General features: G+C 34.4%; 2 protein-coding genes and 1 pseudogene across 2 annotated transcripts; all 3 read right to left on the reverse strand.

Moving 5' to 3' along the window:
- Nucleotides 1–5,313: 5,313 nt before the first annotated feature.
- On the reverse strand, nt 5,314–7,409 carry LOC131594542 (NAC domain-containing protein 87-like). Its single transcript, XM_058866712.1, has 3 exons — nt 7,028–7,409; nt 6,647–6,930; nt 5,314–6,072 (listed from the first exon to the last, which is right to left on the reverse strand). The coding sequence occupies exons 1-3, from the start codon at nt 7,188–7,190 to the stop codon at nt 5,539–5,541; spliced, it is 981 nt and encodes a 326-aa protein (XP_058722695.1). The 5' UTR covers nt 7,191–7,409; the 3' UTR covers nt 5,314–5,538.
- Nucleotides 7,410–35,055: 27,646 nt separating this feature from the next.
- Nucleotides 35,056–39,837, reverse strand: LOC131594543 (apyrase 2-like; annotated as a pseudogene).
- Nucleotides 39,838–45,135: 5,298 nt separating this feature from the next.
- On the reverse strand, nt 45,136–47,582 carry LOC131598848 (aquaporin SIP1-1-like). Its single transcript, XM_058871419.1, has 3 exons — nt 47,139–47,582; nt 45,742–46,014; nt 45,136–45,363 (listed from the first exon to the last, which is right to left on the reverse strand). Exons 1-3 carry the CDS (start codon nt 47,451–47,453, stop codon nt 45,208–45,210), a joined length of 744 nt encoding a protein of 247 aa, XP_058727402.1. The 5' UTR covers nt 47,454–47,582; the 3' UTR covers nt 45,136–45,207.
- Nucleotides 47,583–60,948: the final 13,366 nt, after the last annotated feature.

A 60,948-nucleotide genomic window follows, 5' to 3' on the forward strand; every position in this document is an offset into this window, starting at 1 on the left:
ACTTTGGTCAATAGTTCAAGTTGGATTATGGTTTTTCTCAAGTAACCATATAACTCATTATGCATTATGTTACCTCCTTGTCTTTGTCTACTCTATGGAATGACACTATAATGTCTTCCTTCAAGCCCTCCCATGGTAATAGAACACTTTTAATCTCTCTTCTACTATTAATAATGTTAATGAAAGTGGTAATGGTACACAAACACACATCACCTTTTGTTGAATCATCCATAATTCTTAAGAGACTAGACAATGTGGCTTCTCTCAAATATTTGTGGCAAAACTTTCATAATTTTCAAATACATAATTGATTATATCTTTGCCATAATCGATTATGGACCAATTTTAAACCTTTTCAAAAATTCCTTTTTTTTTTCTATTACTATCTTCGTTCCTTTTTATAAGAGATAAGTAACTTTTTAGGTTCATTGAATGACTAATGTATTTAGTCTATTTATAAACTAGATATATTGATTATTCAATGAATCTAAAAAGTGAATTGTCTGTTATAAAAAAGAATGGAGGTAATATAAAAGAAGGTCATATGTCCATTTTAAAACACGTAAGAAATTTGTAAAAATACTTCTCTTCTAGTCTCACATTGCTTTTATAGTTTTCATATATACTTCATATATTTTTAACTTTGAGAGAATAACAGTTAAGTAGTAAACTTTGTATTACACTATCTTTTTTCTTGTATTTTTCACATTTATCACAACCAACTATTAATTTATTAATTCTCCTTCTCTTTCTTGTTTCGATATCTGAATAAGTAATGATGATAATCACTTTATTTCTGATTTCAACTTCCTTAACTTACATCTTTTTGTGTATCAAACTTCTATGTAGTTGAGAACACATAACTGATTTCTACACATGTATCATTTTTATCGCATATCATTCAAGGGATCTACATATCTATGAAATATAAAACAAATTGTTTAAAAGATACATTCAAGCTTACTTGTAGGTGAGTAATCTAATAAACAAAATTGACATCAATCGAATTATTTATAACTAAGTTATCTGTTGATAATCATTAATACTATATAACTACGTTGCAAGTTATCTGATATACAAAGATACATATCTGAATATTTGATAGAAAATTATTCAATATACACTAATACATATCGGAAAATTTGATTGAAAGTAATTGAATAAAATAGAAATACCTACCAGAAGTCCAGAACACTGAAAGTAAAGTTATGTAGGGGTGCAGATTCACTAATTTCAAAAAAAATAATAATAAAAAGGTAAAAATTAAATGGTAAATAATTTAGTATGTAAAAAGAATAAAATGAGATTTTTCTTTAAATTGTGAATATAGAGAGGGATAAGTTAGGGCCAATTTATGTTAGTGACCGATCCGTTAGCCCAACATATATTTTTTTAAAAGCCCAACAAAAATTTTATCCATCTAATTTTATAAGAAAAAAATTTAAATATGACATGTATGATGATGAGGTATATATCAATTAACATCATTTTCAAAGTGAGACTTATGAATATTTGATGGAAGCTCCTCATTGGTTGGTGAGCTACCAACATCACCCTTTCCCCATATTTTCATGCAACAAATCAGCCTTTTCTCATTCATAAACAAGCATACTTACATATACCCCTCTATATGTGGATAAGTAAAAAATATATATTTCTTTTCACAAATCGTTTTCACTTCCTTTAAATTTTTTCACTCATTTAAAAAAAAAAAAGACACTTTGATCTATTAGTGTAACATTTAAAACAACAAGAAAAGAAATGCAAATATTGTTAGATTGGATTTAGATTGGGTAATTGAATTGATGATAAATAATTTCCAAATTTGTTAATAAATAATAGAAAATTGGCATTGATTTTTAATAAAAATTTGAATATATAGACTAACTTTTATAAGTTAAGTTTTAGCAATTGAATTAAATTGATATTTTTTTTTTAAATCAACTCATAAAAGTCTTAAATCACAATGGGTTAAGAGAAAGAAAAGCCAAAGAAATAATCACTTAAGGGTTGGTTAAGTTCCCTACAAGCATAAAAGCACAATGAAAACTTTGCTTAGAATAGAAAGAAATGTTCATTTATCACATTTTCAATTACATCAAAATCCAAAAATCATGCCCCTTTTCTTTTCTTCCAATATTTCCATTATCTTATCCCATTTTTCTCATACCCCTTTTTACACTATTGCTTTCAAATTTTTCCTCTTTTTGTTCCTTTATTTCTTAACTAATCACTTACATGTATTTCTAGTTTTGATATCTTCTCATATTCTTATCTCTTCATTTTCTCAAATAATGGATTAAACGACACAAAGATGATATAAAACAAAAGGAAAAAGCTAAACTCATAAGTTTATTTGTATCTATAGTCATTAAAAGGAAGTTTGGATTTTGATGTATATCTTGTGCAAGTACATTTGTACTTTCAACACAAGTAATTTTGTAAGTATTTTGTGTTTGTATGGATTTTTGACCCAAATGCTACACCTATAAAAATTAACTCCTTAAATGCTACTCCCTCCGTTTTTTATTATAAGTTATTTTGGAAAAAAAAATTGTATTTAAATATAAGTCGTTTTACAATTCCAATGAATAATTAATGCTATTTTTTCTAATATATCCTTAAATATTTATTATTCTCTCTCCTTTCAATTATATAAATTTATCTTCCACATGTCATTAATGAAGGATAATTTTGTAAAAGCCTTCATAATTTCTCATTTTCATACAACAATTATTATTTTTCTTAAACTATGTGAAAAGTCTAAAACGACTTATAATAAAAAACGGAGGGAGTATCCTCTAAAAAAATTTATTCAAAAATGTCACTTCTTTTGATTTTTTCTGGACTGCCTCCATTCCAAAAGGCGGGCGTGGCAGACCTCCTTCATAAGATCGTCGTCCTGGATGGAGACACCCTTTTTTTCGTTTTTAATAATTAAATGATTTTTTATTAATTTTAAATTATTTTAATTAATATAATTAGGTAATAATTATAATTTAATTATATAAGTTAAAAATTATTTTTTTTTAAAATATTATAAATAATAATAAACAACAATAAAATAAATAAATAAATAAGTATAATAATATAATTAATAATATTATTTAACATAAAATAAAATGTACTTGTTATTATTTATAAAAAAAATAAAAAATGTTGTATAATATTTTCCGCCAAAAATAAATGTTGTACAATATTTTTTCTCCAAAATTTTTGGTAGAAGGAGTCTGATCTCCTATAAATAAATGTGTGTGTGAAGGTTGGATTATCAATTCTCCTTTTGTTCTTATTTTCAGCATTTACTAATCATGTCTGTTTGGGCTGTTGTGTTTTTTGAGATAGATAATTACATGAGAGTATGTTTGAACCCTCGTTGGAATTTCAAAAGAATTGTTACAGTCAAAGTTGTGTCTTTTGAAGTGTGGATTTTGATGTATATCTTGTGCAAGGTACATTTGTACTTTCAACACATGTATTAAATATAAATTTAAACAATAGAGCGGTGGGAAGATGAGTTTTAGAGAGAGAAGTTCTGCCCTCTCTCTAAAACTAGGGTTTTACATTATGGTACCACAGCGCCGCTGTCGTTTCCTCTCTGATTTCGGAGCTTCTTTCCTCCATCATGGAGGCTCCCTCCTCCTTAGTGGAGGTTTCTCTCCCTTTGTGGATTTTCCATCTCTCACTTCCTTTCCTTTGAACTATCCTTCTCTAATGGTTTCTTGCCATATCCTTCCTTCAACATCCATCATGGTTTCTTCCCTCTCCGTCAACAACCATCAGGTGTTTGCAGCCGCAAATCCAAGTCCAGCTTCACCAACCATGAGGCCAAAGATTTGGAACAGCAACCACGACAAACGACCTCCACCAGAACCGCCGTCACAAGAAGTTTCGATATCGACGATAAATGGTGTTTGGGTATTGATTATTGTTTCTCTGTTTATTGTTATTCTGGTTTTCTGTGTGTTTCAGTGTTGCATGTTATGTTGTTTAGTCTATTTTAAGTGTGTAATCAAGATGTTTGTTGAAATGCCCGAAAGAGGTTTGGATGGAGACAATGTGTTTTTTAGTAAAACTCTAAGTGTGGTCATTACAAGCCAGACTCTTTCTTCCACTCAACAAATGCTTCTTTCAAAGATGGTGAATTTTTTCAAGTTAGAGAACCCGTATAATCGAACTGTGCGTGATAAAGTCAAAGAAATGATCCGTAACTGGATAGATTTAAAGATTGTGGTTCCCAAACTCCTTTATCTTTTGTGGAAAATATTTGATGGGTTGCTTGTATCAAGAAATTGAATTTGTAATGCTCCACTGTTTTTTAACTTCTCAAAAAAATTTGTTGTCCAAATTCTGATTGGCTTAGTTATTAGTGTTAGTTTTAAAATGTGGATGGAAAATGCTCTTATACGTAGTCTTTCAGTATGCTTGTACTCACTATTTTTCATCTAATGAATGTTTATGTTTACTATAAAAAAATTTAAACAATTGAAAAAAATAGATAATAATAAATACTTAAGATGTAATAGAAAAAATAATATTAAAGATTCATTTATATTATAAAACGACTTGTATAAATTTTTTTATAATAATTATAAAAAAAAAAAAGGGGTACACACTAGTGAGATTTGTATTAATATTATTATATAGATACGGAGTTTTCAGCACCATTTAATGTTGATTAATCTTGATTAGCGATAATTTATCTCATCCAAAAAATCTATTAGAAACAGAAAATTTGTTTTCATATTCAAAAGTCAATAATCAAATTACCGACAATTTGTTTAAAAGCCAAAATCCTTTATCATTTGAATCACACTTATTAATACAAAACAGCTTGAATTCTGATGCATGTGACTCCTCACATTTTATAATTCTAAAATTCTCTGTCAGAGGCACCTTTTCTGCACATATTGAGGAAATTCTTCATGTGGTTCGTTCATTTCCTTAATATACCTCAAGTTAATAATTCTGAAAAACTATATGATTTTTATGTATATAATAATATAATTTATATAATAATAATAGAAGCAACAATAGTCATGCTTTGGTGGGAGGCACTACACACCATCTTTAAATTCCAAAGTTGAAAAAACTAATGCTTAAATTTCCTTGGGAATTAATGCTTCCAACTCTTGGTGAGATGTCACACATTAATATAATCCACAACATAAAATATATAATTCATTACAAAGGTTAATTTGATGTATATTATTATTAATTAATATAAATACATTTAACTATAATATTCATTATTCACAAACAAATTTTTAAAAGTTATACAAAACAAATAAAAATAAAACTACATAAAAGAAAATGAATTAATAAAACAAACTCACAATAGCTAATATTAAGATCAAACCCTAAAATGTACAAAGATAAGATCAAACCCTTCTCCTATAATTATAAATAAAAAAACTATATACCTTTTAAAATACCTTAATAATCATAAATCTATACAATATATCCACAACCAATAACTTCTAAAAATCTAAAGAATTATATGCTATGTGCATGGTTCATATCTTGAATATCATTTCTTCAATATCCATTCATCAAATAATCTAAATCTTCATACAAAGTTGAATTCCTTCCCATAATTTCTTGCTTTGAGACCACAGAAGATATGTCATTGTTTATCTCATTACTCAAACATGTGTCTTGTGAAACACTTAACAAAGAATTGTTGGTAGAGAATTGTTCCATCTTGCACTCTTTGTTCCATTGATGATTCATATAAGAGTCATTTGATAACATGTTATGTCTCAAGGGTGTTTTTGGAATATTCAAATTCTCTTGGTTTGTGAGATTGATTTCATTGTTGATTAAGTAGCTTGGGAAATAGTAACCATTTGATGAAGAATAGGTTTCTTTGAAATCTTCATGATGATGATGATGTTGATGATCAATGGTGTTGTTGATTTCAAAAGGAGTGTCATCCATAAGAGATGGAAGTGAAGAAAAATCCAATAAATCATCACTTATTGAGTTTATCCTTAAAAGATTGGAAATTGATGATGTTTTTTTGATTTCATTGTTGTTCTTGTTGAAGATTCTTGACACAACCCATTCATCCTTCAATCATATAAAATAAAAGGTGTAAGATAGAATCTTTGAAAAATTGAACTATATAGAAAGCAAAAGAAAGGTCCACATTAGATAGAAACTCATTAAACATCACAAAAGTCACTTTTTAAAAAGCAAAAACAAAAAATAAAAAAATAAAAAATTTAGATGAAAAAAAACCATAATTAAAATAAATATTTTAAAATGTAATTTTAGTTAAAATTGCAATTTGTCATAAATTTAACGAAAATTTGCAGATAAACAAAACTAATTAGGTTTAAACTACTATTAAAATTTGCAGATAAACGAAATTGTTTAGGTTAAACCTATTAATGAAATTCAAAATTATAAAAAAAAGTTTAAACTAATTTTTACACTATAGTGATTTTTGAAATACAAAAATTTATAGATAAGCAAGATAAATTAAGTTAGAATTTCCGTCCGATCGCAATTTAACTACAACTAATTATAAAAAAAGTTTGAACTTCGTTTCACTAATTAGATAACTATAATAAAACATTGAATTAAACTTTTATTTTTCAATGAGAAAATTAGTAATTAAAGATAGAAATAAGAAGGGTACCTTTGCATCCTTAGGAAGATTACAAGTTGCTAATTTTCCATCCAATCTAAACTCATGCATAACCCAATTAGTTTTCTCTCCCTTTGGAGCTCTACCTTTATAGAACACAAGAGTTTTCTTCATTCCAACAAGTTGTTTACTTTTCCCTTTATAGATTTCTTTATCTTTTCCAGTTGCTTTCCAATAACCTAATTCAGTTGCTCTATTTGTTCTTGTTCCTGTTGGATACTTCCTATCTCTTTCACTAAAGAAATACCAATCTTTCTCTCCCATCTTTGCTTTCTCTACAAAAAAAATCATATTCATATCATTAGGTCAAAAAACAAGAACTCTCATTTATCCGATAATCGAAGAAATAATCGGATAAAAGAAAAAACTTACTAGGTAAATCCCATGGCTCACACTTGTTCAAATCAGCTTCACCAATTGCAATTGCACTAAAGTTTGTATTCAAAACTTTGTTGATCAAATAAGAAGTAATGATTTCATCATCATTAGGGTGGAATCTAAAACCAGGAGGTAAATCAATAGGTAATTCTTCCATAATGGATAATAATTAAAATAAATATGTAATATGGTTAATTATGTAGTAGCTACTAGGTGTGTATATTTATATGTGAGAGAAAATTGGTGTGAATTAAGAAGATGAGAATCTTAGATGAAAGAGGGAAGGAAAGTTCAAAGAAATGGAAGGGAAGATGAAAAATTATGGAAAGAAAGTATTGAAGAATATTGGAAGGGAAGGGAAGGTTTTAAGAAAGAAGAAAGAAAAAGAGATGATATTATATTTATATAGAAATAAACAGCTCATATATAGATACTTCATATGCAAGATACTTGTTGGATAAGCCTAGATATATAGTTAGAAAATTTTGCTTTTTATGAAATAAAAAAATATGATAAACTTTTGTGTAAGATTACTTAATAGAGGAAATTTTTTCTAAATTCATTACATAATTGATTTATTTGATCTATATTTATATTAATTAATTAATATATATCTGAAAAATAATATATTTGTTTATAATAGTAATAAAAGAAAATATAAATTTAAGCATATTTATACTATAAAAATGAGAATATCTTGTTAATATAAAAAAATATTTTATGATTAATTATTTAAATATTTATAAAAATATTTATGTGTGTAATTTAATTTTGTGTTTTAAATATTTTTTAAATACGTGTATTTGATTTGTATATCATGTGCATTATTTTTTATTTCTTTTGATGTATCCACTTGTTTGAAAATGCATATATAAGGCAAGTGTATTTTTGTCAAATAAAATTAAAGGATGATTTAAATAAGACAATAGAAAATGTGTAGAGTCTCGAGCACCCTGGATTATTGAAGTTATTATAGATTTAAAAAATAGATTAATTTCTAGAGTCTTTGTTTGTTTGTTATGACTTGGTAAACATAATATGTAGTAACCATGTGTATTTCTGGGAGACTCCTTCTATGTTGGCTTCTGCTTTTGTTATCCACCAATACATAAACAAATCAGTACTAATCAAATCATTATGAAAGATCCTAAAACTCAAGGAATGGTCTTCCCGGTCCACTAATCAAATCTCGAGTAAATTTGAAGTTCGAAAGATCAAACCTATATTTAAAAAAATCCTCAATAATAAATAAAGGCAACATGTCTCATCACAAGAAAAAAAATATTGAATGACTATGATTTGTCAACTTATCGACGGAATTGTTTCTCTCTCTATAAATGTGTGAATGGGCGAAGTTTAACATAAACATTTTACAATTATACCATTTGTTTCAAAGATCCTAGGGGATAAATTCCTCTTTCTTAATGCATTGGAGCGATATTTAGGAATCACGCTCTAACCATACATTGTGCCACACACTCTCGTTAGCTTTCTCTAAGATAATCATAATTGAAGTGATTTTCGTTCTTAAGACATCTAACTTCCTCAGATTAATTGAAAATCCACCTACAAAACCCCCCATAGTGATCTCTAAAGATAGATCCTCATGCTTATCTGGTATCCCTATGCGATTCATCTGTGCTAACTTTCATCAAATGTACCCTAGATTTCTTCCAAGACACTGAAATGAACTTTGGGACCTTCCTATTGAAGGTGTGAAAAACACTAGAAAAGGGGAATTTGAATAGGATTTTTAAAGCATAATGCTTTTCAATAAAACAGTTCCCCTTTCTTGAAACCACAGACTCTCTATTATTGATAATAACAAAAAGATGCAAGAAGGAAAGAACACGGTATTTTTATACTGGTTCACTTGACAAATATCAAGTTAGTCCAGTCCACCCTTCTGAGGTGATTTCGCCTCTCTCAATCGAGGACTTAATCCACTATAACCAAACCGATTACAATCGCATGGGCAACCGCCGGTGACTAATCTTGCACAGGCACCCCTGTGACTAACTACAATGCACGAGCAACAGCCGATGACTAACAACCTTGCACAGGCATCCCTGTGACTAACAACCTCTAAGACTCTCTAGCCCTAGACTTCTCGAGACAACCTTCACTCAGTTTCTCAAAGAACAATCAAACAACCTTTGACCAGGGTTTGTTTACAATTAAGTGCTTCTACACAAGCTGGATGTAAACTTTCTTTTTCAAATCTAATACTAAAAGAATCTGAAGCTTATTTACAGTCTATACAGAATGAATGTGATCGTGAATTCACAGCTTCTTCTTTGAGCCTTCAAGCCTTTATATAGCCAATACAATAATATATCCGTTGGAGGGCAGTTCTGGAACTTTTAGAAGTTTGGCGGCTTGAACGTAATGGGAGACAAGATAGTACGCAACGTCTGTCCTTTCTTGGTAGTGGAACGAAACATTCGTATGTACCTTGTATTACATAGTAACGTTATCTTATTTCCTTCTTGAACTTCAGAGGCTCACAGCATGAGTTGGAAGAAAAGAGAATAAGCTTTGAATTCTTCAGAACTTCAAGTCTTCAGAGTCACATCTCCAGAGTCTTCAGCACTTGGTCTTCAGAATCCTTTGTCTTCAGAAACTTGAGTCTTCAGAGCTTCAAGTCTTCAGAATCATGTCTTCAGAGTCTTTCAGCACTTGGTCTTCAGAACTGGTTTCTTCAGACTTCGTAACAGAGTGATAACTTCAGATGCTTCTGCTTCTGAAGTGGTTGCTACTGTTCATCAGAACGTGTGCAGCGCGAAAATATACCCTGGTGGCTTCTGATGTTTTGGCCACACCTTTTCATCAGAATCATAACCTGTTTGTTAAGTACTCAACAAAACAAACGTTAGTATAACAAAATTGTTCATACCCACATACACATTATTATCATCAAAACTCAGAGACGTATTGCAGAACCAATCTTGTCCTAACAATCTTCCCATTTTTTATGATGACAAAACTATGTATTTTGATGACACAATTTTGTACATAATAATAAAAATTTCAGATAGAAAAAGATGAGGAATACTTATCCTTTAGGAGAAACCCCCCCTTGAGTCAAAGACTTGGTAAAGATCAGATATCATGATTATGAACCATCCTGGGTAGGTCCCCCTGGTTCCAATATATCAGATACTATCTTTAGAGTTTGAATACCATAGATCATCTATTTTCAGAACATAATAGATATATTTATTTCAGAGACGGATTTCCATTATGGAAAAATAAAGTACCTAAATGAAATCTTTCTGAGCTTGATCTCGTTAGATCAGAGTGAGGACTTTCAGAGCCTCGTTGTCAACTTCAAGGTCTGGTTGCTTAAAATGAGATCTTTGTAAAAACTCAGAGCCTGATTATGTATGACACCTTCTTAGAGTCTGATTCCAGAATCACATTCGCGGAGTCAGATTGTCAAATGTACTCTCAGAGTCTGATTGCTAATATCTTATTTATAAATTGATATTCATAGCCAAACTTTCAGTGTTGTATAATATCATCCTGAAACTTAATTTTTTCTCAAATTTTTTTAATTTATGATCAATATCTCTAGTAGCCCAACCCCAAACTTAATTTTTGCTCACTTCCAAGAGCAACCTCATACTTATTCTTTTGCATATGACAAAGAAACTAATTTTTTTACCTAACTCCAAAGAGAGGGTGGAAACATAATGTTTCAAGTTAAATGGCTAATATATTTAGCTATGTCACCGAAAGAAAAGGCTTAGGCTCAAAGTGGTTAGCAAAGGATATAAACATCACATACGGATTAGTTTTAGAATTAGAGTTTTCGATGCAAGTTCCTTTGAATAAGCTTCAAACTTTTCTAAGTTAGCACAAACTTCACAATGCATGTCTGTCTTTACCTTGCATACAAAATAAAAAGAAGAATACCTTAGTAGCATTGGACTAGATAAAAAAATTTAAACAAGAATAAAAATAAAAGAAACAAAAACAAAAAGAAATCTAATCTAATCCTAAAAAAAACTAAAAATAACAAATTTCGTACAAAAATTGTCTTGCTTAAATTTACAATCTCTGACAACGGCGTCAAAAACTTGATTACTTCTCGAAGTAATAAAAATAAGATCGTATCCACAAGGGCTACTATTTAACAAATCCAAATTAGTGCAAGTTCAAAAAGTAAAAATGGTGTTTTTTTCAAGTCTACTATCTACTATCTATTCTTTACAAGAAAATTGACCAAACTTTCGTTATTGCCCTTTCCTAAAAAAAATTGCACTACAAATTGGACAAAATGGTTACTAACAAAATCACCATACCACTTTTCTATTTTTCAATCAGTATTGGACACTTGGCACAACCAAAGCTTCTACCATCCATTCTCACTTTTCTCTATTCTCTCTCTTACTTCATTATATCCCCACCATTTCCCTATTTTCTCTCTTACTTTATTTTAAAATGTAATAATTCAATATTTTTTATCATATTTTTTATTTATTATCATTAAAAATATATTTTATCAAATTGAATAATACTACATAGTCATTCAAACAACTAACTTTTTATCTTACGGATCACTATCAAATTATTACCTTTATTTGAAAATAAAATTCTTATTTTCAAATGTCAATTTTTTTCTTTCTCCCTGTCACAAGTTTTGTATTATTACTTATTACAATTGAGTTTATATAGTAATTATTTATTTTAAAATTATGTAATTTTATTTAAGTTAACATGTGTATTTAAATACATCATTTGTCAAGTTTATCATTATATTTTGTATAATTATATTACTTGTTATGATATTTTGATTTCATAATTTTTCATTGTACTTTTGCAATAAAATGAGTTTTTCATATGTATATCTAAAATAATTATTACGTCAAAATTAAAATAAATTCACCCGTGCGGACGCACGGGTATCATCTCTGTTGAAGACAGTCTAAGAAAGGAGTGCACAATTGAATAAAATCTTTTCACCACTGGTAGATGATTTCTTTTCTGAATGAACAAAGTAGTTTTTCATGTCTTTTTGAAATGTTCACATGTGAAATTATTTTAACTTTGAATCTAATTTTCATACTACTAATATCTTATTAGTAAAAAAAAATTGTGGATCATTATTTTAACTTAGAACCAAATTTTTTTTGTGGATCATTATTTTAACTTAGAACCTAATTTTCATACTACTAATATCATATTAGTAAAAAAAAATTTAATGATTAATTTCCATTTTATAAATGTAATTTGGTCAAACTTCTTTACTTCGCATTTTTCATATTGCTCATAAAATACTACACCACAAATAATGCATTCGGGCGACAGCATATGTCTCTGACTAGTTTAGTTTTGAAAATTGTAAGTTGCTCTGAAAATAATGCGAAAACAGTCTAGTTTTTCTTAGAATCCCTTATATATTCCTTGTTGATGTTTAATGCACTATATGAATGATAAAGTCCTTATATTTCCACGACGAATTAACAAATCCACTATACCCAATCCCTTTATGTATAGCTCTCTAATTTCTACCAGAGGACTCTTATCTCTATTCAACCAGCGTAAGTGAAATTAGGCGATGCAAAAGGACATTAATTCCAATTCCACTACTATAGGTCTTATATTCAACCAGCGCAGGTACAATAATTGTCCTACTTCCAACGTATAGAGTAATCGTCAATAATCTATATGCTCCCGTAATCAAATTAACAGAGTATATCAAATAGAAAGAATTAAGCATAAGCAACAATTAAATAGAAATATAAATTCAACTATTCAAGCACGGGCAAATTAAACATATATATCAACATTTTCAAAATAAGTTCATCACGCAAAACCTAACCTAAAAGTATTTAGTTATTCATATGGATACAAACAAATATCAATTGATACAAGAAAGATTGCAATATAAAATCCTTGAAGAACTGGCCTCCAATGGCTTCTAATACTTTCATACTCACACTCCTTATACTCTTTATCGTCACTTTAAGTAGGGGTGGCAAAACGGACCGCCCACCCCGTCCCGCGCCCGCCCCGCCTAATGTCAGCCAAAAAGCGAGCGGGGCGGGCAAGCCTGCCAAGTAAAATGGGCATAAAAATCATGCCCGCCCCGCCAAGGTGCGGGTTGGCGGGCGGCGGGGTTGCCCGTCTATTTTTTTTTATTTATTTTTTAATAAATTAATGGTCTTTTTTACCTTTCAATTAAATTTTTCACACAATTTTTTATTAAGCATCTTTTAAATAAATTTTACCTAAACACTATTGTATATATTTACAAATAAATGTATAAAATAAAACCATCAAAAACTTAAATGACTAGAATTAACTAAAAAATGGTGGATTTAAGGCGAGACGCGCTTAAAAAATAAGTGAGGCGGACTTTAGCGGGCGGCGGGCTTTGGCGGGGCGAGCTTAGGCGGGTGGCGGGTTTTGGCGGGGCGGGCTTTGGTGGGCGGCGGGTCCAAAATCCCAACTCTAACCGCCATTTTTTAGCAGGTGCGCGGACCGGCCCGGTGGGCCATCGCCCGTTTTTCCAGTCCTAACTTTAAGTCAAATTTTGTAGAACCCTTGAAAAGATAGCATCGCACGCGGGATGCATCTTTTAAAGTTTTATCACGCACGCGACAACACGTGATGGCCAACGTGATTATTCCAGTAACTTTGCTCCTTTTTGTTCCTTTTTCAGTCAATTTTCTCTAAATCCCTATTTCTTCATACTTGTTTATTTTTGCATCATTCTTTGGCATTTATTATTCAAATTTGCTCCTCTTCGACTGTTTTTTCTCTGATTGTTTGACGAAATCTATGTAATGACAAAACGCCATTAGAGGGCTTGTCCATGGCAACGAGAAGCCCTGAACGGTGGTGTTTTGAGATAATTAAGGAGTCCTACTCACGTGAGATGAGAAGTTCTGCTAGTGACGGTGATGCTTAGTAGCAAGCGTATAATCGTTAGCGGTAGTGTATTAATATTATACTAAACATTATGATATTTAGGGTGTTGATATATTGGCGTAGATTTTCTTCCTCCCAATATTAATGTTGTCAAATCTAGTAGTCAACATTGTTTCTTCTTAAACGTTGTTGAATCTCACAGTACTCTTTCAATATGGAGTACATTTCTCTTGCTCGAAAATGATCAGGTATCTATGTGAAAAAGAATGAGCTAGTCTTGATTCTTCGCCCACTCTTCTAACTAGTGCTTCCCTTCGTTGCATTCCATGTTAGTTTTCTTTCTATTTTGAATGATCTTCTAGTTATCTTTGTCCATCCCTGCTCTCCGACTTCTTGCTCTCTGTGAAGATCTACCTCATAAAAAAAATGATTATGAATGAAAATTTTATTGTAGAAATAGATAATAAAATTGTGGAAATATTATGCTATAAGACATAACTAAATTAATTATTGAGAAACAACTAACAACTAACTCCTTATCCATAGAACAATATAGTTGTGAGATAACAATGGATACATATTGATTTAAAATAATTTAATATGGATTTTCTAAATCATCAAATCATAGGGTCCCATGAGTACTATTAAAAAATTTATTGACAATATACTTAAGAATATTTATTAAAATTAAAGTGGCCTAACTTACCTAACAATTTACCAAATAATATTCATTAAAATTAACAACTATCTATACTATAGTCCAAAGTAATTAATTGGTTTAAATTTGATTATTAAGTTAAACGAACCATCCAATCCTATGAATAGCTTCAAAAAAAAAATAGTAATCTAATTAAGAATATTTATATTTAAAAATGTATAAAAAAAAGGGTAAATATTTGTATTTGTAGAAAAAAAATTTAAAGTAAAAAATTTATTTGTTAGAATTTTATTAGATGATAAAATAATATAGTAATAATAAGGTGGAAATAATAATAAATATGTTAAAATTAATAATGATTACTTGACTACACATGAAAAATCAATTATTTGAGTCATTATGACATTTCATCCTAAACCAAGTAATGTTTCATAGGTTGAGACAGTTGGCTTTTAATCAAACAAATGGCATTATTAAATATATTGCCTTTTCAACAAGAAAACTTGTTTTCTTCTTAATCAATGATCACCGTCCAAATTTAGAAAAATTATTCAACACTATATCCAAAAATAGCATATACACTTTTGACACTCAATTAGATTATTTTGTCTCTATTATTAATTTCTTAAGTTGATTTTTTTTCATTTTCTTCCAACAATTCAAACTTCAAACATAGACCAATACCTAACTATATGAAGTTGTGCCTAATCAGTGGTTATTATATTTATCTAATCTACTTCTTACCTTAATTAATGAATTAATCCAATAAAAAATGTTGGGTAGAACAATTTATTTGAGTCTAAATTAAATTAATTTAATAAATTTAAAAAATCGAGATTTAAAATCCTAACGAAAAAACCCTAATGTCAAAAAAATTAATATTTACTTACATAAAATATCTACAAACTAAAAATAAAATCTAATTTAATCTAACAATAATAAATCATAAACCAATCAAAAATTCATTGTCACTTCTTAGGCTAATTCATTATAGTTAAGTAACTTTGTTTGGTAATATAAATTAATACTAAGATTAACATTAATCATGTATATTTTAATGGATTAACTAATGTATCTAAAGTCATGATATGCCACGTAGTGCATCATTCATATCCATTCGTGCATGAGACGTGAGTGAAAATATTAACTTTTTTTAGTATTAATTCATGAACATAAAGTCTTGGACTAAAATCACCAAATTTTGTTGATAATATATACAAAGTCATTGACTAAAACCAGCAAGTTATAAAGCAATCAATTTCCAAGTCATGTTAATGAGTATTAAGTTATTTAATAAAGTTGGTCAATATCTTTGAAGGTTTGAAGCATAGTTAGGTATATCAATAGGCAATACGGAAGTCTAATCCTTTATTTATTGCTAAGATCCATTTATATGTACGTATTATATCTACATACAAGGATTCTTTTTCCTTCTCTTTTTAGGTTTGACAATGTGATTTCATTATTAACGTGGACAAATTTTTATCAACATATTAGCATTTGTGTGAGTGAGGCGGCTTGGATCTCTCTTACATTCAATTTGGGAGTGTTTGAGTTGTTTTAGGGTGTAAGTCAAGGAAACACACATTTTAACATGGTTTTGATCTTACATTTTATGGTTTAGATTAATTGAAAATGTGTGATATAGTTATTGCTTGACGATTAATCACTTGATGTTTTTGATTATTAACTTGACGTAGAAGTGGGGTCATGCCCATGCTCTAGGTTTTGGTATTTCTCTGTTAAACTAGATGTAGTCTCGCTCAAGTAGATGAGCATCTAGGGTTGCGTTTGGTTGCCAACTACCCTATTTTTGTTTTGTGTAGGTGGTCATGTCTTCCTCTATCTAGCTTGCTCTCTTTAGAGATCTGATACGTATGTGACTTCAAGATATATTAGACTATTGGACTGATTGGCTTGTTTTTTTCCTTTTCGGGTTATTTTGTTGTTTTACTCTTTTGTCTTTGAATTTTTCTTTACCCACCTCCCTATGGGGGAAACCCCCAGCGAAATCCCAAAACTGCCCCTGCTTCGGAGATGCATCTCCAAAGTTATTTTTTTTTGTTTTTTTTTTAGTTCGGAAATGAATCTCCGAAAACATCAAAAATTTGATGTTTTCGGAGATTCATTTCCGAACTAAAAAAAATTCAAAATCCGTGCATATTTTCGGAAGTTCATTTCCGAAACTGTTGCTGCATATACAAATTTCCCTCCTTCACTTTTTCATCATTTTTCTCCAAAAACTTATCAAAACCCTCTCTAAACCCTATCAATCTCCATCAAATTTTCGCCCTAAAAGCGAGTTTCAAACCGTTGATCACGTTAAAGGGGGCATAGAAAGCTACAATTTCAGGTAAACATCTCTCATTTCATCCCCTATTTCACTACATTGATTCAACAAATTTATGCTGAAAACTGATATGGTTCGGAAGTTCATTTCCGAAATATATTACCTAACAAATTTCGGAAATGAACTTCCGAAACATGCCCTGGCAGTTTAAAAAAAAACAGTTTTGGCCAATTTTGCTAATTTTTGCATTTGCTAGGTATGGTGCATCCGGACAACATTGTGCAAGACGATGGAGTATTAAATCCGGAAATTGTCAACGTTAATAACGATCCGGTTATTGACGCTACTCCTATGATCAATGTGGTCGATGTTAGGCAACATTTTACAAATGATCGGAGCTTCGTTAGTCGAGAACAATTGATTGATTGGGTTCGAAACGAAGCTAGTAAACTTGGATTTGGAATTGTCATTTTAAGGTCGGACAACGGAAATAGTAGGCGGAAAGCTTTCGTTGTTTTGAATTGCGAACGTGGTGGTAGTTATGTGCAATCAAACCGTGTGCTAAAACACGAGGACACGGGATCGAGAAAGTGCGGGTGTCCGTTTAAGTTGCGTGCCACTCGGAGGGTTGATGATTTGTGGCGGTTAACCGTAATTTGTGGAATGCATAATCATGCCTTGGATGTCAAGTTACACGGGCATCCAATGGCGTGTCGTTTGTCCCGCGAAGAGAGGAATGTGATATCGGACCTAACGATAGTCAAAGTGGCGCCTCGCAACATACTTGCCGATTTGAAGCGTAAGAAACCGGATAGCGTTTCAAATATCAAGCAAGTTTACAATGAACGGCACAATCTCAAGGTTTTGAATATGGGCCCTCGGTCGGAAATGCAACAACTTTTGAAACTTCTAGGCGATAACAATTACGTTTCAAGCTTCCGAACCTCCGAGGACAAAGTTACCGTGCGTGATATTTTTTGGACTCATCCCGAAAGTATCAAATTGTTCAACACATTTCCAACCGTTCTAGTCATGGATTCGACGTACAAGACAAACAAGTATAGGCTTCCTCTTCTAGAGATCGTCGGTGTGACCTCGACGGACAAGACTTATTCGGTGGGGTTTGCTTTTTTGGAGTGTGAAAAAGAAGAAAACTTTACGTGGGCCTTGGGAATTTGCAAGTCTTTGTTAGTTGATCAAGAGGTTATGCCAAACGTCGTTGTCACCGATCGGGACAATGCTTTGATGAATGCGGTCGATACCGTCTTCCCGACATCTACCGCTTTACTTTGCCGGTATCACATAACTTGCAACGTGAGAAGCAAGTTGAAACCCGCGGTTGGGACAAAAGATAGGTTGGATGAAAATGGTAAATTTGTCAAAGCCGGTGTTGTGGTTGATAGGATAATGGCGGCATGGAGGGGAATTTTGGATGCATACTCCGAAGAGGATTATACCGAGAAATTGGTACACTTTAGGTCTTTGTGTGGTTCCATTAGGACATTTTGTCATTACGTCGAATCCACCATTCTTGACAAAGTTAGAGAAAAAGTCGTGTGCGCTTGGACAAATCGGGTTAGACATCTTGGTTGCACCACGACTAATCGAGTTGAATCCGCACATGCGGTCTTCAAGAGGTGGTTGGGTGATAGTAAGGGAGATTTGTGTCGCGGGTGGGACACCGTGAATCAAATGCTTGAAAATCAACACAATGAAATTCAAACATCGTTCGGTCGGAGCAAGACGGTCATGGAACACCGGTATAAGGGCCAAATTCTATTCTCCCAATTGATTTACAACATATCTCGAACGGGTTTGAATTTTTTGTTTCATGAAGCTAAGCGGTCGGAGACCACGGGGGCGGATAGTTCTTTATGTGGGTGCACCATTAGAACTACATACGGCCTTCCGTGTGCTTGTATAATTTCAAAAAAGAAGGAGTTGAATTCACCAATACGCATGGATGAGGTAGCCGACCATTGGAAGAAACTTCGTTTTGATGATTTTGACCCGCCGAAGGAAAATGACTCCAAAATCACCATCTCCGACGAGTTGGAAGTGATAATGGAGAAGTTTACTAAGGCGGACGACACAACAAAATTGCACATAAAAGAACAATTGCGAAAGGTCGCGTTTCCGGAGACCACCGATTTGAAACCGCCATCTCAACCGGTTAAGACGAAAGGTGCACCGAAAAAGTCAAAAATTACACAAGATGACAATTCAACAAAACGATCTCCTTCCTACTTTGAACATGTTGATTCATCGTTGCCGGAAATTCAAGAGACACCGAAGTCCACGTGTAGTGGTAACAAAGGAGCCCGTATTTCGAAGCCACCTCGCACACCGCCGATCAAAAAATCACCGATTGTCTACATTGATGAGATGCCACTTTTCATGCACAAATATATCGATAACATCGTTGATGTTGGAGGCGACGGTAATTGTGGATATCGGGCCGTTGCGGGTTTGCTCGGTAAAGGGGAAAATAATCACACTTTAGTCCGACGGGAGCTCATTGCGGAGTTGACTTCGTATCGGGATATCTACGGCCGACTATATGAAAATTGTCGCACGCTCGCGAAAATGAACAGAGTCGCCACCAATATATTTATCCCATAAGGGAAAGGAATATCAGAAAACCTGGAATAAAGAAAGGATAAGAAAGAGGTCTTTCGACCAGAAATAGGGTACGGGAGTCGGTTACGCGAGGGGAAGGTACTAGCACCCCTCACGCCCATCGTACTCGATGGTATCCACCTATGTTTGTTCTATTCTAAGGGTGTATAAATCTAAAGCTTAATCACTAAGGGAATGCATGCAAATGGAAAAAAAGAAACACGGGGAAAATAAGGTTTATAAATAGTTGTGCTCGCTTAGGCCCCGCGACCTAATGCCTACGTATCCTTTTCAGGAATCAGAGCGCCGTAGTTCGGCTCTTTAGTTTTTGTTTGTTTTTGTGTTTTTTAGTTGAACATTTACATTCACACTCCGCTGCTCGACCTCTGGAGTCTTAAGCTGGGAATGGAGCGGAAATAACGTGTCCAATTAGGAGAAAGAATGCCCTGAAGGCAAGAGAAAGAATGCCTCGGAGGCAAGAAAGAGAAGAGAGAAAGTTGGTTTGTGTTTTTTATGTAACTTCATGATGAACAAAACCCAATACAAGGCTTCGCACCACTTCATTACTTTGTTTAGGTCTGAGCCTTTATTAAGTGTTTTAAATGTTTTTGGTTGGGTATTTTTTAAGGGAATTTACTTTGCGATTCGAATCACATAAAAATGCATAATGATCGAGAAGCAGATTAGGGAATGAATCCCACTCACTTCTATCCCATTATGTAATGTTCAAGAAACAGATTAGGGAATGAATCCCACTCATTTCTATCCCATTAATTAATGTTCGAGAAACAGATTAGGGAATGAATCCCTCTCATTTCTCTCCCATTAAGTAGTGACCGAGAAACAGATTAGGGAATGGATCCCACTCATTTCTATGCCACTAAGTGATTGAGAAACAGATTAGGGAATGAATCCCACTCATTTCTCTATCACTTTCTTAATGTGATTCGCATCTCTATTTGTTAATGTTTTAATGTTGAAAAGAAAAAGAAGAAGAAAACTAGCCTAAAATGAATAACTAGTCTAATATTATCATGGTTATACCTAAGTGTTAGGATTTAAAGGGAAAGACTATGCCTAATAGTCATGAAGATATTATAGGTCCTAAGAACTAAGGGATGTACAAATGAAGTCACAAGTACAAGTAGAAATTACAAGTAAACAATGATACAAAATTAGTGCAAAAATTGACCAAAAGAATGACTTGAAATATGGTACAAAACAATTCACAATATAATGCAAAATTAGTACAAAAACATGAAACTAAACAAGTCAAAATGGATTAAAAGACTAATTATTTTCTATGATTTTTATATGACAAAAAACAAGGATTCTAATCAGGCAAAAGAATTAAAATACAAGCCTAAACTAATATTTTTTAGTGATTATTTTTTTATATGACAAAATTGTATTAAAGTTTAAAAGTTAATAGGAGAAAGATTAGTATTTTATCACCTAAAAGAAATTGGTAAAAAAAAGACTAAGTAAACCTAAATTTATTAATTAAACAAAATGTGGATCAGGGGGGTGTGAACTGAGAATAGAGGTGTAATAAGTAGGGCGCAGGGCCCAGTGGTACTGGCCCAAATAGAGTTTTTATTGCAAGTTTCTTATGTTAAAAAACAAGGTGAGAGTGATACATGGGCCTGGGGGTGTAGTTTTCGGCCCAATATGGTTTATTTTGTATTGATCCATAACATTCTTTGACCCAATTAAGTTTAAACAAAATTAATTAAAATAAAAAAAGAATAAAATAGAATTGGGATTAGGGTAAAACCTTGCGACGTTCCAGCTTACTCTTCTTCCCCTTCCTCTCTCAAACAGAAGCGGCGGTGGTCAGATCCACTCTCCGATGGCACTTCTTCCGCCGTGAACCGCGATACGAAACAAGCTTCGCTCACTCTTGTCTCTTCTCGCTTCAGCTATCTCTCTTTCGCTTGATTTTGATCCGATTCATCTCTCTTAATTCAAATTCGAATGGAGTTCGTCCGGCCCGAATACATCGTGACAAGCACGAAGAGAAACTCGGAGACTAGAGGTTCATATTTGATTTTGCATTATCGATCCTTGCTCTCCTTTTTGTAGCTTCAACGCGTTTTCCAAACTCTCGATGAGTGAGTTCTTGATGATGATGTTGGTTCTGCAGTGTTGTTGATGGATGCTGGTGCGTCGTTACTTGATGAAGATGATGATGATGCGAAGGTTTATTATGGTGATTTCTTCAGAGGTTGAATCTTTGTTGTTGCAGTTGAAGGTTATGAAGATGAAGGCTCCTCTGATTGTGGGGGGATATTGAAAGATGGTTAAGGTGTCTGAAGATTGAGTTGGGTGAAGAAAATGGTGAATGACTGAAGGTGAAGGAAAGTGATTGATGGGTGAAGTGTATGGATATGAGAGAATGGTTGAAGAGATGGTGAAGAAAATGGTCGAGAGTTATGGAAGTGAAGGGAGTGATGAAGAATTGTGGAGAGGAAGAGTGGTAGAGAGGTGGTGAAGATGATGAGTTCTGGAGAAAATGGTGGAGAAAAAATGGAGAATGAATCGAGAAAAATGGTTGAGAAGGTGAAGAAGAATGGAAGATTCAAGGTGAGAAAAGTGAAGATGAAGAAATGGAAAACAGAGTGAAGGGGGAGTGAAAGTGTGTAGAATGAATCGAAAAGACCGAAGAAAAAGTGAAGTTCTGACTTTATAGAACCAATTCTCAGGTTGGTTCAATCTTTTTCTTTTTCTGTTGAATGTCTGTTAGCTCTGTTAGGATTGGTTAGGCTTGTAACTAATTCTGTTATCTGTTAGTTAGGGAGGTAGTTAGGCAAAGCTAGTTAGAAGTTGTGACAGTTATAGAATCGGTTAGGAGGTTAGGAGGTTGTTAGGAATTGAGAAGTTAGTTACAAAACAGTTTGGGCGGTTACCAATTCTGTTAGAAGTTAGTTTGGTGGTTATAAGTTATTTGTGTGAATGCTGTAGGTTTATTTTTCTGGTTTGAAAGGTTTATGCAGGGCTGAATGTGATTTAGTGAATGTATGCCTGACTGGTTTTAGCTTTATGTGGTACAGGGACTGAACTTGATGTAACTGTATGTTTCTTTTCATTGATAGATTTTCTTGCTTAAACATTGGTTATGCAGGGTTGTATATGAATGAGGATTAGTGTGGCTGAATGTTTTTTTCCTTCTTCTTTCTTTTTCTGAACTAATGCAAAGGTATTTTGGTATGCTGCAGGGCTGAATGTGATTTTATGAAGGGGCAGGGTTTTCGGTTTGGAAACTGATGGTAGTTAACTGGCAGTTTATGTCAAAAGTCAGTTATGGTTTTGTGTTGCTGTTTGGATGCTGCAAGTTCATGAACTTTGGTTTTTTTCTTTTTTTGTCTTGATGCAGGATTTTGTTGGAATGGAGACATGGCTTGGTAATGGAAACAAGATGATCATGAAGGAAAGATGTGATAATGGCAGCTTGAAGATCAGGACAATGGACTTTAGGGAACTCTAATTGACTTTGTATAAATTTTTTGTATGAATTTTCCCATGTATGTAAAGATAATTGAAGTTGGGTTTTAAAGTGGGTTAATAGAGAGTTAAATGTGAGGCTACTGTTAGGCAAATGGTTAGATGCTTCTATGTTGACTGGATGATGTAATGGCATTGTATGAATATTTGTAATGAATATGTATTGGTATTTGAAATAAATTGTATGGGATATTTGTATTTAATCTTGATGATGTACATAGGCGTTTGAATCCTTTTGCAACTGTTTTGGTAAAGTTTTAGATGGAAGTATTTTGGTCATTTGTGACACCTCGTAACTTGACTTGTGAATGAAGGAAGCCCTTTTGATTAATAGCTTGTAATATAACTAAGTCTTCCTTAAAAATATGAATGTCTGTACCCAGATGAATAAGATAACTCCAATTCCTGAGATTCATGTAGACAAGGACCATCCGAAAAAATGCAATCCGAAGAGACTTAAGCCAGTCACAATCTTTCGAATAAGTATCAAACACCTTTTGTTCTTGATGAAGAGATAAGGAAATAAGCTTATGCGTCCAAAACCCATATGAAACCTTAAGGGGCTTTATGATCCTTGATCCCTTGCTTTTAGATTTTCTTATTATTTAATGAATGAATGCGAAATCATGCAAATGACCTAATAGAGGTATGCAGATGAAATGCGAAGCTTAAGTCAGATACAGGTAAAATTAGATGGGCAAATTTTGGGGTGCAACAGCTGCCCCTATTTAATCATCTTAAACCTGAAAGTGAGATTGGCGTTAGCCTTTCGAACTTTCGAGGTAGAAGAAGATTAAATATCAAAGAACCTGAAAATTTGCCCGATGAGATATAGGATCCACTGGCGGAAAAATGGTGTCAACTCAACTGAGGAAGATTGTATCAATTCTGGATTGAACAAATTAACTCTTGGTTAGAAATCAACTCTGGGTTGAGAAAAGAAAAGCGGGTCAACTCTGGGTCTAAGAATAGAGGGAAGTCAACTCTGGGTTGAATAAGAGGAAAGATGAACAATTAGAAATGACCGTCAACTCTGGGTTGAGTGGGAAAGAGAAATGATGACCGTCAACTCTGGGTTGAGTGGGAAATAAGAAAGGGTAACTGTCAACTCTGGGTTGAGTGGGAAAAGAGAAAAGATAAGAGGTATCCGTCAACTCTGGGTTGAGTGGGAAATAAGAAAGGATAACCGTCAACTCTGGGTTGAGTGGGAAAAGAAGAAATCAATTCTGGATTGAATAAAGGATGACCGTCAACTCGGGGTTGAGTGGGAAAAGGCAAGAGACAACCGTCAACTCTGGGTTGAGTGGGAAAGGAGAAAAGATAACCGTCAACTCTGGGTTGAGTAAAAAATAAGAAAAGATAACCGTCAACTCTGGGTTGAGAGGAAAAAAGACAAAGATCAACTCTGGATTGAATAAAAGATAACCATCAACTCTAGGTTGAGATAGAAAGAGGAACACGAGGTAACTGTCAACTCTGGGTTGAGAAGGAAAGAACAACAAGAGGCAACCGTCAACTCTGGGTTGAGAGGGAAAAGATAAGAGATAACCGTCAACTCTGGGTTGAGTGGGAAAGTAAAAAGAAAACCGTCAACTCTGGGTTGAAAAAAGAAATGACCGTCAACTCTGGGTTGAGTGGGAAAGAAAAATCAATAAGGAAATAGCCGTCAACTCTGGGTTGCGAAGGAAGAGACAAGAGATAACCATTAACTCTGGGTTGAACACAAAAACATCAACTCTGGGTTGAAGAAAGATGAACATGATTGACTTTGGGAGATGACACCACAATGGTAACTCTGAGTGATCCAGTGGAATATCAATTGAATGCTTTGTAGGGACCTCATCTGATGAGTAACTTGGCTTATGCTTCATATGAAATGTTTGATTTATTTTATGCACTTCTGGAGATGCAATGCAATGATATCTATATGCAGTGTACTGATTGATTAGGGTTTCTACTTTGTATGGAATATATTAGGTGGAGTTCTGACACTCTGTTTGAGATTCAAGGTGAGGTGGATGCCCCTGCTTTATTGATGATTGGGTTATGTGGGAGAAATGCCAGTGAGAACGCAATGATATGCATGATGCATGCATGACTATGAATGGAATGATTTGTTTCCAAGGTACCAGGGATGGATGGAGAGTGCCTTTGTAGAAATATCATAGCTTGAAGGATAGAATTGGTGAAGGTGTTTGACTTGACTCCCCGACACCTATCTGACACTTAATTGAAGATGAATACTAGCTTGCCCCAACTTGTAGGATCTTTTGAGATAGAATTCTGATGTGCTTGAATCATGGAGATTTGCAAATGGTCTGCCCCAGTGTTGATCATGGGATGAATGCCCCAGATTGAAATGAACTATTCCACCAGATGGATGCTTCAGGTATTTGCTTTGCGGATGACCAACCTTTGCCTTTGTAAGACTACTCGATGGAATTTCAATGTTGAACTTTCCTTGGTATCAAGTACTTACTTTCTGATTAGAGACCATTCTGTTTTGAAAAAGATAATGAGAATGCAATGCACATGTTAATCTCAAAAGAAAAGATTTTATTTGTCAAAAGGTTGTATTGATACTAACACAAATGACAAGCAACATTAGGAGTCAGTTTTGACATGATTTTACAGTGTGTATGCTTTTGGAACGAACCCTGCTTCAATTAGGACTTTTGAGGGTTGTAACGTGGCCGGGTTCACGGTTTGAGAAACAAAGGATAAAGGCTCAAGTTCTACCTAACCCACCCCTTCTTCGTGATGTTCTCCAGTCTTATGTTCAGCTAGTTCGACACGAGTATTCACCTTTCAGGAATAATTGTGGTGGATGAGGATCCTTTGTGGATTTGATGGAGGTGGCAGCCACCCTTTGGTGCTTTTTGTTGATGGTCATAACAACTTATCCCTCGGAGGATTCTTCTTTTGCTTTTGCGTTTTGCTATCCCTAACTTTTGCCTGGACAAAAAGTTTCTTTTGATTTTGGTTTTCATTGTCCAGCGGGATATGCCCTAATTTTTGCCTAAGCCATTTGCTTCAAAGCTTTTCCTTTTCTTTTTTGACTTAGCGGGCTATTGTTTATTTCTTCTTTTTTTTATCATGGTTCATAACTTTCTTTTCATTATTTTTGTCTCGTTCGGGAACAAGTTGTATGACTTTTGTGAATGACTTGACGAAAAGGTTGTGACTGCCTTCTTCTTAGTGAATGAGAGACATCTATTGTGGATTGTGCTCTTCTTCTTTCGTTGTGAGGGATGAAATATGGTTGATCCTCTTGATGGAATACCTGAAAGTTGAGCGCTCGGTCGCACTAACTGAAAACTACCCTGCCCCTGGTTAAGATGGAGGGTTTTGATTGATTTTTTTTTTTGTTTTGAAAAGAACTACTACTCCTTAGGCTCAAAGGGGTTGACGAGGGTTTCACTCCCTTATAACTCCAGTGTTTGGGAATTGAAATAATGCCTGTACATCGTCAGCAGGATCTTTATTCCAAAAGCATACAGTCAGTGATTCATGTGTTTTTTGATTTTCATCATTCTCCTTTTTTAGTTGCTTAATACAAATGAGTGAAGTATCAATGAACATAATGACAGAGATGAAATGATTTGAGAAAAACATGTATATTGCATTATTTTTATTTATTCGAACATAATGAGTTTCTTACATTGAGAAGTACTTGATAACAACAAAAGTAATACAGTTGAAGATACTTGAGAAATCTATACAATGGCAAGTTTGGTCTTATTTTGATGCAAATGAAATGTTCTCTGACAAACATAAAGTCTTTAGGCTCCTTTGGTGGAAGGTGCCCCCTTTAGGGGGCATGGAGTTTTCTGATGGTAGCTTGATCTTATTTGTAATTCCCCATGATTCTTCTTCTGTGAGCTCTTGTCAGATATCGGTGTGGAGGAATCGTCTTGACTGATCTTATGGAGAGGAAGATGGTAAGAGTCTTGGTAACCATGGATGCACATGCATGGATGCAAAATGTTAATGATGATGCAAATGTATCATAAATCAGGATCAAGGATCAAGGCCTCTTGGATCACAGCTTCTCATGGTCAATAAGATATGATCGAATCCTCCAGATTCAGAGGTTCGACGTTGCTCTCTGGATAAATAGCTTGTGCATAAGTCAAAGATGGTCGAATCCTCCAGATTCAGAGGTTCGACGTTGATTCTGATAGATAACCTTTGCATAAGTCACATAAGGTCAAACCTCCAGATTCAGAGGTTCGACGTTGATTATGATAGATAGTCTGAATGGTTTAGGGTAGGATGGAGGCATGTTTTCCTGCAAAACAAAATTTCCCAACCCCTCTCAAAGGTGTGATCTAGTACAAGGTAGGTCAAAAGGTCTCCAGCGTTAACAGTTCTCCTGAGACACCATCATTGTTGCAAATACATGCCAACAATGGTATCCCATTTGAACCTCAACTGGTCGTGGGTCTCATGATCGCAATCAACAGAACCTGACATTCTGTTGGCGTCATGACTATCCACTCTGTCCTAGGTAGCCTAAGTAACACTTTGGCCTGGGTATTGGGCCTTTTACCTCAAATCAGAAACATCCCATCCCAACAGACAGCAGAATAATAATCATAGTATATGAAAATAAAATGCGATGCATAAAGAAATAAAGCAATAAAGCAATAAATAAACACCCAAAGAAAAGAAAACAAACATAAGCTAGGATCGACTAAGCCAGAATCCCCAGCAGAGTCGCCAGCTGTCGCACGCTCGCGAAAAATGAGAACAGAGTCGCCACCAATATATTTATCCCATAAGGGAAAGGAATATCAGAAAACCTGGAATAAAGAAAGGATAAGAAAGAGGTCTTTCGACCAGAAATAGGGTACGGGAGTCGGTTACGCGAGGGGAAGGTACTAGCACCCCTCACGCCCATCGTACTCGATGGTATCCACCTATGTTTGTTCTATTCTAAGGGTGTATAAATCTAAAGCTTAATCACTAAGGGAATGCATGCAAATGGAAAAAAAGAAACACGGGGAAAATAAGGTTTATAAATAGTTGTGCTCGCTTAGGCCCCGCGACCTAATGCCTACGTATCCTTTTCAGGAATCAGAGCGCCGTAGTTCGGCTCTTTAGTTTTTGTTTGTTTTCGTGTTTTTTAGTTGAACATTTACATTCACACTCCGCTGCTCGACCTCTGGAGTCTTAAGCTGGGAATGGAGCGGAAATAACGTGTCCAATTAGGAGAAAGAATGCCCTGAAGGCAAGAGAAAGAATGCCTCGGAGGCAAGAAAGAGAAGAGAGAAAGTTGGTTTGTGTTTTTTATGTAACTTCATGATGAACAAAACCCAATACAAGGCTTCGCACCACTTCATTACTTTGTTTAGGTCTGAGCCTTTATTAAGTGTTTTAAATGTTTTTGGTTGGGTATTTTTTAAGGGAATTTACTTTGCGATTCGAATCACATAAAAATGCATAATGATCGAGAAGCAGATTAGGGAATGAATCCCACTCATTTCTATCCCATTAATTAATGTTCGAGAAACAGATTAGGGAATGAATCCCACTCATTTCTCTCCCATTAAGTAGTGACCGAGAAACAGATTAGGGAATGGATCCCACTCATTTCTATGCCACTAAGTGATTGAGAAACAGATTAGGGAATGAATCCCACTCATTTCTCTATCACTTTCTTAATGTGATTCGCATCTCTATTTGTTAATGTTTTAATGTTGAAAAGAAAAAGAAGAAGAAAACTAGCCTAAAATGAATAACTAGTCTAATATTATCATGGTTATACCTAAGTGTTAGGGTTTAAAGGGAAAGACTAAGCCTAATAGTCATGAAGATATTATAGGTCCTAAGAACTAAGGGATGTACAAATGAAGTCACAAGTACAAGTAGAAATTACAAGTAAACAATGATACAAAATTAGTGCAAAAATTGACCAAAAGAATGACTTGAAATATGGTACAAAACAATTCACAATATAATGCAAAATTAGTACAAAAACATGAAACTAAACAAGTCAAAATGGATTAAAAGACTAATTATTTTCTATGATTTTTATATGACAAAAAACAAGGATTCTAATCAGGCAAAAGAATTAAAATACAAGCCTAAACTAATATTTTTTAGTGATTATTTTTTTATATGACAAAATTGTATTAAAGTTTAAAAGTTAATAGGAGAAAGATTAGTATTTTATCACCTAAAAGAAATTGGTAAAAAAAAGACTAAGTAAACCTAAATTTATTAATTAAACAAAATGTGGATCAGGGGGGTGTGAACTGAGAATAGAGGTGTAATAAGTAGGGCGCAGGGCCCAGTGGTACTGGCCCAAATAGAGTTTTTATTGCAAGTTTCTTATGTTAAAAAACAAGGTGAGAGTGATACATGGGCCTGGGGGTGTAGTTTTCGGCCCAATATGGTTTATTTTGTATTGATCCATAACATTCTTTGACCCAATTAAGTTTAAACAAAATTAATTAAAATAAAAAAAGAATGAAATAGAATTGGGATTAGGGTAAAACCTTGCGACGTTCCAGCTTACTCTTCTTCCCCTTCCTCTCTCAAACAGAAGCGGCGGTGGTCAGATCCACTCTCCGATGGCACTTCTTCCGCCGTGAACCGCGATACGAAACAAGCTTCGCTCACTCTTGTCTCTTCTCGCTTCAGCTATCTCTCTTTCGCTTGATTTTGATCCGATTCATCTCTCTTAATTCAAATTCGAATGGAGTTCGTCCGGCCCGAATACATCGTGACAAGCACGAAGAGAAACTCGGAGACTAGAGGTTCATATTTGATTTTGCATTATCGATCCTTGCTCTCCTTTTTGTAGCTTCAACGCGTTTTCCAAACTCTCGATGAGTGAGTTCTTGATGATGATGTTGGTTCTGCAGTGTTGTTGATGGATGCTGGTGCGTCGTTACTTGATGAAGATGATGATGATGCGAAGGTTTATTATGGTGATTTCTTCAGAGGTTGAATCTTTGTTGTTGCAGTTGAAGGTTATGAAGATGAAGGCTCCTCTGATTGTGGGGGGATATTGAAAGATGGTTAAGGTGTCTGAAGATTGAGTTGGGTGAAGAAAATGGTGAATGACTGAAGGTGAAGGAAAGTGATTGATGGGTGAAGTGTATGGATATGAGAGAATGGTTGAAGAGATGGTGAAGAAAATGGTCGAGAGTTATGGAAGTGAAGGGAGTGATGAAGAATTGTGGAGAGGAAGAGTGGTAGAGAGGTGGTGAAGATGATGAGTTCTGGAGAAAATGGTGGAGAAAAAATGGAGAATGAATCGAGAAAAATGGTTGAGAAGGTGAAGAAGAATGGAAGATTCAAGGTGAGAAAAGTGAAGATGAAGAAATGGAAAACAGAGTGAAGGGGGAGTGAAAGTGTGTAGAATGAATCGAAAAGACCGAAGAAAAAGTGAAGTTCTGACTTTATAGAACCAATTCTCAGGTTGGTTCAATCTTTTTCTTTTTCTGTTGAATGTCTGTTAGCTCTGTTAGGATTGGTTAGGCTTGTAACTAATTCTGTTATCTGTTAGTTAGGGAGGTAGTTAGGCAAAGCTAGTTAGAAGTTGTGACAGTTATAGAATCGGTTAGGAGGTTAGGAGGTTGTTAGGAATTGAGAAGTTAGTTACAAAACAGTTTGGGCGGTTACCAATTCTGTTAGAAGTTAGTTTGGTGGTTATAAGTTATTTGTGTGAATGCTGTAGGTTTATTTTTCTGGTTTGAAAGGTTTATGCAGGGCTGAATGTGATTTAGTGAATGTATGCCTGACTGGTTTTAGCTTTATGTGGTACAGGGACTGAACTTGATGTAACTGTATGTTTCTTTTCATTGATAGATTTTCTTGCTTAAACATTGGTTATGCAGGGTTGTATATGAATGAGGATTAGTGTGGCTGAATGTTTTTTTCCTTCTTCTTTCTTTTTCTGAACTAATGCAAAGGTATTTTGGTATGCTGCAGGGCTGAATGTGATTTTATGAAGGGGCAGGGTTTTCGGTTTGGAAACTGATGGTAGTTAACTGGCAGTTTATGTCAAAAGTCAGTTATGGTTTTGTGTTGCTGTTTGGATGCTGCAAGTTCATGAACTTTGGTTTTTTTCTTTTTTTGTCTTGATGCAGGATTTTGTTGGAATGGAGACATGGCTTGGTAATGGAAACAAGATGATCATGAAGGAAAGATGTGATAATGGCAGCTTGAAGATCAGGACAATGGACTTTAGGGAACTCTAATTGACTTTGTATAAATTTTTTGTATGAATTTTCCCATGTATGTAAAGATAATTGAAGTTGGGTTTTAAAGTGGGTTAATAGAGAGTTAAATGTGAGGCTACTGTTAGGCAAATGGTTAGATGCTTCTATGTTGACTGGATGATGTAATGGCATTGTATGAATATTTGTAATGAATATGTATTGGTATTTGAAATAAATTGTATGGGATATTTGTATTTGATCTTGATGATGTACATAGGCGTTTGAATCCTTTTGCAACTGTTTTGGTAAAGTTTTAGATGGAAGTATTTTGGTCATTTGTGACACCTCGTAACTTGACTTGTGAATGAAGGAAGCCCTTTTGATTAATAGCTTGTAATATAACTAAGTCTTCCTTAAAAATATGAATGTCTGTACCCAGATGAATAAGATAACTCCAAGTCCTGAGATTCATGTAGACAAGGACCATCCGAAAAAATGCAATCCGAAGAGACTTAAGCCAGTCACAATCTTTCGAATAAGTATCAAACACCTTTTGTTCTTGATGAAGAGATAAGGAAATAAGCTTATGCGTCCAAAACCCATATGAAACCTTAAGGGGCTTTATGATCCTTGATCCCTTGCTTTTAGATTTTCTTATTATTTAATGAATGAATGCGAAATCATGCAAATGACCTAATAGAGGTATGCAGATGAAATGCGAAGCTTAAGTCAGATACAGGTAAAATTAGATGGGCAAATTTTGGGGTGCAACAAAAATCAAGAAAAGTTTGCAAAAATTCATGATGCACTTGTTCCATCACTTACCGGTATCGCTCCGGTTTCGAAGTGGATGTCATTCCCGAGATGGGTCATCTAATAGCAAGTGCATATGATATGGTGTGCGTCGATTTGACGAGGTTCGGATTATGTGAGACTTTCTTTCCACTTCATAGTCGACCGCCGTTGGACGCGTCGGGCCGCGTCATATGCATCGGGTATCTACGATCGCGGCACTTCGTTCAAGTGTTTTTGAAACCGGGTTGTCCTATACCGGCTACTTCTTGTCAATGGACGGCACATCGTTCAAATGAGGCGGAGACTTGGCCGGATCCGTTCGTTGCGAGGATGGCGGAGTTTGAAGAAATGATGAGCAAGGAGCGCGAGCAAAATAGAGAGCGTTCGAAGAACGTGCCTATTTTGGACTTAGGATCCACCGATTGGTTCGATGAATTTTAGTTCGTTCCGGATCGTTTTTTGTTTGTAACGATCATTTTTTGTATGTATTGTTGTTTATCATGTAAAATCGGACCGATTCAATACATATATAATATAAGTATGTTTTATGTCATCAATGTCTAATTTATGTCTATTTTGAATTCCTTTGGTATTGTTTACACAAAACACTAAGCAATCAACAAAATGCAAAATTTAAGTCTGTTTTCTGCATAATTCGGAAATGAACTTCCGAAATATACATGTCTGGAGCCTATTTTCGGAAGTTCATTTCCGAAATGTCCCCTGAGGCAGGATAAGGTTTGTTGGGCCATCAATGCTCCAATAAGTCTATAAATACCACACACTCTTCTTCATCCTCTTCACACCACAAAACACAAATGACACAAACCTACCCTCACCTAGCATTCGTCTACTTTGAAACCGGCTACCCGATGTCGTTCCAATTTCGCTTCTCGCGCGACACGCCGTTTGCGGAATTGATACCGTCGCTCAACACGCTTTTGCGCTATCCCGAGAATCGAAAGGTTGTCAAGCTCGAGTACCGCTCTCCATCGCTTAACGACGAGGGAGACATTAAGTTCACACCTTTTGAGATCAAGAACGACGAAGACTTAGCGGTTATGTGGACAACGTTCGACCGATTTTCTTCGAAAGGCCCGATCGAGTTGGACGCCAAACTTCAAAGATCGGCGGACGACGTTATCAAAATGTTGACTCATCCCCACCTACCCGTGTTCAACAATATGTAACTTTGATTTTCAGTAATATTATCGTTGTAATCTTCACCCGATTAAATAAAGCGAATCGTTGTTATTTTTCATTTTGCTTCTGTCCAGACATAACTTCGGAAGTGCATTTCCGAATTCCATCATGGGGGGGTGAGTTCGGAGATGAACTTCCGAAACACCACATTTTCTAAAAATGTAACTTTATTTCGGAGATGCATCTCCGAAATCAATTTTTTATATTAAAAAAAACACTTTTTCGGAAGTTCATTTCCGAAAACACCTTTTTTGCAAAAAAAAGTACCGTTTCGGAAATGAACTTCCGAAACAAGGGGTAGTGTGGTAAATTCACTAGGGGTGGGCAAGAAGGTTAGGAGGTGGCTAAAGAAATTCTCTTGTCTTTTTGTTCGATTTAGGCTTTTTCAGATTTATTATTTGTTATTTGTGCACACTTCTAATGCTCCTTGTTTATCTTGTATATTTTATGACGATTGTTTCTCATATATATATATATATATATATATATATATATATATATATATATATATATATATATATATATATATATATATATATATATATATATATATATATATATATATATATATATATATATATATATATATATATATATATATATATATATATATATATATATATATATATATATATATATATATATATATATATATATATATATATATATATATATATATATATATATATATATATATATATATATATATATATATATATATATGAACTAGCTCATAAACACAAGTATATGACTAAAGAAAACACTCAAAAGTGGTGAACTGCAAATATAAATGTAGATACATGTGAAACTTTAAGAGGTTAATAGCAATTTAGATGATGTGGTTTAATTGAGGTGTTTGGATGGGTAGATTTCACCTTTAATGAGTGGGTGAAGGAAACAAATGTGCTAGATGAAATAGCATGTATTGATTTCTCTTTAGTAGACCTTGAAAAAAAAATGAAGTTGAAGAATAGGTTTTGGATATCATTGAAAAATAAGAGAGTTTGATGAGACAAAAGGCTAAGGAGAATTTGGTGAGGGATGGAGATTCTAACACTTAATTGTTTCATGCAAGTTTGCAAGTTAAGGGAAGAAAAAATCAAATAACAAATATAAAGAAGAATGAAGATTGGAGATGTTGTAGATAAATTTTGAAATAAGGAGAATATTTTAATTTGGAGACATAATTTGTTGTGGTGGAAGGACATTTTATTAAGCGGGAAATTGGAAAATTTTGCGACAAGATGGTTTGCTAATATGATTTAAAAGAAATTAGAAAGAGGAGACATTTTGTTTAACTAATTTGGATACGAGATGGTACTTCGAAGTATATTTACCAACAATTATACCAAGTTTCAATCGATAAACATATTAAAGTGGAAAATGCTTGACAATGAGTGAGTAGTAAATGGGAATGGAAAATGAATTTGGAACAAAAGTTTGACCCAAAAAAAAAGAATTGTGTGTTGAGTTGATGCACACACTTGTAATTTTGCTTGTGAGACTCCTGCTTGTGAACAATTAATGAACTTTGCAACTCATCAATAGTTAAAGCCTCAAAAAATTATTCTTCAATAAAGAAAACTATGTAATTAAACTTATCTAGTAAGGATCGAAGTATTTTCTCCACAACTTTAGTATTTACCAGTTGTTCACCATACATGACTTTAGAAAAATAATCAAAAATATTTTCACCAAATTTCATCTCCAAAGTTTCAAACTGCAAAGAGCTGAAGCTCTAGCCGTTTTATTCTTGCATTTCCTTCCAACTGAAAAGGTTGATATGAGTTGTCCTAAACAAATAACAAATCAAAAAACTTATATAAAGTTTTTCAATAAAAATAACAAATCAAAAAAGTGTGTGAAGTTTATCGATAAAATAAAAAACTGAAAGATTCAATTTGTTTACCAAATCATGTATCCATGCACTAGCTAAGCAACCAATAACGTGTAAAAAAACATGAAAATTTTCAGGGACATTATATTCAATAGTACAATCATCTCTCTGAAGACTACAAAAAAATAGATTCATAAAATAAATATAATTAGTCTTCCAAAGCTGTAAAACATTTACAGATGGAAAAGATTGAAGCCATCTTCTATTGTCTATTCTTATATTGTAGGCGCAGTTCCAGTCGAATCTCTACCTTATAGCGATTTCTCTGGCTTTTGATCCTCTCCCACAATTTTTCTCTACACCCGTCGGTAACATTTTCTCATTTCTTTCATTATCTCTCTCCTCTCGCTCACTTTTTTTGTTAGAGAACGATTCATGAACGAGAGGATTCATGTCTGATTTCTGAGGACCATGAATGACGATAATTGCATCCTCAGAAAACTCTTGAGGTCCCGATAAAGCTTACGTTCCAAAACTTTAAGGCATTGATTATTATACTGATGTCATTGTATAGATGATACAGCTTCTATGGCGCTGCCTAGGGGCCAAGCAGCTTCAATAAGAGAATCATGATATTTAACTTGCTTCACTAATGTAATCTGCTGCGATGGATCTAGGCCTGCCAACAAAAAGGAAAGAAATCAGCGCAAGAAGATAGATTTTGCACAAGCGCATCGCCATCGTGCACAGCGAAACCTACCGAATCCAAAAACAAGCAATGTATACTGGTATACAAGATCCATGCATAAATATGGAAGGTTCCCCTCCTCAACGTGTGGATAAGTGGATTTGGCATCCTCGAGTTTTGTTTGACAAGCTTGGCTTTGCTGCTTTCTCAAAATCCACTGGGCGAACTTTTGCGACTGGTGACTTTGGATCAGCAAAACCAGCCTAGGAATAAATAGAATGATGATTAGCTTAATATCATTATCTGGTTCAAGATTGAATATGTTAACAGTAAAATACCTCCGCAGCCCGGTCAAAGAAAAATGAGGCGACAAAAAGGTTCTTCTGTCCATCGCCGCCACCACCATTCCATATTCCACCAAAAGTGCACTTCATATGTGTACATGTTGACTCATTAACCTGGAGAGTCTTAAGAGCTATGCCTTTGCATTCATTCAAGCTTGAGCCAGAAGGGGAGGATGAGGCCTTAAATGACTTTCCTCCATAATTGTAAGACCCTAGAAAAAAAAAATGTATGTATATTCAAGAAAAATGTAATTTGTTCTTAAAATCAACTCAGAACCAGACATGCAGAAAACAGAAGTTATATTTACCATCAAAGCCAGCTAAAATGCAAGGGTTTCCAGAATCATCAGAAATCTTCAAAATCTCTGCCCGAGCTGCTAGTAAACCATAGCGTAAGTAACTGGAAAAAAAATGTTAAGAATTAATGGCCATGGAAGATGGAATTGTATTACAAAACATGTATCTCTTTGAAAAACATCTCAAATTGTCATGTCAAAAGCAAGAAGAAAAACCTGTGAACATAGAGGTAATATCTCCTTCCCCTTAGGAACATCTCCTTGACATAAGGGTCTTCTCCATCGGGTACTTTTGGAGCCTTGGTAGCACTTGTCTCTGAGATGGCGTATGCCATTTGAACAGATCCACCACCAAGATCAACTACCCCAACAGTGTCTGAATAATCTCTTCCCAACTTTCCCAATAGATAGTTAATAGTCACCTAGAATAAAACAAAAGGAAAAGGTGAGACAAACTAAATGCTCTAAATATGTTTCCTTGCAATGTAGTACGACTTTATTCACTAGGATGGTATATGAACAGTGTATTTTAATAACTTGAAGAACAGGTCAGATATCAAGCTTTCCAGAGTTCTTTATCCTTACTTTTAATACAGCACACGCTTGTCTCCTGATAGGAGTTCCAATAAGTTCCAAGGGTTTCCCCTTTTACAACATAACCTACAATGCTGTTTGGGATTGAATGTTGGACAATATGGAACCAACAAGAAAGTAAGCTCAATGTCACAATGGGATTGATACCAACATTAATTGATTGCGCAAGAGAAGATAGGGGATTAAGAATACAATCATTAGCGGATATTGAGGTAGTGCCCATTGCAATAAAGATGTAGAGTGTCGTCTGAGGTGGTTTAGACATGTATAGTCAAGAAACGTCATCATCAAGGATTGTTGCGGAGGTGAAGTGGTGATGGCAAACGCGGGACTCTGAATCGAGTATAAGGAATTGCAATTATTAAGGTCCAAACAAGTAACTAGAATAGGAAATTATACTGGAATCAGACTGTCCAATTTCAATTCCAAGGTCAATTCTGATTTCTACAGAGAATTCCATGTACCAAATAAGACCAAAAAGCACTTCCAAATAGGTACTCTGAGAGCATGCTTCATATTATAACAGCAGGATTCAAGAACCATTTTTCATGAAGGATTAGAGTAACAATTACAAATATAGTTGAGAAGATTCAAACATAACAGTTTGGTACATTCTCAGAATATACTCACCAATTTGAGAAGTAAACATCAAAATCCTAACAGCAATTGTTTGAATAAGAAAAAATAGAACCCCAGTTTCAAATCCTAATTAATGACTTAGGCAGAAAATAGAACACTCATAACGTAACTAATGTAGTAGGTTATAAAGAACGTGCAGAAAAAAAAAATCCACTTAAAAAAAGTAATAAGTTCACGAAACATACCCATTGAAAAGCACCTTCTTGAGTTCCATCTAGCACAGCAACTGCATCAGGCTTTGATTTTAGAGTACTTCTCTGCTTAAGCAAATCTCGGACCTTATTATAAACAAATCATGAAAGCAACATTAGAATGTTGAGTACACATTAGAATATTGAGTATGCACGCACCAAGTAATATTTACCGCTTGCAAGATCCTATCAGAAGCATCCCCTTTCAAAGCCCTCAATCCTGCAGTAGCCTGCATTAGCATAGTTAGGATACATATAATTCAGATGAATAAAAATATGTACAGATAAAAAAATGTATAAAAACTATACACACCCCGACTCTAACAGGTGTCATGGGGCGAAATTCCATGGGAACAACACTTTCCGCTTTATCCAAAAGAGAAATAAGAGATTCCGCTGCCTGCCGTGGATCCTGTGCATAAGCACTCAAACCAGGTTTTATCTGTAACACCATAAAAATTGTCAACACCAGCATATTTACCATTGGAAAAAAAAAATCAAAATTAAAATTTTGTTTCATACAAATACATTTGATTTATAATGTACTCCTTCAAATTAAATCTGTATCTAGAGAAACAAACTAACTAAAAATAGAGAAATCCCAAACACATCACATTTTCATCAATTATATATATCAAAACTTACTTAACCACGAGTTTCTTGCAAACAATGTAGTCAAGTTCAAGTGGTTTAATTGACCAACGATAAATACATTATCAATTTAAGAATGTTCAGTTTGATTAATGGAAGAAGTGTTCTGAGTCGCCCAAAAGGCCCGGTAAGAGAGGTCCAAGAGCGAAACACTATTGGGGACATGCGCAAAAAAGAATCTTTGTCCTCTAGAACACAGACAATCTTAGCCCCTAGCTCATCACACCCCGACCATCCAGATCAATCAGACAATCCTCAACATGACACGCCGCATTCCACATAAAGCACTTATAGTTGTTCTTGCTATATAAAGAGAGGGGCAATGTAATTCAAATACATCTCCATTACTCACTACTTTTCATTCTATCATTGACTTGGACATTGGATTGTTAACCTTGTACTGTAGTACACCCCGCACTTCCGTATCGGAAAACTCACTGCACCACATCGGAAGTCCAATAGCACCGATCCATCTCACATTTCTAGTTCCCTCACAGAGAACAGAAGGTACTCAACTCAAAAGCATGTACTTTAGACACTAAACATAGAGTTTCTAAATAAATCTAATAGCATGTTTGGTTTGGCTTTTCGAAGAGCCAGAAGCAATATTATGGGGTGATTTTGAGATGTTTAGTTCTTCTAAAATAGAATTGATTCTACTTGAAACTATAATTTGTAGCTTCTATTTAAACTTGATTTTTACACTAAAATTAGTAGTTCGATTCACTTTTACAATAAATGTATTCAAACATAAGCCAATTCTGCTAGACTCAAATCCATTAAAATCAATTCTACCAAACTCAATTCTGCCAAAATCAATTTTGTCCATCGCCAATTGAAACACACACTAAATTATTGAGTTAAATTGAGATTAACAACGTCTAACGAAAATTCTTAAGAAGCATGTAAAAGCACATTTCACTGATTTACTAACCTGCAAGAAAACTTCGAGATCATTACCAATATGAACAAGCTCAAGGTTCCGATCAAACCGAAAGACATGAACACGGCTACCGGAGCTACCAGCGTCAAAAACAACAGCAAACGAATCGGACAGTTTCCGATCAGGAGAAATCTTTCGGTGCGTTAAGGCGTAATCCTCGACGGATTCATTGGAAGAAGTGGACGGCATTATGTAGAGTATGAGTGTGACAAGGAGAAGAGGGAGTGCCACCATTAGACAGGCGCCACGGAACTGGTAGATCTTGTCGATGAGCGACTCCGGCGCTGGCGCCTGTGGCTGGCGGCCGGAGCGCTTTAGCATTTGGGTGGTTTCGAGTTCCAGATCGGCGGTGGTTTAGTGTTCGGGGAGTTGGGAAGATAACGGTGACCGGTAACGGATATCGCCGGTGCCGGAGTTGGTTGCGGTAGCGTTAACTGCTTCTGAGAGTTACAGTGATTTTAGTATTGATGTTTTGAAAGATAAATATTTTCTTAATTCTCAAAAATAAATAAATATATTTTCTAAATCAATTCTAAGAAACAGCTTTAAAAAAAAAAATTGTTTGATAGTTTTTATTTTAAAAACTGCTTTGAAGAATAGAAAATAAAAAATTTGTTTCATAAATAAACATTAAAAGTGTGATATAGATTTTTGCATAAATTGACTTTTTGATATTCTCTTTAATATATAATCAAGGTATCAGAGGCACAACTTCGAACATGCGATATCTTATTTATTCATTTTTAAATGACAAATTCAAACCGACTACTCAATAAAAAAATATTTTATTTACTACATTAGTTTTAGCCTTGAGTTTTAGCCTTGTCTTTAGACGTCATCACATAATCGGACGTTCTGAGATTCTAGTTTTATTCTTAAATAAAATATGACTAAAAACATATAAAAATAACACAAATTTGTACAAACATTTATGTTTTTTTTTTAAAAAAATGTTAATGTATAAATATCAATAACTTCTTTACATTAATGCATAAATATAAATAAATATTATCTTTAGAGATTAAATTTTGGATCAGCAATTTACACTAATTTAATTCAACTATCACTTAACAATTGAGTTATCTCACTTAATCATATGTCATTGATAATGCTAATTCACATTTATAATTGAGTTTATGCATTTAGTGCCTTCATGATTTAATTTTAATTTTTTTTTTTAGTTTTGATGTGTTCCATGTTTTGGGATGCCTTCGGGAGAGAGACTCTAATGCATACTCATTTTCGCATGTTTGATGATATCACATATTGGTCACTTCAGTTCATGTATAATTTCTCTTATGTTGCATTATTCTTTTTTATATTGTTTCTTCTTAGTAGAAGATCACCAACCTTAAATTCCCTTAGTCAGATCTTGTTGTTTTACTTAGATGACATTATTTGTTTGATTATAGTATTTTTCAGTATGACCCAATTTTGACATTCTTCAAGAAGGTTGAGTTCTTATAATCGTAGATATTCGTTCTCCTCCATTGATAAAGGATATGTCGTCCTTCAACTTAGTTTGAAGTTGGGATAATGACCTCAGATCTTTTAAGTCTTTTTTATCTTTAGGAAACTCTCCTAATTAGATATATTTGATTACTAGCTTCATCAGTATGAAGAAGGTCACTTGAATGGTTGTCTTGTTACCACTACTAGACCAATGCACGCTAGTTAGACAGAACCTCAACCCAGTTGTTATGTTCTCGGGGTATACACTTCACCTCAAAGGAAGCTAAGTTAGCCATTCTTTTTCTTCACTAGTACCAAATGTTTATGCATGACGAGCTCTTTAGCCCAATAATCCTCTTTTATTTATGATACGACTAGCTAAGAGTTTATTTTTAATCTAACGTCCCTTTCTACCATTTTTGGGGCCCACCTTTAGTCATACGAGGCATACTTCATACTCTGATTGATTGTTAGAGGTGTTGAAGGAGACCTTTAGAGACACCTCTATTACCAACTCATCTCCATTCTCAAGCAGTATTCCCCCTCCACCCCACCACCACCTTAGAAGTTAGAGGAGTCATCAATAAATAATGTCCATTTTGATGATGGTTCCTGTGTGCTTGGAGTTATTTTAGAGACAAAGTTAATCAACACTTGTGACTTCAATGTTTTAAAAGATTCATAGCTAATGTTAAATTCAATTAGCTAATGTGATACACCAAGAATTAAGGATAACACCTCGTTTTTTCAATATTTAGATATTGTATTTCAAGACCTTGTAGCACTTTTCAGCAAAATACACTAGTTTCCACCTTTTGTTGGTTCCCCTAAGTTAAGGGACTAGTTTCAAAACCAACAAAATTTCAACTAATGTACTCCAACTCTGTCTCATGCATTCATTGGGAATGCATCATCCCCGTCTCTTAACTATCCATTGACATATTCTTGAACGACGTGCCACTAGGGAGTGTACTCACAGTACCTTGAAGGCATATATTGATTTTCTCTATCATTCCCTAATTTTCTATGTTTCTAGCAAATGGTTGAAGTTCCTCAATGCTTCTATTTTGATACTCTCAACAAACTTTTTTTTATCAAAAAACATACCTTTTATGGGGTAAATACATTTCCACTTGCCTAGGATTTAGTGAAGTGAGCTAGAAATGGCAACAAATCTTTGTCCATGAGTAGATGAATATGGGTCTTAAACCCTTTTAATCAAATCATAACACCTTTTTTTCAAGTTCAAAACAAATAGCATACACTTCATCGGTCCTCTGGTGTCCCATGAGGAAATAAGAATATCTACTCTTTTGATGTGATCGTTTGGATCATTAACTATTTCATACAACTCCAACGGTATGGATTCTGAAGAGACTTTAGGACAAGATAATCATTTATTTTGTTAGTGTAAGCATTAAATCGAGGTATCTCATCCTCAAACTAGGATCTCTCTGAAGAATAATATTTATATAAGCAATAATGTATTGGTGTGAGAGAATTGCTTCCCCGTCCTCCACCTTGATTCCTCTACAGGGATGGAATGGAGCCTACACGGCCTCTATTGTCAAAATTGGCCCTTCTCATATATATAGGGTTAGGGAAATTTGACTTTTGAATAGTAAAATGGGACAATTATTCCCTTCATGTCTCCCAAATATGGGCTTGGAAGGCCTAAATGGGTTGCAGTATTGGGGATTCATGACACATGACTAACAAAAATGGAGAAAGTCGTTTCTCCAGGGTGGATGATCACATGCAGATCAGAGCCAAGGTTTTCAGCTATGAACAATAAGGATTCACATTCTCTATTCAGGATACGAGTTAAGAGTTTCTATTACTAAAAGGTAACTCGAGACAGTTGATGGACGACCGCCAATAAATCCTTAAGGAGGATTTTCTTAGTTATATGGTTGATTCAGAGAAACTTTTCGGGAAAATGATGATTTGGTTATGTAGTTAACTAGGTGGAGCTATGAATTGCATATGGCAGTGCTCACCACTAGTCGTATGCATCTTGTATTGATCATGGATCATTATATTTTCCATCGAAGTTGTCACTAATCCTCATTGGAGCTAGATCCGCAGTTTAGGAGCGGTTGAGTAGTTAGTACTACAGACAAATTTGTACCTATAAACACTTTAATGATCAAGTAAGCAAGCCTTATAAGTGTGAGATTTCTAGGGTTAGGAATCATCTATATGTACATAAACCATGAGATAGGCTTTATATGAGGAGGACAATGGCTTCATGATCTAAAATCCTAATTGGATGAATTTCTTTGAGGAAAATTACAAATAGACCATGATATTATTGATATCACACGGTCTTTATTAGATCATTGGCCTTGCTTGGGTATGCTTTTAGGATAAGTCCATGACTTCATCATATTGTCCTTTTTCCCTATAGCTCCGTGTATGATTCTTTGTGGGCCTTCAAATCTTTGATAAGATGTTGATGGATAAATGTATGATTCTTCTCTCCCTTATGAAATATCGTGATAACCGTAATCGCCATCACCTTTAACGCTTACAACCTGGTCAATGTGTTTGTGTATGGAAACAAACATTTCTTCAATGTGTATCATTTTTGGTAAAGATGGTGAAGGCGATAGTTTGCTTATGCGAGCATCTTTGATAGACCTATTTTTGGATCGTGAATTTGGAGAATCGAATTTGGAGAATCTGGATAGATTGAGTCAACAACTTTGAAATATGATGGAAATCGCTTGGTTGAATTGTCACTCAGTGTTGGTTCGCACAACTTCGTGATAAATAAATTTCAATCTCGCTCGAGATATATTATCGATAAACTGTAAATACAAATTATTGCCTTTTAATTTATGTTTTAATATTGTGATGCTGCAATCAAATGATGTTTCTATCTTGTTATGCTAATTTTGAATCAATTTGGTTCACTTATTCTCAACTCTTACTCAAATATCCTTTATTATTTTCCAACCACTTTTTTAATATTCATGAGCAAATTCAACTTTATTAGTTGCAGTATTTTCAAAGTGTCTAACTTGATCAATCTTACAAACTATTTTCTCCTTCACTTTGCCTAATATAGTGCTTTCAACATATTTCAAGAAATCTAGATATTTTGCACACACCCTTTTGAATTGTATGACAGATTCGAGATACAACTCCTCTGTAGAATAATTTATTGTAACATTCCATACATCCATTATGATTTTCAATATATGGCTAGGTTTGACCTTTATTTGTCTTCACCCTTGATTCGTTTGGTCTCTACCGCATGCTTAATTCTACTTCTCACATTTTTGTTATATGATACTTAAACAGTAAAGCATATGATGTATGAAACAACTTTGCAACCGAATTCATCAGCGTTGTATTGTGATTGGTGATAATCACTTGTGACATATTTTCTTGGTCTTTAAACAATTTCCAACACACTTCCACAACTCGTGTAAAATTATCATCTTTTTCACATTCCAAAAACACAAACCAAATGAATAAATGATCTCTGTAGCAGTAACAATTTCCAACACACTTCCACAACTCGTGTAAAATTATCATCTTTTCCACATTCTAAAAACGCAAAGCCAAGTGAATAAGTCATCTCTGTAGCAGTAACACCAACAATTTTCATAAAAGAAAACTTGTGCTTGTTTGTCTTGTATGTTGAATCCAGTATCACAATTGAAAATGTATTGACCAATTTAAAATCAGGATGAGTCCAAAATACATCTCAAAGTATTTTTTTTCAACCTCACATACATCTAAGAGTTTTAATAACTATTGCATTTTAGATCTTGTATCTCTTATTGTCTTGTTGTTTTAAGTGCGAACATTGTATCCTTTTAAGTTGTTGTTACTTTTTGTATTAGTTGAAATTAAAATTTGACTTAAGTACTACTTTCTTTAGATTTATTTGAAAAAAGAACAACCCTAATTCTTAATGATTTTTTAATCATCATTATCAATTTCTTTTAATTATTAATAAATTTATTTTGCATCTCACATCATTCTTTCCACTTACTAGGAATTTACTACGTATGACTTATGAGGTCAATCATGTTTTAAACAATAATTTTTTTTTTTAAATAGTTCCTATCACATGAAATGGACCTAATAATAGATATACACACAAATTAACAGAAAATAAACTAAAATACATTACCAAATTTTGAAATAAAATTTTCCTTCCAATTTTACCCTTCGACCAAACTTTTTACCACCACATTATCCTTCCTATACAATCAAATAGCTTTGTTTTTTAAATAATCGGATAAAATTTTACAACTTCTATTATTTTTATCGACGAAAGTCTCGACTCTATTTTAAATAAAAGGGATTATACTAAAAAAGGAGGAAGAAACAGAAACAGAAAAAGTTTATTAATGCACTTGCATATGCAAGTATGATTATGTTATGTTATACACATTCTTCAAGCTTTCTTGTGTTTTACCACTTTTTGTGGTGGAGGGAAGACAGCACGAAACAACCAAGCAGCAAGTATTGCTCCAATGAATGGACAAATCCAATATACATAGAATTGATCCCATGTGTGGTGCCAGTTGTCTAAATATGCCCAACCATATGCCTGCAACAAAGTAAAGCAGCATTCGACTAATTAAACTATGAAACACGAACACAGATACCGAATACAACATAGTAGCATAGTTACTGTCATGCAAGTGTCAGACATAGAAACTTCGAGAAAATAGAATGATCAAATATAACCACGTGTGTATGTGTCATGGAAGTGTTGGACGTAGACAATAGTACATGTCAAATATGTCTTTAGGACATCGAGATACGACACAACGCTAACACTCTGACGCTGATAATGCAAAAAACATAGTAACCCTCGTGATAAGAAGATGTATATATCATACGAAAACCGGCACAGGCAACACGTGCTATTCAGAAAACAAAAACAATGATAACAAATGGTGAATGCGAAAAATGAATCACTTACGAGGATAGGATTCATGGAGGGTCCGGTGTAAGCAGAACCGGCGACGATCACAGCCACGGTTGAAATGGACATCACCAAAGTCTTGAGGAACTCACTACGAGGACCTTTGATTATGATGAAGAGAACGACAAAAGTGATTAGAAATGTCAACACTCCTTCTGCAATAGCTCCTGTATGCAAATCAACCTTCAAAGCAGGTCCTCCAATCATGTGTCTGTATTTTGGCGGCATTACTTCCATAATTGCCATAGCACCACCCACTGCACCTAATGCCTGCGTAACATCACTCGTAAATTCGCTTCAATCGATATAAAGATTAATAAACAAAAACCAAACACAAGTCACAAGATAATCGAATACAGTCGAGTCGTGCAGGTGCATGGTTTTAAATTGTGGTTATGCTTCATAAAAATCTGTGAGTCCTGTTACTACAATTGTCATGTAGTTGAAGAAATTTTCATAAACACGCATGAATTTTGAACTGCATAGCTTCTGTTTTCAATGAAATCTACATGTATCCTCCTAACAGACGGAATCAAGATCGAGACCGAAAGAGCAATAAATAACTATATGACATCTCTCCAAGTGATTTGTTTTTTATACAAAGATCTCTGCTAGAGTCTCCATATAACATGATTTCACTAGGCCAGCCTATTAGGTTTCTCAACATACATATAAGACTATATCTTTAAGCGCGTGTTCAGATTAACACTTAGTTTGGAGAAATCTCTGCATGCCACCGTGATTTTGACAAAAGCTACACTCAGAACAAGAACAACAAGAATCAATTCTTATCCCACTAAGTGGGGTCAGCTACATGGATCAACTTCAGCCGAATCATTAATCTCAAAATCTATCTTAACAACTTCTCTTATAGTTTTTCTACGTCTTCGTCTACCTCTCCAATCTACTCTCCTTACCACAGAAACTTCAACAGAATCACGTTACAATCATCATTTTGTCAAACTTATCCTAATCTACAAAACACAAACACGTCAACACCAGTAATCACATGTCTCAGTGTCATGTCATGTCATGTCAGATACAGACACAACCACGTCAAACCCCGAAAATCGAAAATGCCTTCAATATGAAGTATCAGTGCTATGTAACACCAAACATATACTAAGATTCTTAAAAATTAAAATTACAAACATATACTATAGTACCCATGTTGCTAAAGTTCCAATCTTGATTCTGTTCACAGATTCCCTTAATCAATTAAATCTTTGCACTGATGTATTGATTCATAATTCATGAATCTCATCACCCAAAAAAGCACCAAAGTCAAAAAAGTTAAAAACACAAAACAAAAAAGCAACAACTTTCAGCACACAAAACCACAACCCTAAATCTAAAAATTGAAAATTGACAACAAAAAAGAAAAACCCTTTTACCTGAGCAGGGAAACGAAGAGCCATAGAGAAAAGGGTATCAGAACCAAGGCCAGCAGCATAGAAAGAAGCATTCCCTGTAGGATTGAAACTGGCACCACCCATAGCATTACCAATAGCAGTGAAAGTGAATATAATAACAAAAATCAACAAAGTAGTGATTATAATAAAAGGGTAATTGACACCATTATAATTCACAAATTCAAGATCAAAAGCTTTCAGAATTTCTGAGGTGATTAACCCTAGGGTTGAAGAAATGAAAATCCATATGAAGGTTAATACTGCATCACCAATGGCTAATTTTATTGCATTCACCATTTTTTTTGTTTGATTTTGATCTCTTTCTACAATATCATATCAAGAATTTATATATTTTTTTTTATGAATTTTGGGTTAGGATGATGATGGTGAAGAACAACAAAATGACAAAAATGGAAAAACAGAAAAGAAAAAAAAAAAGATTGTGAATCATGAAATTCAGATTCAGTTATTAATATATTGGTAATTATTATATTGTTGAGATTGACTGGTGTATATTTTAAATTAAATATTTTATATTTTAATTGTTTTTTTTTCCTTCTTTTTTTGAAGTGTAAGTCATTAATTTGTTGATCGGTTGCAACTAATGACAGGTGAATGGTGCAATTAGGATTCATGTCGGTGTATGCCATTCAAAAAATAAAATGATTCATGTCGGTATTCGTATGCAATTTTATTTAGGGTGTGTTTGGTTTGGAAAAGAAGTTGTGAAGAGAGAAATAGATAAGAGAGAAATATGTGAGAAATATAGTGGATTCCATGGTTTGTTTGTTATAAGAGAAGTATAAGAGAAATAAAAGAGAGAGAAGTGTAATTATTTTTAAAAGGACAAAAATACCTCTAAATTAAAATAATTAATGCACAAGTTTTAATTACTTAAAATAAAAATTTTAACCACTTTTAAATATGTAGAGATCATTCTCTATTATGTGAATTTAAATATTTATTTTTAATTTAATTAAAAATCAATAACTATTTTTAAAAAAAAAATTAATTGTTCTAGTTAAGTATTTTATTAATTCAAATAAAGAATCAGTGATATTTTACTATTTCACTAATACTTAATAGTACCCTCTTTATTAAATTCATTTTATATTATTTTTTTCTATTTATTTTAAGTTTAATTTTTATTTAGAATTTATTAGATTTTTTTAAAAAAACAATTAATTGAAAACTAACAAAACTCAAGTAGATACAAGGATATAGTTGGAATGTAACAAAAAATACATCAATCTCTCCCCTTTCTTCGCTGATAAGAGAAGAAGTTGAAAATCAGTGGGGCTCATGCTTTCTATCTCTCTCTTCCCTATTTCTATTCAAACCAAGCAAGAGAAAGGTTGTCTTTCTTCTTAACTTCTCTCTCAGCAACTTCTTTCTCATCTATTTCACCTATTCCAAACACACTGTTAGAGATTAATTAATGGATTTTTATTGTTTGATTTTTTTAAAAAAATAACCATTTTTTTATAAAAAACAAATACTCAAATAACTCCTCTTTTAAAAAAAATTAATTAATCACTTTTCACTTCTCAAACAAAAATATTCGTCACACAAAAAAGGCGTCGCATTGTATGACGCATGCATTGAAATTAAAGAGGAGGCGTCACACTGCATATCGCATGCACTTAAATTTTAAGAGGAGACATCATTCACTGTAGCTATTCAGTTGTTACCAAAATAATTGAGTAGCCACACTAAATGGCGCCTGCTTTTAAAATTTAAGTGCATGTGCCATGCAGTGTGACGTCTCCTCTTTAATTTTAATGCAAACATCACACAATATGACATCTCCTCTGTGTTGCGATTTTTTTATTTGAAAAGTAGTTACTTTGGTATTTTTTTTTTAAAAGGGTGGTTATTTGAGTATTTTTTTTGAAAATAGTGGTTATTTAAAAAAATTCTTCCACTACCAACTTTTCTCTCTGTTCATTCTTCTATTATAGGGGTGGTTTTTGGCCATTTTTGCCTCGAAATCACCCCTCAACGCCGTTTTTTTTCTTTCTCTTTTTATCAAAATAAGTGGTTATCCATATAGATTTGCTTATTCTTTTGTGTGTTTTTAAGTTTTCATAGTCTTGTGCGGTGTTTGTTGGTTTTCCCGTCTTAGTAAGATGCTTGTTGGGTTTCCCGTCTTAGTACGATGTTTGTTGGTTCAGATTGACACATTTACTTCAAATTATTGCAGATCTGAGGAAGACTTGAGCGTCAATGTTGCAAATCCAGAAATATGAATATTCTGGTGACTTTTATTTTTGTCATATTTGTAGGCACTTTCATGTTGCCACTGTATGCTATTAACCTAGGTGCCGCAAGATTGTTTGCAGATTCACCTTTTTCAATTTTTAGCGATCTTGAATTTGTAATGATGAATGTATTTTTCAATTTGAATGAATGAATATCTTTTTAGTAAAAAAATTTCTTATTATTTATTGTAAGTTAAATGGATCAAAGATTGGTATCGTGTATATAAATAATTTTTAATAGTATTTCAAATATATTTAAAAAGTCTACATGCAAAATGTAGGAAAGTGAGAAATCTAAAATTTACAATGAAAGGAGAGTTCAAGTTTTGTTGTTTTTTGAATTCAAAATAGTTTTTTATAGACTAAATAGTGTTGTTTCACAAGGTTGTGACCCTTGATGAAACACATCATTTCATCAAGTATTGCAAAACTTCACACTAAGTGTTGCAACTGTTCGAATTCAAAAATTAACAAATTGGAGTAACGATCATTGCCACGTGTGGCGGCTTACCGTCACTAGCCGGCCTACAACGTTGTGAGTAGCTCAATTACTCAGATGTGTCATGCTCAAGTGACGCCTACAAGTTGTCGCTAGTGCCTCTACGCCCACGCTCTGATCCTAGTGTTAGGGCCATAGCCGTGAAAGGTGTTAGAATCCCATTTGTGCATATTTTGTATATAAGTTTTGTGGTATTTCTGAAACTCTTGTGCCAAATTTGATTACCTTTTGATATAATAGTATGTAAATAAATAACTTTGTGTTTATTTCTAAATTAAGTTATTTTATTAACTCTTGTAATGTTTTTCTTTAGGTTTTAACAACTTTTGGGCAAGATGGAATGAGAAGAATGGTCAAAACAAGCTTGCAATGAGGGTGGAATGCAAAAAGAAGAAGATTTGTGCAAGGAGGTCCGCTCAGCGGAGCTGAAGCGGACCCAGGCAGGGATGCAGCAATTTTTTTCATCAGCAAGTCCGCTCAGCGGAGCTGAAGCGGACATGGGCAGAGACGAGCAGAAAATTTACCTCCGCTCAGCGGACCTTGAAGACAAATCAGATATTTTTACTGCTCCGCTCAGCGGACCTACTTTTTCAATTTTATGTGGCTAAGATCAAAAGTTGAAAAAGTAGGTCCGCTGAGCGGAGCAGTAAAAATATCTGATTTGTCTTCAAGGTCCGCTGAGCGGAGGTAAATTTTCTGCTCGTCTCTGCCCATGTCCGCTTCAGCTCCGCTGAGCGGACTTGCTGATGAAAAAAATTGCTGCATCCCTGCCTGGGTCCGCTTCAGCTCCGCTGAGCGGACCTCCTTGCACAAATCTTCTTCTTTTTGCATTCCACCCTCATTGCAAGCTTGTTTTGACCATTCTTCTCATTCCATCTTGCCCAAAAGTTGTTAAAACCTAAAGAAAAACATTACAAAAGTTAATAAAATAACTTAATTTAGAAAATAAACACAAAGTTATTTATTTACATACTATTATATCAAAAGGTAATCAAATTTGGCACAAGAGTTTTAGAAATACCACAAAACTTATATACAAAATATGCACAAATGGGATTCTAACAACTCTCCCCAACTTTGATCTTTGTTTGTCCTCGAACAAAGCTAGCTCAAAAACATACATCATCGAATCACATGAGGTTAGTAACATCAGTTGAATGGTTCAAACTTGAGTTACATACCTACAAGATAAGTCTTCCTTGCTTGTACAAGATTCTAACATGACTATGAACCACTTTCTGAACACAAACTTTCAACACAATTGCATTAAAGAGATAATGTTCATGAATGAATCATCTATGTTTCAGTTCACAAAAATAATTGAAGGACAATTGCCATGATAGCATAAAGGACAAATCACACTCACTAGTAATGATGCACATCCAAAACAATTCATATATTCATCTATACTATGCACACGAGACAATAGAGACAAAGATCACTGAGGACTTCATTTGGTTGTAACTTGGCCTGGGTTCCAAACAAGTGATATTATATGTACACGGCCATTGAAACAAAAAGGGTGAATGATCATGGAAAGCATTATTTATGTACAACACTAATAATATTTTACCCTTTTGTTTTTTCACCATACAACGCATTCTTTTCCATAGATCATTTGAATTTTTCTTTTTCTCTTTATCATATGCTCATTCTTTCTCAATTCTTCTTTCTTTTTTTTTCTTTCTTTTTTTTTCATTGATTTTCTTTTTTTCAAAGAATGCATTGCACCACCATATTCTTTCTTTTCTTTATCTTTAAGAAACATCTCTCCCCAACTTTAAACATTTCTATCTATAAAGACATCAATGCTTTCCATTCAAGGTTCAAGTACTATTGGGTTAAGCGTTTGCCAAAGAAATTGTCAAGTGAATCACTTCTCTTTATCAAAATTCATTGTGTTTTCCTTTGAGTCACTTGACAAAACAAAAATTTTAGGCTCAAAATTGGTTACAAAAGATCACACACTCACGGGTAGCCTTGTTTAAGGTGGTTTTTCTCATACTACTCAAAAAAAATTTGCCTCGATCCCTTCTAAGCTCTAATGTCTCATACAAAGCAAGATTAAACATGAATCATTTGAGTTAGCATCAATCACTAGAACACTCTTATTTTTGTACACAATGGAAGTCCACTCACTTATCTAGTTTTGTCCTAATTTTGATTCAAACACAAACACAATTTCTAGAATGCACTGTGATCAAAACTTTGTGTAAAGCCCTTAATTCATAATCACCTTATAATCTACAAAGCAATAAAATACTTACCTTGTGTCATACCCCAAAATTTGCCCTCCAGATTTTTTTAGCATATGCTTTGCATACCATTTGCATCTTGTCATTAGGAAACTAACTTAATTTTGCATTTATTCAAAAAATCGAAAATATGTATTACATGATCATCTGTGCGTATTTTGGTCATTTTTACGACTTAACAATATTTTCGGTTTACTAACCCTTTTTAAGCTTACAATTATAATTTTAATTCAATTTAGATTTAAGTTGAATTTTAATTAGTAAATCATTTTATTATATTGTTATTTGCATATTGTTCTATTTTCTTTTTGGTTTTTAGGTGCAAATGGAGATGAAGTCCATTGAACTCAAATTGACCCAAGCCCATGGCCTTAAAAGAAGTCTTTAGTCCTATCATTTCTATTGTTATAATTTTATTAATATTTATTTGAGTTTTTTATTCACTTAAATATTAAATAAATTATTAAAATTAGGAAATAATTGGTTTGAAATCACAAATTATATGCTGAATCTTCTAAAAAGCCAAGAAATCTGATTTGTGTAATGAAGGAATCGTGTGGAGCTTGATGGAAAAATTGATTTGGTAGATTGGTGATTAAACTAGAAAGTTTCAATATTTCTTTGAATCAAATCCTAATCTCTCAAAAGATGGAGATTTTATGTGCTTTTGTGGACCTATTTCCTCCCCCCATAAATACCGAGTTCAATTGAGAAGGAGGGGAGAGTTTTTTTGACGGCAAGAACTCTGATTCACAGGCTTGTGAAATCGTGAGCCAAGAGGGAGCAGAGAACGAATTTGTATTTGATTCAAGCTATTCCAGGCATTCAGAACAATTCACCGATGTTCTCTGAAGGATTCTAAGTCGTCATCACTAATCATAACACGCTGATAAGTATCTTTCATTCACGTTTTATTTCAATTTTTTCCCAAATTCGTATGCATTCATGGACGCATCATAAACTGATTTTGAGTGTACAATTGTGTTCATAACATTGCTGGCAACGTATCTGGATGCTTTGATTTGAGTTTCGTTGCAGAATCCATAATCCACCATAACTAGGGTTCATGAGCTTCAATTTGGGGCCACATGATTAGGGACTAAATTCGTTGAAATCAATCGCGGGTTCGTACTCAGGGGATAACGGTTACTCGATGTGGATAATTAGTCTGCCTGGATTCACGTTATTCTGCAGGTTGGAGCTTGAAAAGCTATGGCCGCGTCGCCGTTCCCAGAATTCCGCGAAGAAGAAGAAGAAACAGGGGCGCGACTTTCTTTAATTTCTAATTCATATGCCGATTTTATGTTATATACTGATGCGTGCGTTATTTAATCAGGATCAAAATGTGGCGCAGTTGGCAAAGGTTGTTGGCTGTTGAGTAAAAGAGCGACGGTTCGAACCACGCTCGAGACAATATTTTGATAAAACGCCACGCCACTATTTGATGCAAGATTCTACGCTACGCCTGTGTATGCACTTGCCATGCGCCTTCACTCAGGGACCATAGGATCAAGCTCTCACCATATCTAATGCTCCAGAATACGCTTACCTACCATGGACGCTCAGATCAGCGCCACATACAATCAAAAGTTAAGTTTTTTTTTAATTTTTTTTATTAATTATTACACAATCCGTTCTTCAAGTTATATGTATATTCGCTTCGTTTTCTTTTATTAATAAAAGACTAGTTTTAAAAAAAAAAATCTTTTTTTTATAATTAGGATACTTATTTATTTTATAATGTTCATATTATTTATTTATTCAAATTATATTTAATTATTTATGTATTCAAAAATTCATATTTTATCTTATTCTAACTCTAAAAATTCATAAAAAATATCTTTATGCTCGATCTTATTTTCTCTTCTCGATTTAATTAATTAGGTCATGAGACCTATAATTAATTAAATCGCTTACGTTTATTCCATTCAATTCGTGCCCTAATCAGGGTTTACGAAGATCATGCCCTACACTGAGTGTCCTTTTCTTGCCTTTGCCTTATTCAGGGTTAGCAACAGGGTTAGCAACCTGATTCCTCACCGACTACGCGCGATGCCAATCAAGAAGCTAAGTTTCTAAACTTTCTCTTTTCTTTTATTTTTATTATATATTTTGATTAAATATAATTTTTGTTATTTTGCCCTGAATTATCCATACACTCACTACATCCTTTTTCTTTATGTCCAACTTTTCAGATTATCGTCAGAAACCTCCGCCCATCAACCTTCATCAATCAAAGCTAAAGGTTTGCCCAAACTGCCAAAGCTACGGATGTTGGTAAACCTAAACCCTATTTTTATTATTACTTATGTCAAGCCCTATTAAGGGATCCGCTGGTTTCATTGTCCCCTCCCCCATATTATTCCCCCATATTATTATGTATCTGTTTACTGGTTGTATTGATTGGCCTTGAAGGCACTTAAATTGTTATATTATTTTTTTACTGCGTGGTTAGTAATTTAGGGAGTGCAAGCCATGAAATGAACATAGATCACCTAACTACAAGATAAATGTAATCGAAGTTAACCACGTGAATGTTGCACCCACACACCTTTAGGGTAATCCCTCTGGTTGCCTTTGTTGCCTGTTGCCTTGTTGCCTTTAATTATACTAAATAGTCAAAGTCCCTCGATTCCGAGGATACCTAAAAGCAAACAAATGTTGCCCTAAGTTCATTATTATCATCAACATTGTCCCTCGAAGTTGCCTCGGTAAAACATGATGATTGTCCCTATTGCTAAGGTATCCTCGCATGATGCCTAAAAAGATTAATGACTATTATATCCTTCCCTTAGACTACCTGCCCTCTTTATGGCATGGGACAGTCTTATGGCGAACGATTACTCGATGACCCTTAACATCCAATTGAAAGACTTCCTACCCTTTATGGTATGGATAGATCCTTTCACCTGAAAAGCTAAAAGAACACATTTTTAAACTTAGGGTAGTTGCTACTAATTGCTTGCTCTAAATTCAAAAACTATTTTTCCATTCTTTTCAAATCAAGTTCAAAAAGACTACGCTTACTTACACGCTAAAGTTCTTCTTCGAAAATCATTTCAAATTCAAAATACTTTTCACACCTCCTTTCAGAACAATTTCAAAACGAGGCTACGCTTATTTACAAGCTAAAGTCCTTAACGAGTTTTTTACTATTCGCACACTGCTTTTCAAACAATTCAAACAAAATCAAATATTTTCAAAGTGAGCTAAGCAATTAAGAGCCCATGGATAATCATGGATGCAAGGGGTGCCTAACACCTTCCCTTTGTATAATTACCCCCCGAACCCTATTTTATTTAAAAGGTTTTTCCTGTTCTTTTAGCCTTTCTAATATTTGGATAAAATAAAAGTCGGTGGCGACTCTTGCTTAACCGCGACATTTTCGATTATAAAAGTCAGTTCACCGTATTACAGAACTGGCGACTCTGCTGGGGATGCTTTCGATTAAAAGAGGGGTTACCTTAGAGTTTAGGATTCACTTTAATTGTTTGATTTGTCTGCTTTATATTTCAAAGGCTGTTATGGGTATTTACTTGTGTGAAAGATCCTAACCCGGATCTGAGAACCTTAGGTAAATGGCATGAGACCAAGGAGACTGCACAGCGTATACTGATGTGGTTGATCTGGTGGCCATCGTTAGTGTGACACATTTGTTTGTCCTGGTGTTCCTTGGGATCCGACTCGAGGAAACACTTGGCTGTTGCGTGGTGTCATTAAGCACTAATTCGCCCTAGAACCCTAGTTGAACTTGGCCTTGGCCTATTAGAAAGTAGCGAGATGGCTGGCTTTGGTTCCGACCGAAGTTGGTTGATACTCGAAGCTACACTCATATGGACTAGACTTTCAGGACCTTCTTGGTTGGTGATTCGATTGCCGAACTGAGATAAGCGCCTTCGAGAAAGGTCAATGATATGAGCTCCATAGAACCCGATCTTTATATAGGACAGGTTGAACCAACTAAACTTCAGTGGGGAGGGTACTTACCTACGAACTTCAAGCAAGCCTCTAAACCTAAGGGCACTTGTGTGACTTGTTTACGTTTGATACTAACCTTTGTTTCCCTGCAGGTTTTGTTAAAAGACTTGTTTGCCCTTACTATCTTACGTGTTGCCTGGTGCATTGCATAACATCATGACATCATGACATCATAAGCATAACATGATTTAGCTAACCCTTTCAAGGATCTTAGGAATTTAGGGCGCACAATTTCAGGTACTCTTATCAAGGACCGAATTCCTAATCAAGGGACAAAAGGATTTATTTTCCTCTGGCCACATACCTTCCTATTCAGAGACTCTACACCTATCAAGGGGCAAGAGGATTTATTTTCCTCTAGCCATATACCTTCAAATTCAGAGTAGCCCGAATCAGAGGCTATGACCCACTGGATATGGTGAGCTTGATTCTCAAAGAAAGACATTCAAAGACAAAATTTAGAATTATTCAGACAAAGACGCGACCAAACCATTTTCTAACGTTGCTAACTAAATTCCTAAAGATCCTTGAAAAGATTGCATTTGCATTCATAACATCACATAGAACTAACTTTTCCTTTCAGGTCGACCAACTGGTCAGACAGATACCATCAACAAACCAATCTCTATCAGATGAACATTCTGGAAGCTTGACCCCCAGACTTCTGAAACATTCTTATCAGATACACATTCCGGAAGCTCGAACCCCAGACATTCTGAAAGTTCCAATCAGATGAACATTCTGGAAGCTTGACCCCCAGACTTCTGAAACATTCTTATCAGATACACATTCCGGAAGCTCGAACCCCGGATATTCTGAATCTCTATACCAGTTCCACAACAACGACGCAAGCCAGATGCACCTAGGCGTCAATTCACCAAAATCAATATGTCGTTGGCTCAAACATTACAACATCTGTTGAGGACCAGATTGATTACTCTGAGAGATGCTCTTAAGAATTCTAACACCTCTGGATATAAACTCAATGCGAGGTGCGCGTATCATTCCAACATTCCTAGACATTACAAAAACAATTGCTGGACGTTGAGGGATAATATCCGAGATCTAATCGATAACGGGGAAATCAAATTCAACCCTCCCGAAACTCACGTGGTGATCACCGCTCCTATGCCCAGTCATGACAAGACTAATTGACGTCTAGACGGACGAACTTTTGGATCATTAGATCTACTTCCATTTGCGATTTTCTTTTCTGTTTGTTTAAACATCTGACTCATGATAGACATTATTTGTTTTAATAATCATCATCAGTGCATTGCATATGTTTGTCTTGAATAAATTATTTCGCTATCACTCATCTAAACTGCATCTTTACTTTGCATATGTTTTATGATACTCAACTCCTACTAAAGTTATATACCTTTTGAGGGAGGATGACGAAAACGATACCGCAACCTCATACAGTATGCTTTTGAGCGGACTATGCTGACGATGTACAGGCATTGTTTCAATTCCTAAACAGTGGAGATATAAGGATGATAATCCCTCGTCAACCCCTTTGAGCCTAAGAAGTAGAAGTTTCTTTTTGTACTAAAACCCTTGATCACAACCTGGGGTAGGGTAGTTCTCAGTTAATTTAGTTGTGCATTCTATTTTAAGAGAATCATTCAGTACACCTTTCAACAAAGGTTTCAATCACAAGCGTTCATCCGCACACATCAAAGAAGTGTTGGAGATGTCAATCAAAAGACAACGATGGTTCATCAACCATTAAGCAAGGCAGTAAATATCTTTCAAAACAAAAATGATGAAAAAACATATATACAAAGAAAAGCCTGCTAAGTCAAAAATAAAAAAAAAAAGAAGATTTAGGCAAAAATCAAGGCATCCCGCTGACTGTAAGCTCAAAATAGACAGTTCAGGCAAAAGTTAGGGATATCAAAAAGATGAAAGAAGAGAAGTCAATAAATTCCTGAACAACACAATGTTGTGACTACCAAAAGGAAGAAGTGACTGCCATCTCAAAAATTCTCTTTGTTTGTGAACCATCATCATTATCAGAGGTGCAAATCCAAAAGTCTCTTGGAACCTGAATGCATAAGTTGAATTAACTGAGCTTAGGACTGAAGATCATTACGAAGAGGGGTGGGTACAAATAAACTTTGAGCCTTTTTCTTTTGTTTCTTAAACCGTGAACCAAGCCACGTTACAACCCTTGAAAGTCCTAACTGAAGCATGGTTAGTTCGAAAGCATACTGTCACTAAAAAGGTATCCTGACTCCTTAAGGTTTACCACAAATGCTGAGTTGACACTTCGTTTTTACAAACATCACGTTTTTATAAACATCATGCTTTTGCATATCCAGTTTTAAGGATTTTCAACAAACTCAAGACAAACGTATGCATTGCATCTCATGAATTCATTATTAAACATATTTTGCTACATAATTTCAAATGTTAGCATCAGAAAGAACTTGCACAGGGTATAACTAATGACTGGAAGTTATCCCGATAGAGAAGATTACTCCGAGAAGCAACGTCTCTTAGGTATACAAGGGCACGACACGTTTTGCCAATCAATCTGGGGCAATCAAGTCAAGATTCCAAGAATCTCTCAAAAGCCAAACAGTCAGGGGCATCTTCCTAAGTTTACGATTACTAGGGGCATGTCGCCTACAATATACACTTCATAAAGTCCTCACGAGGTGAATCTCTTCAAGTTCCTACTAGCAGGGGCAAATCTATGAAAGTTCAGTTTGACATCTTGATCAATACTTAATGGTGTGTCCTAATCAATTCCAGGAATGGTAGTTACTATAATACTGAGGGCAACTTTCACCCATGTCTCCCCACAGTGTCGGGTTCACAAGATCATATCCCCACAGAGTAATCATCAATAAGATATCTTCAAACGCTCTCGACAAAGACATGGCGCCCCAACAAAGTTTACATCTTCAACACTGCTGGTTCTCCAACACTTTGCTCTTCTCCAACATGGGTTACTAATACTTTTGTTCCCAATCAGGGTCCATCAAGTTACTGATCATCCCCAAGCAAGAATCATAAATTCCCAGCTGAGCATCTTCAAATAAGATCAGACATCAAAATCACAAAGACAAATAGATTTATTTTCTCAATCAAGACAATATAAATCATATTCACATATCATATGTCATAAACATATTCATATATTGCATACATTACCTCGTAATGAATTCATCCATAACATACAAAGTTTCTCATTTATTTTGAGGGACTCATTACATAATACATGCATCATGATATTGCATAAAGACTAACTATACCTATTGCAGGATACAGGTACCGACAAATGAACGGAATCTCCAACTTTCCAAGATCTAATTCAGCTACTACGAATGGTACTGACACGGTCAACACTCGAAGATCTAATTCATTTACCACGAACGGTAATGACACGATCATTTTCAAAGATCTAATTCAGTTACTACGAACGGTACTGACACGGTCAACTCTCAGAGATCTAATTCTATCATCACGAACGGTGTAGACACGATCACTGACCTTCCCAGTCTAATTCAGTTACTACGAACAGTGCTGACACGACAAGAGAATCTAATTCTATCATCACGAACGATGTAGACACGATTATCTCCCCAAGATCTAATTCGGTTATTACGAACGGTGCTGACACGATCGACCTTTAAAGAATCTAATTCTATTATCACGAACGGTGTAGACACGATCATCTTTCCAAGATCTAATTCAGGTATTACGAACGGTACTGACACGACCAACTCTCAAAGATCTAATTCATCTACTACGAACAGTAATGACACGATCAACATTCAAACAACTACTTCTCAAACACTGCACACATAGTCTAATCCATGCTCAACTGGATGACATCTTCAAGCCCATCTCCGACAAAGGTCCCTACTTCAGCAAAGGCAAATTTTTGGGTATTCTAGTGTTCAATCCTCTTCTACCTTCAGACTCCGATTGGCGCACAAACCACTCTACATCTTCAGGTTTAAGACAATTGAACAGGGGCAGCTGTCATACCCCAAAATTTGCCCTCCAGATTTTTTTAGCATATGCTTTGCATACCATTTGCATCTTGTCATTAGGAAACTAACTTAATTTTGCATTTATTCAAAAAATCGAAAATATGTATTACATGATCATCTGTGCGTATTTTGGTCATTTTTACGACTTAACAATATTTTCGGTTTACTAACCCTTTTTAAGCTTACAATTATAATTTTAATTCAATTTAGATTTAAGTTGAATTTTAATTAGTAAATCATTTTATTATATTGTTATTTGCATATTGTTCTATTTTCTTTTTGGTTTTTAGGTGCAAATGGAGATGAAGTCCATTGAACTCAAATTGACCCAAGCCCATGGCCTTAAAAGAAGTCTTTAGTCCTATCATTTCTATTGTTATAATTTTATTAATATTTATTTGAGTTTTTTATTCACTTAAATATTAAATAAATTATTAAAATTAGGAAATAATTGGTTTGAAATCACAAATTATATGCTGAATCTTCTAAAAAGCCAAGAAATCTGATTTGTGTAATGAAGGAATCGTGTGGAGCTTGATGGAAAAATTGATTTGGTAGATTGGTGATTAAACTAGAAAGTTTCAATATTTCTTTGAATCAAATCCTAATCTCTCAAAAGATGGAGATTTTATGTGCTTTTGTGGACCTATTTCCTCCCCCCATAAATACCGAGTTCAATTGAGAAGGAGGGGAGAGTTTTTTTGACGGCAAGAACTCTGATTCACAGGCTTGTGAAATCGTGAGCCAAGAGGGAGCAGAGAACGAATTTGTATTTGATTCAAGCTATTC

The sequence above is a fragment of the Vicia villosa genome, linkage group LG4 (assembly GCF_029867415.1).
Source record: "Vicia villosa cultivar HV-30 ecotype Madison, WI linkage group LG4, Vvil1.0, whole genome shotgun sequence".
Classification (NCBI taxonomy): domain Eukaryota; kingdom Viridiplantae; phylum Streptophyta; class Magnoliopsida; order Fabales; family Fabaceae; genus Vicia; species Vicia villosa.

Excerpts from the sequence above, each read along its gene's own strand:
- LOC131594542 (XM_058866712.1), bottom strand. The coding sequence starts at position 7,190 with ATGGAAGAATTACCTATTGATTTACCTCCTGGTTTTAGATTCCACCCT. Across the intron at positions 6,931-7,027 it reads TGAGCCATGGGATTTACCTA|AGAAAGCAAAGATGGGAGAG; the intron begins GTAAGTTTTTTC and ends TTTTTTTTGTAG. Across the intron at positions 6,073-6,646 it reads ATCTTCCTAAGGATGCAAAG|GATGAATGGGTTGTGTCAAG; the intron begins GTACCCTTCTTA and ends ATATGATTGAAG.
- LOC131598848 (XM_058871419.1), bottom strand. The coding sequence starts at position 47,453 with ATGGTGAATGCAATAAAATTAGCCATTGGTGATGCAGTATTAACCTTC. Across the intron at positions 46,015-47,138 it reads CTCTTCGTTTCCCTGCTCAG|GCATTAGGTGCAGTGGGTGG; the intron begins GTAAAAGGGTTT and ends GATGTTACGCAG. Across the intron at positions 45,364-45,741 it reads CCTCCATGAATCCTATCCTC|GCATATGGTTGGGCATATTT; the intron begins GTAAGTGATTCA and ends ACTTTGTTGCAG.